At 35.9% G+C, this 62,263-nt stretch overlaps 5 protein-coding genes across 6 annotated transcripts; 3 read left to right on the forward strand and 2 right to left on the reverse strand.

Moving 5' to 3' along the window:
* The first annotated feature begins 8,718 nt into the window (after positions 1 to 8,718).
* Positions 8,719 to 10,279, forward strand: Cpr47Eb (Cuticular protein 47Eb). 2 transcript variants are annotated; one of them, XM_017617286.1, is made up of 2 exons: positions 8,719 to 8,740; positions 9,105 to 10,279. In XM_017617286.1, exons 1-2 carry the CDS (start codon positions 8,729 to 8,731, stop codon positions 9,972 to 9,974), a joined length of 882 nt encoding a protein of 293 aa, XP_017472775.1. In that variant the 5' UTR covers positions 8,719 to 8,728; the 3' UTR covers positions 9,975 to 10,279. The 2 variants fall into 2 exon arrangements, with proteins under 2 accessions (XP_017472775.1, XP_017472774.1); XM_017617285.1 differs by lacking the exon at positions 8,719 to 8,740 and adding an exon at positions 8,886 to 8,953.
* Positions 10,280 to 21,075: 10,796 nt separating this feature from the next.
* Cpr47Ea (Cuticular protein 47Ea) lies at positions 21,076 to 32,988 on the forward strand. The gene is made up of 4 exons (XM_017617287.1): positions 21,076 to 21,134; positions 28,314 to 28,492; positions 28,757 to 28,832; positions 31,949 to 32,988. Exons 2-4 carry the CDS (start codon positions 28,317 to 28,319, stop codon positions 32,099 to 32,101), a joined length of 405 nt encoding a protein of 134 aa, XP_017472776.1. The 5' UTR covers positions 21,076 to 21,134; positions 28,314 to 28,316; the 3' UTR covers positions 32,102 to 32,988.
* Positions 32,989 to 33,130: 142 nt separating this feature from the next.
* Positions 33,131 to 34,135, reverse strand: LOC108363806 (uncharacterized). The gene has a single exon (XM_017617294.1). The coding sequence runs from the start codon at positions 34,133 to 34,135 to the stop codon at positions 33,131 to 33,133; it is 1,005 nt and encodes a 334-aa protein (XP_017472783.1).
* Positions 34,136 to 42,433: 8,298 nt separating this feature from the next.
* On the reverse strand, positions 42,434 to 43,120 carry LOC108363805 (prisilkin-39). The gene has a single exon (XM_017617293.1). It carries the CDS (start codon positions 43,118 to 43,120, stop codon positions 42,434 to 42,436), a length of 687 nt encoding a protein of 228 aa, XP_017472782.1.
* Positions 43,121 to 59,233: 16,113 nt separating this feature from the next.
* Positions 59,234 to 59,757, forward strand: Listericin (listericin). Its single transcript, XM_017617295.1, has one exon. The coding sequence runs from the start codon at positions 59,325 to 59,327 to the stop codon at positions 59,673 to 59,675; it is 351 nt and encodes a 116-aa protein (XP_017472784.1). The 5' UTR covers positions 59,234 to 59,324; the 3' UTR covers positions 59,676 to 59,757.
* Positions 59,758 to 62,263: the final 2,506 nt, after the last annotated feature.

Here is a 62,263-nt window from a genome sequence, read left to right on the forward strand (position 1 = left end):
AATACATCAACTCTGAGGGTGAAGAAGTGGAGGTGTTCTACACTGCTGGCAAAAATGGTTTCGTACCCTATGGTTCTATCATCAATGCAGAAATCTCAGCTGTTGCGGAGGCTGCCAAGGATTTACCCAAGGAAGAAGTTGAGCCAAAAAAGAAATCGAAATCGGTGTAAATGCGTACAGAGAAAAAAAAAACCACAAAAAAAAAACAAAAATATTAAAAAACTAAAAACAAACAAACGGAGAAAGAAAGAACGGGTGATGGTTCCACTAATAGTATTTTTTTTAGCTTAAAGAAAAGACACTTTTTGCATAAGCAGTAAAATAAGTTATTGTTATATGTCTACTATACAAGTATAGTATTCATAAATACTAAAGCGATGAGTTACGAATGTACATACATAGATACATATTTCTAAGCATAAGTTAGAGATTCACATTTTTATGTTGCGGCACCCAATAAAAGAATTAAAACACGAATGAAATAAAAGAAGACAGTTTATTTATTTTTTTATTTTTATAGTTGGCAATGAAATGTGTTGCGCATAACAAATGAAAGAATAGCATTTAGAGTGCTTACTTTAAGCGAACAAACTGCTATTAGGTAAGTGTGTTGCATAACTCAAAGAAAGCTNTAAAAATGGTTTCGTACCCTATGGTTCTATCATCAATGCAGAAATCTCAGCTGTTGCGGAGGCTGCCAAGGATTTACCTAAGGAAGAAGTTGAGCCAAAAAAGAAATCGGTGTAAATGCGTAGGGAGAAAAAAACCAAAAAAAAAAATAAATATTAAAGAACTAAAAACAAACAAACGGAGAAAGAAAGAACGGGTGATGGTTCTACTAATAGTATTTTTTTAGTTTAAAGAAAAGACACTTTTTGCATAAGCAGTAAAATAAGTTTTTGTTATATGTCTACAATACAAGTATAGTATTCATAAATACTAAAGCGATGAGTTACGAATGTACATACATACATACTTATAAGCATAAGTTAGAGATTCACATTTTTATGTTGCGACACCCAATAAAAGAATTAAAACACGAATGAAATAAAAGGAGACAGTTTATTTATTTTTTATTTTTATAGTTGGCAATGAAATGTGTTGCGCATAACAAATGAAAGAATAGCATTTAGAGTGCTTACTTTTAGCGAACAAACTGCTATTAGGTAAGTGTGTTGCATAACTCAAAGAAAGCTAGCATAATAATGAGATCGGTGGATTGATAAACTATTAAACGACACATGTTCCATGCGAATTTGCATATATTTAAATACATAGCTGGGTTTAGTGTTGAGGTGGTTGCAATCTATCTTTATACATATCGATAGCTATATTGTTTTTTATTTCTAACAATCACAATAGCTTAAAATTTGTATGTATTTATTGGGCTATTCACCTTTAAGCAGTCTTCTAAACTCACTCTGAGGCAGATTTTTCAGCGCTGATATTTTTAACTAAACAAAACAGTTAATGAGGACATTTCATCGGTTGTCCAATTTACGGTCATCTAATTGCTGCTATTATGAGCACCGTTATTTTTCCTTTCCATGTTGTTTCATTAAATTTGTATTATTCCATATAAGATAAAATCTTATAATTTTTTCTAAAAAAATTTTAACATATTATAAAGTATAATAAACAAATTGAAATTACATGTTTGCAATAACGTCCTTCATAGAATATATGTGTATTTTAGACATGATGCACACAAGCTTGTTTAACACTGCGGCACTACTGCCCCTGCAGAAAATCTGACTGACTCAGAACTAGACCTTTTGCCGACAGTACTAGTTCTAGCTCAATAGCCAAGCAATGCTTTCAACAGTCCAGTTTTAGACGGCGATTTCATTGGCGGAGGAAATTGTCGCCAAGTGCATTACTTTGCAACTAGTTTTTAAACGCTTTCGTGGACAGTTTTTTTTTTAAGAAAGATTCGGTTTGTGGATATTTTTCCGTTTTTTTTTTTTTTTTTTTTTACAGATTCCATTGTTTATTACACATTTTATAAAAAAAAAATATAATATGAAAACTCACAACTGCCTCCACCGCGATTTTAACTCGCGTCCAACGATGCCTGAGTCTGAGGTCTTCTCGCTGAGCTACTTTCATATTGTACGAGAAGTGAGAATTTGTTCGCTGCAAATTTCAACCGTCCCGCCTGTACCCATTTTGCACTAGTTCAGAGACCAGACTGTCTCTAAATTTTTCTGCAGGGCCGTTCCAAAATACACACACCAACACAAATTACGGCGGATGCACAAAGCTTGATTTTTTCTCGTTTATAGTAGAACTGGCGAGTTGGGTACTTAATACTTAACGGCCTGGAATCTGTAGTTGGACCTACTTTACGAGACCCTATGTATGAGAGCATACTTCGTATTGCAATACCTAGCTAATACCGTGGACTTTGTGGACGTTGCAGCAGCAAAGATACTTGCCGAAGTAGTGGCCATTGCGGTGAAATCCATAAAAGCAGCCGAAGATTGGTTAAGCGTAAACTTGATGCAACCCTACAAAATGGCAGCTTTTTTATTATAAATCAGAAAAAGTTATAACATTAGAAAGTCTAAGCCATTTTAGATATATCGATGCGTCCTGATCAATTACCGCCTTTACTTCCAGGACCATTATCAAAACGCAAACAGGAAAGCAGTGATGGCAACCGTAGCCCTTTCTGGATGTATGGCGAACATCGGTGGTCCAAGATATTTAAAAATTCAAAACAATTAAAAAAAAAATAAATAATTTGTTTCGGTATGTTATTGCTTGGTTCAAAATAGGTTCACCTAGTTTTCCAAGTTCGCGGTGACGGTTTCTGACTCTACCTCATGAATGGCTCGCTAAATGTTCATCCTAGTGACCTGAATCGTTAATGGATTGCTCGCATAACAACCCACTACAAAAAAGTAAAACGACGTCAAACCTCAGCTCCGATAACACGATTACCGAACTTCGTACGCAAAAGATTAAATATTGCATGGGATGTGTGGCATGGCACGACATCCTGCCGAAACAAAATATTGCTGAAGTCCATGCCTTCAATTTCCTTCCACAAAACAATCGTTTATCATGCCTCTGTACCGTTAACCGCAATTGTGTTACCTGTAGCGTTTCCAAAAAATAAAAGGGCTCCACATAGCAACAAATTATTACTCCACGAGGATGAATTGGCTTCTCGACAATAACGATCAGGTTCTCCGAGTGGCAGACAAGGTGGGACAACGCAACAAAGGTCTGGTTGGCTGCTACTAAAAATCGACACTTGGCTCTTGGCTTATCATGCAGCACTGAGACTACTACTTAAGGTTGCCTTTACACGGAACGATTTTCTAATCGATTTTTGTCGTTCAACCAAAATCGACCAGTGTAAATGGCAATTCAACCGTAAAATATAAGTGTTTTGGCTTATCGATTTCTCAGTCAATTGTCCAGTCGACAAAAATCGACCCGTTAAAGGCAACTTAACGGCTGCTTTAGAGCATGCCTTTACTGCTTTGGACATATGCAAACATCGAATTGCGAACTGAGCGGACCGGCGGTCATCGAACATGCCTAGTAGTTCAAATGCCTGCGTTTGAGGTCCATGAGCTACATAGTTAATGGTAAGCTTGAGCTCTTGTGTAACCCCAGAAAATTTGGTGCCGTAATTTTAACGAGAACAATGTTTGCCATATGTCTACCGAAGTATTGAAAGATCTTCGACGCAACCTAAAGTAGCAGCCACTAAAGATTCGGCATATGTAAAATCCGTTTTCATGAAATGTATGGCATTGAGAGAACTTGTCTCTAAAAATCGATTTTGGGGTTTCTCCTGATGAAGACATATCCAAACGGTTCATACATACATATAATATAATTTTTAAAAAGCTATTCAATTATTTTGTGTACTGTACACTGTTTAACAAAACAATTTTTTTTAGCTTTTTGAAAAATATGTATTTAGTGAAAAAGAATAAAAACAGATCATCCGCGTGGCCGCCTATCTCCATTTATTCACTTACTTCGTGTTATTAACCCTGAAAAACCAAATCATTGTATATTGATATAGTAACGGGCTATAAAGGTTACTTGACAAAGAAACAATGAGAAAACGGTACAATGCATGATGAAAATTTAATTCGTCTTCAGAAGCATCAGATTCAGTTTGTATATGTTCAAAATTCACTCCTAAAGGCATATCTAAAACTTCTGGCACAAATGATTATTTTTTTCGAAGAACTTAATATTTTCTGTTTGGTTGTTCGATTTTCTTTCAGGGTAGGAAAATGATGTTTTGTGAAACGATTTCCGCCGTCCCTTCTCCAATTTGGTGCACTGAAGATAGCATAACGTCGAAACTGATTTTTTTTCCCAAACCTAGTTTGGCAATGAATGACGGAAAATCGTTCCACAATAAATTACAATATATGGATGCCAGTAAAAACTAAGACACACTTGGTTAAAACTTTTGTTTACATGCGCCAGGTATTGTATGTAGATAATTAGCATATGTGAAGTCACCAAAGAAACGCAGCAAAAGGTTGAATTAGACGATTTAGGTAAATACTAAAATATACTTACATTTACATTACAAATTTACATATTTAGCCATATTCATCGACAATTTTATTTATGATTAAGTATAATTCGACAACATATGGAAAAACTTTATTCTACCCATAATTTGTTAAACGATTTCAAGCTTCGCTAATTTCAAAAAAAAAACTTATTCCAAACATTTAATAAATTATAAGTAACTAAAATCTTCTTAGACCCGCTCATTTATTTATTATTTATTTATTTATTAGAGTGTTCCTTAAATGTGCGAAGCAAATTTTTACATCAGTCGATGCAACTATAGTCGAGGATATCACATTAAAACTTGGTCCCGATTGTAGACGGTTAAGGCGTGTCGTTCAAGGGGTAAAGTTCAGATTACTCTATGAATACGTCTTTGCCGACTCCAATCGTAACCAAAATTTATATGTGATATCCTCGAATTTAGTAGTATCGATTTTGGGTATTAAATGAAAAAAAAAAACATTTTTAATTTTTGAGTTCATAAAGGCATCTGTCCTTTGACCAGACTATGGTGGTATCGATTTTGGGTACTATATGAAAAAAATAATAATTTTAATTTTTTGAGTCTCTATAGAGAAATCTGTATTTTGACCCTTACTTCTACAATAGTGACCAAAATGTATATCTGCTATCTGTGACCGTGGTATTACTGATTGAGGGGGTGAGACTGAAAAAATCGTTCATTTGATTTTAAGGACCACCCCAATGTACATACAAAAAGGTAGCTCTTATCTCATATTTAAATGTTGAAGGCATGAAAAACAAAGAAGTAGAAAGATAAAAATAATACTCCACAACAAAACCAGTTTTGGTCAGCAGCTCTTCAACACTTCATTAGGTTACGTGAATTATTAAATATACATACGTACATATATGTATGTACGTCACTCACAGGTAGGATACTAAAAAATGTTCAAAAAACTGGTACAGAGTTAAATTTAGTTTTTATATGCTTCATTAAAAACTTTTCGGCTATATATATACTTCCTTGCCTTTAAAATAAACTTAAAAAGAGAGGCGATACAAAATTTCAAATGATGAACAAAAGGAGTGCAAGATCTTTAAGCAATCGGTCGCCCTGAGATAAAACAAGAATCCGATATGAAACACACTTATATGTAGATATACGTATATGTTCTAAGATTTTTGGGTAGCAGAAGCAATAACGGAATATTTAACACAAAGTTCTCTTTAAAATTTTACCGATAAACCGAACTCTCTCGCACCCGCTCGGCCAACTGTGAGTGTGCGACGCACAGTGGGATATCCGCATATTATCTGTCGCTAAATGTACTAAAGCTGCTCCAATTTTACTGAAATATGATATATTATTGAACTGTTATCGGATTTTAATTAAATTCCATTTGTATCGTAAATTTAACCATTTCCGTACAAATCCGTCCCTGGCAAATGTAAAAGTTGTTCCTCTTAATTACAAAGTTCATAGAGCCTCATAATACCAAAAGCAAAAAACAAATATTCAAAAGATGTTTTGGGTAGGTATTAGGGCTACCACAAATTTCTGCAATATATTGTACAAAAGTCCGCAAAGGAGTAAAAGCACTCAAGAAAACTAAATATATATTTCACTAAGTTTTACGGAATAAAACTTTTATTTCATTGAAAATGAGCTTATGTATGTACAAAATAATTGATTTTACTTCATATATGTTGGAATGAATATTTTATACCTTTTTAAGTATCTTTAGTTAAGATTCGCATTAAGAAATTTAATACATGAGAAGAGAATGATATAAGGAAATTTTGAAAAATTTCAGATACAATTTATCCGTTTGAATAAACCTCCCCGGGTTTTCTGTCTTCAGCCTTTTCAACTGCAACCTTTGCGGACGTCTGTACAATATAATGTACTAGACACTTACATTATTTCAGTGTAAATGTACAATATATTGTAAATTTTTTTTGATCACTCGAGAAAAATATTTAAAATCAGGATGGTTACCCAGTAGATGATTTCAGGAGTTAAAAGCCCTTCCGAAAGGCTTTTCTGAGAGTACAGAGGCCCTCCAATCCACATTCTTTTCCCTTTCTTTTTTGTACGGAGTGGCACAAATTGAAGGGTTTTCTCTTTCGCTACCCATAGAAAACCTTCCAGAAGGGCTTTTATAGGATTAACTTCCGAAGGCCTTTTGGAGGAGTTCTTTTAAAGTTGCTACTTCAATTTATAAAAATCATACATCTTTGAAGTATTTGCTTAGGGTTTATATTAAATATGTGTTATTGCAACTTAAAATGTTTCCTGAAATTCATTTGTAACTCTAAATAATATAAATTTATGCATTCACGTAAATTGTATATGGATAAGCCCTTCTAGAAGGCATGCAAGGAAGCACTTTTTCAGCCCTTAAGAAGGCCTACCTAAATTATATTCTGGGTAGTGCTGATATTGATATTGTAACACAAGGAGGGTCCCACTACCCCGAACACCGATTATATTTTTACGAGGCCGCTGTTAGCAGCAGCATTTTACTTTCTTTTGTTTTTAATATTAGTCGGAGTCTGGGCTCGATACCAGGCCCTGCCCAATGGAATATTTCTGGTCGTCGTTATAACTTCATAACCGTGGCAATGTTTAAGATAAAAATTATGCATTCTTGTAAGGAACAACTTTTTTGTACTTAAGTAAATATNTGCAAGGAAGCACTTTTTCAGCCCTTAAGAAGGCCTACCTAAATTATATTCTGGGTAGTGCTGATATTGATATTGTAACACAAGGAGGGACCCCCCACAGCATTTTACTTTCTTTTGTTTTTAATATTAGTCGGAGTCTGGGCTCGATACCAGGCCCTGCCCAATGGAATATTTCTGGTCGTCGTTATAACTTCATAACCGTGGCAATGTTTAAGATAAAAATTATGCATTCTTGTAAGGAACAACTTTTTTGTACTTAAGTAAATATTTTTCGTAAACAGTGGCAACTCGGTGTGATATTTAGCCCCATCCATCGCGTGAAAACCAATACTTAAGTATCCTCCCAAAAAACTAACCAAAAAAAAGTACTCTCAATCTTTACTCGGGAGTACAACTCCAGCGTACCTTTCCTGGCAAATTTCTCCGCAACGCGATTCCCTGCAATATCAATATGTCCGGGTACCCAAAGGAGTCTAAACAGAAAAATTCCCTTGCAAAAGTCGAGTACTTTAACAGACATTCGACTGCTTCGTTAATGCTAGCTCTGCCTGATGCTGGCTCTGCCTGATGCTGGCGTCCTGCAACCTGAAAGAACCATCCACCGACACTTCCATTCGCATACATGCATGGGACATTCGACCCATGCGTGTAGAAATTCAGCAGTTTCATCTTGCAACTACTGACTATTTCCCGTTGTCACATTTCTAAAACTGATGTGAGTATCGAAAGAGCTCAAAAACTAGTCTATCCACGCTAATATCTGCTAAAGGCAAAACCTCTCTTTGTGTTTTCTGACGAAGAAAAATACAAACATGATCGATATGTTTATACCTCATCATCGAAAAACGTACTATTTCGCGCCCTGAGTAACTTTTTTTTATATTTTTGCTATTTCGAAACTTGGTCGTTGTGCCACTCTCAAACCACTGTGCGACGGGCGAATGAGTTACCCCCATAAATAAGAGTTTGGTTTCGTGAATATTGATCGAGATATAGCCGCGCTTAAGTATGCATGTATGTATGTATGTGTATGTATTATGCGAACAATAAGTGATAATATTAATGAGCAGCTATACTTCTTATATTATTTGTTATTTCGTTTGTTTTGATTTTTTATTTTTTTGCCTGAGTCACATATGCAAATGTGGATGAACACAAACAAAATAATAATAATATACATAAAAAAATTATGATAATATGTATCTCTTTTTTTAGCTGGAAAAGAACCAAGTGTAAGTGATGCTAATTTGGATGGTGCCAAAATTCCCTTAAGTATAAAAGTGACGGAAAGTTTAAAGATTCCAATAAGTTTGAAGCTGAGCTTTGTCGAGTGTTGNGTATGTATCTCTTTTTTTTTTGCTGGAAAAGAACCAAGTGTAAGTGATGCTAATTTGGATGGTGCCAAAATTCCCTTAAGTATAAAAGTGACGGAAAGTTTAAAGATTCCAATAAGTTTGAAGCTGAGCTTTGTCGAGTGTTGAACGAGTGCTGACAAATTTGACAAAATATTAAAAATATGTATAAATATGTAAGTTGTATGAAAGCATACCTNATATGTATCTCTTTTTTTAGCTGGAAAAGAACCAAGTGTAAGTGATGCTAATTTGGATGGTGCCAAAATTCCCTTAAGTATAAAAGTGACGGAAAGTTTAAAGATTCCAATAAGTTTGAAGCTGAGCTTTGTCGAGTGTTGAACGAGTGCTGACAAATTTGACAAAATATTAAAAATATGTATAAATATGTAAGTTGTATGAAAGCATACCACGTTTGTTTTTTGATAAACAAAAGAAAATATATTAATTAAGTCGTTAGGCACTTAAAAATTCTAAATAAAAAAGAATAACTTGGTGAATTTTAAATAATTTCTTCTTTTCAATATTTTTGCATTGCAGCTATGCTTATTGGCTTTGGTGAGTGCGTCCTATGCAGCCAGTATCGGCAGCGCACTTGAAACGACAACAGAGAAACGCGTAATAATACCGTTACTGAGATACGAGACCGATAGAAAACCCGATGGATCTTTCAGTTTTGCCTACGAGGGTGGCGATCATAGCGCGCGCCAGGAGTCTGGTGTTGTAGAAAATGCTGGCACCGAGGATGAGGCGCTCGAAGTGCAAGGCTCGTACCGTTACATAGATGCCGATGGTCAAGAGGTCGAGGTACATTATACCGCCGGAAAGAATGGATTTGTGCCAATAGGTACAAATATACCCTCCGAAATCTCAGCAGCTGCTAAGTCTGCAGCTGATCTACCTAACGAACCTGTGGAATCCGAGAAGCTGAGACGTACGGTACGCTCACATAGAGGACAAGAACAAGAAGCCGAAGCTGAAGGTGAAGTTGAAGCTGAAGGTGAAGTTGAAGCTGAAGAGCAACAAGAGACAGGTGGCAAAAAAGGAGAAGGTAAAGGTGAAGAGAAACAAGAGACTGGTGGCAAAAAAGGCGAAGGTGAAAAGGGGCAAAAGCAACAAAAGGAAGAGCAAGGTGAGAAAGGCGAGAAAGTAACGAAAGGTGAAAAGGGAGAGAAATCAGAGAAGGTAGAAAAAGAGGTCAAAGAGCAGCAGGAAAGTGGAAAGCAAAAGGGTGACAAGAAGAAGCCGGCTAAAGATGGGCAGAAACCAGTTGAGTCCGAGGAAGGTGAAAAAGCGGAAGCAACTGAAGAAGTAGAGCAGCCTGAAGAGCAGGAGGCGAAGGCAGAAAAATCAAAGAAATCCGAGAAAGCTAAGGAGCCAAAAGAAAAAGGAGAGAAAGAGAAAGCTTAAATAAAACTCTTGGCAACAAAGAGTAAAATTGACGATCGAAGAACTCGTCTAGTCTTGATTACCTAAGCTACATATGTGTAATTGCGAAACGAAGTCGCAAAATGAAGAGACAGCATTAACCCTACGATGCATTAAATAACTGTATTATATTTGTAAAAAAAAAATTTAGCTTATGTAAGCGCGTCCAGCACATCCACACTGGTTGTTTTAATTAATTTAAGGCTCACTTTAAATGTTAATAAAGATTTGTTACAGAAAAAATAAAGTATAAAAATATAACAATAAAAATAATTACACACGAAAAATTCATCCAGTTTAATTAAATCTTAATTGTCACGAAAATATCAGTGCATCATTTATTATTTAGCATGCACATAAAGAAATAACACAAATGGTGCTTTTAATTAATGCAGTGGCTTGGTTTTTGTGCAAAAATTACGTATGTATACATAAAACGATTAAATATTGCTCGGAATGCAAACCGGGTGCATTATCAAAAACGAAATTTGCAAATCTTCCAAAAAAAAACAAACAACAATTTAATGCCCAAAAAAAGGTAACAGCCACGAATTCTTCAAGATGCTACACATATACATAAACATTTAGGTATATATGTATGTATATCGGTGGATGTGTGCATGCACAAAGTCCTTTCAACCACAACCCGTCAATTAAATTCATTAAGATGCGAAACAATGTACCAAATTAGCAAATTATACGAAATGCAAATACATAGCCACATGCAAACACACATACATACATATCTATACTTCAATGCTATTCGTGCACATATCCGCTTTTAACTGGGATGAGATTTAATACAGTCACCCACATTTGTATGCATTAAATGATTGGTTGGCGTAGATACTTAATGCGCCGCCGCACTCTGCCTCTGGATGGGAACATATTCGAGAATTATCGTTACGAAATCATTGAACGTCTTATTGTTTATTTGCTGTTCTTCTTCTTTCATTTGTTTGTTATTAGTTTTATAATTTTGGCTTTATGGCTTACCTACTGCAATACAGATTAGCTTTAAATATGCAAAGGCAATCAGTGTACGAATGGCGTGAGAATGGGGGAAAAAAAGCCCATTAAAGTGTTTTGCAAGCAGCCAAGAAAGATACATTTTTTTTAATGTAAGAATTTGAAATCATAAAGGTTGGTTCATATGTACGCATACGAGTTCAAGTATTTTCTAGGAATAATCATTTTTTGTATTGCCTTTTCAACGCCAAAGAACGAAATTCGCGTAATTCGCCACAATTACTTCTTTACATAGGTGGACCTGAACATAAGGGGCGATTTTTTGCGAAACTCGATATGCATACCTACTAAATTATTCTAGTGATATTAGATATCCCTCCTTGCTAATGAGCAAGTCGTTTCCTTTCTGTGGCAATGCCAGTTGGAAATGCCAAGTGAATCCAATTACTTCTCTACCTGGTCTTGCTATCGCAGAGCAGGACTTATTCTCTCTCTCTGCAACCATCAGCGGGTGCTACTCAGTCCAAATTAGCACTTGTTATAAAGAATGATTCTCCGTTGGATTTTAAGGCAGAGATCGTTATCGGTGCTAACGCTGATTGGAAAATAAACGAAGTCCTCTACTGACGCGCATGCTGAAGTGCGATTGTGCTGACTGTTTTTATAACGCTCGTCAAGTTATTATTAGCAACATAATACTTTGCTTAGCGGCGCCGCTGCTCGTTGCTAAGTCGATGAGGTCCAAAGTTACATTGACAATACCTAGTCCATTCTTTTACGGTGGGTTTAACTATGTCGTTCAGAAGCTCGTCCTTCCAGGGCCTGTGATCTTGGGTATAATGATTCTCTCGAAAGCACCCAAAGCCTTCCCAACTTTGTTCGATATCGTCCACGTTTCTGTGGCACTTCCGCGCCATCAAGAGCGGCTTTAAAATCGACAAAAAGCTAGTGTGTCGATTTAGGTGTGTAGGGTCCTTTCCATGATTTGCAGTGATGTGTAAATCTAGTCAGTGGTGGACTAGCTAGGTCAGCCTTTCACACATTATCGTCGACAGGATACCTGACCCGCATGGCGGAATCTCCGTTCTCGTGAATTGAACAATACACTCAGATTCCACTCCTCCAGCATGCATTCATCAGATCAAATTATGCTTAACAGCTGGTACATGCACCCAACCAACTTTTTGCAGTCGGCTTTGAACAGCTCAGCCGTATGCCGTGGCCTACGGGGCTCTATTGTTCTTAAGCCGCCTTATTGCTGTACTGACTTTGTCTTGGACAAGTGAGGGGACTTGAGCTTCGGCACTGAATATTTGTTCGGGTTCTACATTGCAAGAGGTTTTTATGTAGCGACATTTAAACTTAGCCTACATCCAGAACTTGCTACAAGACAGGCACCCACTAAAGTTTCCTCTCTTTCTGCCATGGATCAGGCTCCCAGCGAGTTGGTTACCGCATCTTGCACATGGATTGCTCACGTTGCCCAGAGTACGCAGAAGCTCCACTAGTCCACATCGCACTCCAGATAAGTCATTGTTAATGTATAGGCTTGAAAAGACTTCGCTGCAGAATAAATTGAAAATATCCGCGTATCTTCAAAAAAACTTTATGGCGGAGTTCATTTCTAGGGAAGCCCGGATGTATTATATAATAAGTGCCTCAATTACCTTTGTTCGTGGACCGTCAATCAAAAAGTAGATAAACATTTGCTAATACATAAATACATAAGGATTATTTTTAGTTTATTTTGAAAATAGTAAGTTGCAAAGACTTGCTACTGAACTTTATATGGGCATAATGATTTATACTTTAGTATTACCATCAAGCACATAACACATCACTGAAACTATAATTTATAATTTCAACGCCTTTCCCTTGAGAATCATTATTTTTATTACTTTTTAACGGACATGCTTAATTTTATTGATATTTATACACAACTAATTCTGTGATAAATTTATCGAAAGCATTACTTACTTGCGACATAGTACACAAGCACATATGTATGTATGTACATAAGAAAACATTAGAAATAAATATACTTTTGAAAAACAAAATATCTGAATAAACAAACATACATACTTACATATAGTTCTTATGATAACTATACGACACTGACATTTTGATAACTCCTAACTAATAGTTTTACTATATTAATTTTAATCAGTGAACCTGCATGGCGTTAAAACGCTCAATACTTAATTTCAAAAACTTCCAAATGTTAGTCAGAGTTATAAGAGATCCGTGTGCCACTGAAGAGCAGTCAGGTATAGTGTGTTTTTAATTTCATCAAATTTCAAATCACCCCATACCGTCAAAAAAAAAAATAAAAACTTTACTATGCATCTACTGGTAAGGTCTTTAATTTGACCTCTCATTTTTGAAGTTCCCTTTCAAAAGAATTCCCAAACCATAATCTTCTTAAATCTCTTTCGTCTAATATTGTGATGCACGTGTATTTCAATAAACTGATGAACTAATTCGAATTTGGTTGTTCGAACAAATGGCAACTCTCCTAAATAAAGGTCAGGAATAAAGCCCTTTCAAACCCATTTCGATGTATACCTATCTTTTAATAATCCTCATCCATATTTTGTATATTTTGAATGTAACTGTTTAAACATGTGGCTTGACTACGGTATTTTTATATTTCATATAGCTTTTGATTTAATTAATTGAGTTCGACCTTTTAAACAGGTGGCAGCCGTCTTCAAAAGTATTTTCCAGCATAATCCTTGCTAACTCTCCTTTGCCGGACACTGCGATACATATTTTAATTAACTGACGAATTAAGTGGAATTTTATTTTTCAAACATTTTGCAACCCCGCTAAATACAGTTCAGAAATAAAAAAATTTCCAAACCCCCTTCGATTGATACCCATATTTTCGTAATTTATTTAACTTTCAAAATAATTTGAATTTAACTTTTTAAACAGGCGACAATCCTCTCCAACACTTCAAAAATATTCTTAGCGTTTAAACTAAAGATTTCTTAACACTCCTTCCTTTGACATCCATATTTTGATATTTCGTATAACTTGTCGTGTATAAGTAAACTAAATTCTACATTTCAAGCAGTTGGCAACTCTCTTCAAAATATTTTTAAACTTCTTCTTTCTGAAACCACTTTTGTTTGGCACCCATATGGTGAAACATATTTCTCTTACCTAACATGTTTTTTAAACAGGTGGCAACCCTCCCATAGTTCAGCTAAGAAACAAAACTTTCCAAAACTATTTCGATTGTAATCATTGATTTATTTTTTTAAGTAGATTTAATATAATTTTTTAAAGGGTGGCAACTCTTTTCAAAAAATTAAAACCTTATTGCACATCTACAGTCCAAGGCTTTTAAAATGACACCTCATTTCGGAAGATCGAACGAACGGTGCGGACATGATGGTATTGATTATTAAAATAATTTGAATTGAGTTGTTCAACAGGTGGCAACTCTTTCCTTTTTCCCTTCGCGTATTATATTCAACATGTTTGACCTGATTCCTTTATCATTATTTAATTTTCCCCATCGCCTTTAGCAGGAAGGAGGTCCTTTTTCCTATCCTGGATAAAATAAATAATTAAATTCGGTAAAAAATTTACTCTACTTTTACTGCAAAATCATTCGAAAATTCCTCCCATTTGGCATTGTGTCTATTTATCCTATCTTCTAGCTACATACAATCTGATGGTTTACTTTGTGATATACATAGGTTCCGTAAATTTACTTCAAACACATCACTGTATGCCGTCCAGTTTATTTATCTGGGGCTTCGGTTGGTTTCCATTGCAAGTCCCCTTTAAGTCTAGTAATCAATGTGTGTCTGCTACCGACATTGCATATTTTTAAGTCGTTGCCTAGGAAGAATTTTGGAGGTGATCTCTGCTGTTGGCATCCGAACTATCCCAATCCTGGTTGTTTCATAAGAAGTGAACGTGAATGATATCTAATTTTCTGCGCAGATTCATATGGGTAAAAATACTTTCACAACAAATAACTTTCAATTTTATTCGCAAATTATTTGCGTCTTTAATTTCAAGTTTTTAAGGTGTGCAACATAGCTGTTGCAATCACCTAGATTCGTAAAAAATTTACGTCAAGAATAAAGTTCAACCAGTTGCTACTCTCCTTCAACGCCGTCACCGCCACCGCCTTGCGCTCAAGGCGTCTGCTCGCTATTACAAGCAAATATTAAGCAAGAGATAAGTACAAAATACAAGCAGAGGTTACAGCACATTCCAGACACACCTGTATAGCATTTGGAACAGCATCGTTGTAGTACAACGCAAACCACTCGCAAGCGCAGGGATGGACCACAACCGCGAAACGATGTGCCACAACGCGCAACAGACAACAGGAGCAAAAGACCAAAAGTGTAGCGGCGCACTGGTGCACTAGGGAACTGGGGAAACGCAGTACACATGCTTGTATGTATGTATGCATGTATAACGTAAATAGATGTACATAAATAGCTAGAGCTTTATTGTCTGGTTTATTGGCTAAATGGATGACGGGGGCTGCTGGCTGCTGGCTGTTGGTTTGCTCACTGCCCTATTGTGTCTGTGGCGCAGTCGGTCAGATAAAAATTTGATTTCTTTTCGCTGATTACTCATTCGAGTGCAGTTTTGTAAACTCTAAACTTCTGCGCGCTCAGCCAACATTGGTATACGATTATTATTGGGCTCTTAGAGCAAGCGGAGACGAATCCATAGCAATGAAATATGTGTATGTAAATATATATGTATGTTAAGGTGAGCTCGTAGCTGGCACAGAAGCGTGTAGGAAACGTCAATTGTAATTTATTAGCACCATAACAACATAATGATGCGCCAACATGATCATTGATCATGTTTCTTGTTGATTGTGCCACATCGACAAAATGATCAACATCAACGTCCAACGTCATCATCTGCTTGGTATATCAGTTGAACGATTTGTTGTTGTTGTTGTTGTTTTGTGGTTGTTACATTATACCTTTAGTTATGGCATGCCATTAAATATTAATACACTTTGTCAGCATTCAAGCTCGATTACGATGACGCGAATGCGGCTTTTCCGCCGATGTCCAATGCCGAAGAATTCCAAGTGCTACTGCGGCTGTGTGTTCATGAGCGAATTGCTGATTGGCCTTCATTGTTGTTGTAAGCAGAAAAGTATGTGCTCATTTACGTATGCACTTACATACATATTTACCTGCATAAATACGTACATACATATGTATACCATATATCTGCGTAACAGCCATGATATCACTTCATGCCCGTTGTGTATCGATGACGTGTTGTGACGCTGCATTTCTCACATTTGACACAAAATTAAATGCATTTTTACGATCCCCAAACAGTGATCACCTCAATATTTGTGTGTTAAGCTGCTGTGAAATGCTGGTATATACAGAATAAGAGAATACAAATATTTGTCCGATCAGTTCAATAGTTCGGTGGTAAGACTTTCAGTTTAAATACTAGAAAATTATGTATGCATTTGGTTTTTAGTTACTACATAGTAAAACTCAATGAAAAGTTCTTAAAGAGCAATGGCAGACGACACCATTCAAAAAAAAAATTACATAGATTGCATTTAAATCTGTGACCACAGTAAAGCAGGTAGATTGGTTTGTTAGAAATCGGTGTTTTTTTAGTATATATTTTTCACTATTTTCTCTATTTTTGTTGTTATAAACGCAGTCGTAGTGCGACTATCTTTGATATAATATTTTTTCATCAAGTTGTCAAGACATTACTAATTATCCAAAAATAAAGTAAAATTCATAGACTTTAACAGTGATAGGTTATTACAAAAATACTTTTATGATGAGAAGTTAGCAGCGTTGAAGGAAATGTTTATTGGATATCCCACCTGTCACAGAAAAATATGTTTTCCTGTTAGTCAAATAAAGTCCTTTTATTAAAAAATATATAAAATATTCACATCAAACCAGTAGTGTTCATTTTACTTATGAGCTATGTGTCCTCAATAGTGACTCGTCCCACCCGTCACAAATATAACATTACTATTAAAGCATTAAATGACCTTAACATTCTATTAACTACATTCAAAAAATCTGCTACGAACGAAATATTAATAGTTTGTCAAATATTGGGAAACGAATCCAATTTTGCTCGATTCACAGTTTTAATTTTAAATGGCAGCTTTTAGACAGGCTTAGAGTTGTTTAAATTACCACTTAGTACAAACTACCGTTTTTTTCAGAATTACCGATTTGAACGAATAAATTAAAACTTCTCTTTCGAGGAGCAGGGCAGGCTTACTCATTTAAGACAAATGGTTTCAGCTGTCCTATGCATTACAGTCGCCACAGGAAATTTGAAAGGAATATTTTCCTAAATCAATTTTGAATTAAACAAAAAATAAACTAGAAATCTCAACACTTTCTGGTATTTTAAGAAATAAAGGTTTCTTTAAAAAAAAGTAGTAAATTTGAGCTATTAAATCAAATTCTCAAAAAAAATAATAGCAATCTACGAAAAATAACACAGGACCACAAACAACTCTAACCCTGCCACTCAAAAGGGACTTGTGTATTTCATGTTTTTGACGTCGCTGGTGTCCGTTTGGCTCCATCAGGATTTATGTCGATTCTCTGTCAAACATACATAATCCATGGTTACCGGAGTATAAAAGGTATATGTATAGGTTTTTGCGGTCGCTGAGTTTGATTCGGAGTCCGTTTAATATATTTAGATCACGATCAAGGACACCAGATTTCGATTCAGCGACTTCAAAAACAAAAGGTGAACTCATACGCTTTTGTGTTGCAGGGTAAGAGGGGTGTGTGGTCCTGTGTATTGAAACTGGATTTCAATAAAACAAAATGTGGCTTAAATGTTCCATTACATAATCTATTTTTGTTTAGTTAAATATAGTTTAAACGGGTGATGTTACTTTATTTTGAGTAAATTGTTTGTTGTCTTTGCTCCTTAAGGTTACAGCTTTTTTTGTCGAAAATATAGTGTTTGGAAATTTACAGTTTGTTTGAAAATAAAATAAAATCTGGCAGCACTGGTATATATCCAGATGGTCAAACCCATAATAGTGTATGGAGCACTCGTAGGGTGGACAAATACTACTCAAAAATAGCTATTAAAAGAACTGTACACGATCCTATGACTTGCATGCCTAAATATCTGTGACTCAATCTAACACCCCCTTATGTGGCAATACAAGAAGAAACCGCGGCGCGAGATCTCATGCAACATAGGAAAACTAAATTCAAACCGCAACAAGGAAATCTTGTCGGACACCTCGGTACCTTAAAAGGGAAGAAGGCCATCATGGCTAAAACCCTGGTCTCGGACCAAATTAATCCCATTCCCAGCCATACGAAGAGGTACAGGTTCATATTTCCTACATGGCTCCACGACGATTCACAAAACTGTTACACCAATGGTTCCAAAACACCTTACTGCGCATGTGCGAATGTCGTGTGACCGCGAACCGCAAATCTTTTCCCTAAAGCAAAGACGCCATCATGTTCCAGGCAAAAGTAACTGTCATACTTCTTCCGCCCACGTCTTATTAAATAGGCAATACGCCATAACAAAGCTCTCCATATGTTCAGGCAGCCAATCTTTTCACAAAGCTGATCGAAAATTCTTCTATTGTGCCATGGAGCACTCAATAATCTAGTCACCCAGAATATAGTGTACCTAATCTGGCTGCCGGGCCATGAGGACTATGATGGCAATGGAAAAGCAAACTTCCAAGCACCACATTCCTTCGACCAGGCTCATTCCTTGGATCGAACAAGTATGACATCAGAAATGATCTTAAAACGTGGGCCAAATCCTGCACTGCCCCAAAGAAGTTCCTTTGCTTCAGTGACAAAAGACTTCAATCTGCGCTCATGCTTAATAGGAAAAACTGAAAAAAAATGTATTTGGAGTACTTTCAGGCCACTATATAGGCATTTCTAAATTGTGTGGAGAAGAGGGGGAATCAATGGAACACCTTAATACCACCTGTCTAGAAGCTTAAACAGACGGCAGCGTTGATCCGGATTAACTTGGACTTAAACCGGATTAACTTGGACTTAAACCGGATCAACTGCAGTTAATTCCCGAGTTAATCCCGATCAACGCTGCCGTCTGTTTAAGCTTCTATTACACTAGCTTATCGTAGAGCCGATTTTAGTCGCAGCTAGCCTTGTACAGTAATTGTGTCCATTTGTCCTTCTATGGGTGCTAGTGAAAATTTGAAAATTACACCACTATCGTACATATATAGATGATATTTTGTTGATGCATTATGAAATCCATTTCCCATAGTCTCCTTCTTTCTTAAAAACTGCCTGCTACAAAAAGATTTCAAAACGTTTTTTATGTTTCATCATTGATTGTCATGCTTAACGTACATACATACATACATACATATATCAGTATGTATAAAACATAAAAATTAATTTTGACAAAAAGCATTACACCCTTAAAAGTTCCCATGTAATAAATTTTTTCATTATTACTGGTCAAACAAATTTATTGGCCATTAAAAAAAAAACAGAAAATCCAAATTGCACTTTAACACGTTCACTCCACAATTGGCTGCTAAACTTTGTGCAATGAATCGCGTCAAAGCGCTACAAAACAAATCGCTAACGAGTTTAACAATTTCCAATTAATTTCACATTTCAAAAACTTTAATAAACTGAAGAATACAAAAAAAAAACATTGCCTAACAAACTCGTAAAAAAACGGATTCCAACACCCATCAAGTGCGAGGAACGCTCTCCAATATATTAACTAAAAAAGAATTATAATAATGAAGTTTCAGCGAAAAAAAGTCAAATTTGTTGCGCGAATGCTTACACCACATCTACAATGCAGCACCACCGCCGCCGCCAGCGCATCTCCACTCATCTCCGCTCATCTCAAATTATATCACTGAAAAGTACTTGTAATAACTTGTAAGTCAATGCAATAAAAACGATCGCATTGCCAATTCACATAAATTAGCTGTGTGTAGATATTATTCAGCGATTGCTGCGCACCAGCGACTGCGTGGCTGGCACTCCAATAGTTGCCACTGCCGCCGCATCGCATCGCCATCGCCTTGCCAATCGTTTGGTTAGTGGGGGGGACGCTTGTGGTGGTGGTGGTGGTGGTGCTGCTGCTGCCGCCGCCGCCGCCGGTGCTGATAATGCTAATAAAGCTGCTAGTATATGACTATGCCTGTTTGTCTACTGCAGCTGCGGCTGCTTGCTGAAAAGATGCTTCAGCCGGCGCTGGCTGCCTGCCACTTGTTCTTGCCTCGGCTTAAAAAAAAAGCTCCAATTCTTTTTTTTTCCGCAGCGGAACTGCTTCATTCAGTTCACATGGCGATTGGAGCATGCTAGCAATTCTAACTACATACAAATGTACATACAAATGTACATACAAATGTACATACAATGTATGTGTATATGTGTGTGCGTATTTGCATGCTTAATTCCACGACTCCACTCTCACACAAGTGCACACCGCGCTCAAGGTGTGTTGTTACTTTTATTATCATGTTGGTTGCCTTTTTTTTGTACTATGCATTTTTTTTTTTAAATTGATGGGCTTATGCGCAACGCCCATTTGCATTTCAATAATGAAATGTTGCGCATACGACACGCTGCACACACGAGCGAAGTCTCCGCAGTCGCCGGCATGCCTCCACTGGCAGTACATTCACAAAAAAAATATAGGTACTCATTCTGCATGCTCTCACCGCTAAACAAAACCACAATGTTGCCGGCGGTAACGCCACTGTGCTAGCTCGAATCTAGCTTGAATCTGGATGCTGCTTTTGCCTGCCGTTGCATTTGTTGTTGCTGCCATTGCAAATAATGTTGCGGATGCTCTCTGCGGTGCGGCGGCTCTGCCACATTTTGTGCATTCTGCATCTTTTGTTGCTGTCATCTTGTTTTTTTTTTTTTTTTACAAGCTTTTATTTGTGTTGTGTTGAGCTGCCGCTGTTCTTCTCTCACCATTGCTGCTGCTGTTGTTTCTATTGTTGTTTTACTTTGCTTTGCCCACTGTACGGTTTGCGGCAAATGTAATCGTCGCCAATTCGCTGGCAATGTTGCCTCAATCACGCCACAAAAGTATAAAAGCATTTGATTTTATTTAGTTAGCCGCAAAAGTTTTTTTGACGAGCCATCAAGCGGAGACGATCTCAAGTATTAAGCGCGAGTGAGTAACGGATGCTGTTTGGAAATACATACATAAATAACAACGTTGCCAGAATATAAACACTTAAAAAGCACTCCTTGTAGTAGTAGTTTACAGAAATTTTAAAAGTATTTGTGCGATTTGAAAACTTGCAGTGAATATCCTTTGCCATGTTTATTTGCTGAGAAAACATGTTTATGAGATAAAATATATTCTTCCAAGATCCAAATAAGTTAACTAATGTGACACAAAAAACGACTAAAGTGAACATGAATAGAAATGAGCAGAAATGCTGAATAACGCTGTGCGATAGCCAAAACCAGCCCGGACTTTGTTAACATTTTCTGAAAGTAGACTCATCCAGTAGTAAAACACTCCATGTATTTGCAAAAGTTAGCTCGTATTTTTATTTTATGGCCTACTAAAGTTTTCATGTGCCGGCCTAAGTAGTTTTCAAACAAGTGGAACAAATATTTCGATAAATGTCTGAGAGAAATTAAAGTTTAAGAGAGGGTCAGCAGCCCCGAAAAAAAAAAAACTAATTTAGAAGATCGTTAGAGGATTGATATATTCTATTATTTTAATTTTTCAGAGAAGACCTCTTGTAAAATTTTCCAAAGAATAATTTTCTAGAATATATCGGTCTTCTAACGAGCTTCCAAATTAGCTTTTTGCGGGGTCTCTTGAAGTATGGGTTAAAACGTTTTTTCAGGCGGAAGCTAATGGGTTAAAATGTTCTACGAAAATATTTCTAAAAATTATTGTGTCATGCGGCCCATTATGTGTTAGTAGAGATTAATCATTTGATTAAATTAATCGATTATTTTTCAATAATTGCAATTAATTGGAACTGGGCTTGTGATTAATCATCTGATTAATTAATCGATTATTTTTTATTTTTTTTTACCTTCCCTATGTGTTACTAATCATTTGATGCGGTTGTTATTAAGATGCTCCCCAAAAATTTTTGTATGGAAGAAAATGCGCAGCACCCTCAACCAAAAAATACTCAAAAATCAACGCTATTTTACAGTCTCTGGAAACTTGCACTTTATTATAATAAAATTTAATGGGATACAGAACTGTGAATTCGAAATTTTTCTAAACATGTTAAGAACTTATTCAGTGTCGTAGGATAGCGCACAGTTTTGTTGAGATTTTTATTTAATTTGCGTAAAAATTTTAAAATCAAATTTACACGCAGAATTTGGATTTTTTTTTTATAAAAAATTAATCAATACTAAATAAACAAAAGGAAGACTGTAAATATTAAAGAATAAAATGGTGCGATATTCAATTGAAGAGGAGCGTATGTGAATTGCTCAAACTATGATTGCACTCTCCTGCAAACTTAAAACTTTTAAATAATCTTCCGAGTTTAACAAAGCACGCCAGTCGTTTCTCTTCAATGACAACCGACGCCAATCAAAAATGCCAAGTGAGGCCAAGTCCTTCTCTCCATTTAGTATTTCCATCTTTTAAATCAAAATGTGCAAGAAAAATACAAAAAAAAAATAATAAAAAATCAGAAAAAATTAAATTTGTTGCGACTTTCTCTCTTACTAAATTTGTTTGCTTCTCAAGCCATTGATCCATTCTTTGACCGTAATTAGCGTTTGCGTTACTGAGTTAAGTGTACTTTCCAAAGCTTGTTTTGTATGGAAAGCGGTTTCACATGCAAATAGATTTTGATAATTTAGAATTTTTGTGAGAAGAAATTAAAAACATTTTACATTTTGCAGACCAAATGATCTTTCTGACGTCAGAATTTTTTAACACCGAAATTTCAACGACATTATTGATTCCAAAAATTATTTAAAAAATTCACTATGCGTAATTTTGCCAATTTCCATGGCAAAATTTAATTATTGCCAAACAAGTAGATTATTTAACAAAACAATTTTTTTTTATTGATTTTTCACACTTTTTGCTAAAAAAAAACCTTAACCCTTGACAATCGATAGATCATAAGGGGTCACTTTTTAATGTGTGATTTTATTGTAAAAGTTTGAATGCAGTTTTTTTTATTAAATAAAGTATTTATATTAAAGAAAAAAAAGCCACCTAGTTAAAAGTGCAATTTATAGAGTGGCTATTTTTAAAAAACATTTCCAAATTATATTAATTTCAATTGAAAACCTGAATGCTCTGTATTTCCTAATTTGTCTGCTGAAGAATTAAAAGGAATAGGCTCTGCAGCAACGAAATTGTAAACAGCATTTTGTTTCCTCTTTATCGAGTTTTCCCCTCCAAATACATAGTTCACCACTGAAAATATATAGTATACCTACAAAAAGAAATTCTTCATTTGTAAGTACAAAAAACGACTTTTTGCAACATAAACTAATCAAATTATCTATAGTACAATGTAGAATAACAATAACAAGAAAATTCCGTAGAAATAAAATGTTTAAATTTTTTTGCACATAACGGTGAAAGGAGTTTTGAAAAAGTTCTTTTTAAAAAATTTTCCTTGAATAGCCTTCAAACTTTGCGATATTTATTTTTGAAACAATTATGTTATTAATTAAAATTATATTAATTAATTGAAAGCGCAGTTTCAATACCCATTCGTATTTGTGAACCAAAAAGAAAACTGTAAATATTTTAAATTCTGCAGAATTTTCTAATTCATTAATTAAAATACTTTTGAAAAATTACCTTATCTAGGAAAAAGGGACACACATCCCTAATCTATGACCCAAAATTAAACTTAGGTGTCTCGGTGATTTTTGTCCTTTTAGCGTCCCTACCTTATAATTAAATTATTCATTAGGACCAGATACTGCAACTTCAGAATCATCCTCCGCAGTATTGCTCAAAATATATAAAAAAAAAATTGGTTTGTATTGGAACCCGCAATTTCACCGTTCACAATGTATCACAGTATTAACACTATTCTTACTTATGATTTGTTCCACACTTCGATGATGATCCCCTCGCGTAATACCTGCAACAAACAACAAATTCACACACTATGTACTGCACTGTGTGCCAAAATTGGCACAGTGAGAGTTTTAGATATATGTTAAGTAAACGAAGCAACCTTTTAAAAACTATGGACCCTTTATGGCTATGACAACTCAACCCATAAAGAAAAGTCCCGAAATTGCTAAAACTTGCAAAAATCTAGCGTTTATAGTACATCAAAAGTTCAAATGTGCCAGGCATTCTCGTGTTAATCAGCAGCTTTCAAATTTAAACGACTAAAAAATTTTAAAAATTTTCTTTTGATTAAATGAACACAATTCGCAACAAAATTTAAAAAAATTAAGCCCAAACTTTATAATTTGCAATTGTTATATGTATAAAAAAAATATTAAAAAGCCATGCTTTCAATGCAAAGTTTCTGCTTTAAAATTGCACTTCATTAGATTAAAATTGTTTGGGCTATAAAACTGCATACCTAAAAATACTTTAAAGATAAAGAATAAAAACTGTGAATTTTTTATGAAAGTTTATTGAATTTTCCTAAGTTTTGAATACAGGCGGATCTCCATAGCCAAGGCACATAAATACAGGTAGAAGCCAAAATGACGTTGCTCTCATGAGAACCAAACCTTTAAACTTCAACTTCATTTTATTTTATTTCCTATATTTCGTTACGCTTTGAATGTCATATCGTTGTTTTTTTTTTGAATGTTCGTTAATAACAAATTTTAATTTGCATTTGAATTTTTGTAGTGTTGTGCGGTTTATACTTGGTGTATGTGTTAAAAATGCAACACCTGAAGCGTTGTGTTTTATGTGGTGTTAAATATAAGGCAGATACCACTAATTTTTTAACGTGCCTCAATGTCCCTCGCGTAAGGAACGTTGCGAAAGCAGCTGTGGGTAGAGCTGCAGTGAAATGCCTTGCTGTGCGTTAAACATTTTAAAGAAGTAGATTCCACAAATACACCGGGAGGTACAGGAAAGGCACGTTTGAAGCCAAGTGCTGTTCCTATGACCCTTATGCCGAAAAGTCCCTCCAACAACACTGCAACTCATAAAACAAAAACAGAAAACAACATACACGTTTTATGAAATTTTAACTAAAGAAAATAAATAAATAAGAATAAACTTCAAATATACTTAAAAACGTCAACCAGTGAAATGTATTTTTTTATTTTTCCTTACACACGCTCATTTTTATTTTTACTCTCCCGAAAACTTTGACTTTTGTAGGTTTGATGTCAATTTGGCTTCTACCTGTTTTTATTGTACCATGCTCTATAGCATGCGCCTTACGTATGTATGCGTGCATTTGACAGAAAAAATTAATATACACAATTTTATGGCAGCACCTACATAACAAAAAAATTGACTTGGAAAAGATTGTGCATATGTAGAAAACTCAACACGTGGTCACTGTATATACACACATACATATGTATGCCATTATCCAATATTCACCTGAGAAAATTTAAGTAAATTCTTCCTATTTGTGTTTTACTTTACTTGCCAAAAGTTACCGGTATTCCTTTATGAATTATGCTTTGCAAATTTGTTATTCATAAATGCGCAATTTGTATGTTAATTTAATTAACGAAATTGCTGTTAGAAGTACACTTTAGGCAATCAATATGCCAACACACGCCCATGGCTCAATTATGCTACATTCATGTAAATTTATATGACACTTTGCCTACACATAATCTTATTGCAATGCGACAACGTGGTGCAGCAGTAACCTCGTCTCTCTATGCATGTCGACGGTACTTTGGCAAAACTTCGTATCTCAGAAATTACTACTATTTATCTCGAATCTCGTAAATTTAATTCAAAATAGGCCTTAAAATACTATGGTTGGTTGGTTTAAGTGTCACCCTGGTGACAAGCAATTAGCAAGTTTGCCATTTTGATTACAGAACTCGTGCAACCTACAGCCATTTGGCGGTTTTAATAAATTTCAGTACATCATGCAGAGAGAGGCAGCTGCACTCTGAAATATTCTGCAGGAATTGCTGGCCGAGTGTTCGACTGTCTCTTTTAAGCCCGGGTAATCGCAACTGCGGAAGAACCTACTTAAGGGCAGTCCTATCCTTTTCGTATGTCCCGGGACCCATATAAGGGTAATTTCGTATTGATCAGAAATATAGGCCAGCAAACGTTTCGGCCTGGAAAATGCTTGCCTAGTCTGGTAGGTGGAATGAAAATCCAGCACCAACTCCGCATTCCATCTTTGACCCTGCAAGAACCAGACATTTTCCTGATTCCGGTCACTGTGGCTTGAGAATTTTGTGTGGGGTTTATGGTAAACCCAGGTCTTCGACAGGATATAGGCTGTGGGCAGCGCTTAAATTTCAGACGGTACTGCGTATAGGCACGGCGCCGTTAGCAGCTGAATTTTCGCTTAAAAAAGATATCTATGGGTAATAAGTCAAGTAGGACGTTCAAAACGTCCTTCGGACAGGATCTCATTTTACTTGTTACGATAGCGGATGCTGACCTTTGAATTCCGCCTAGCTTTTTAATTACGTAATTCTCTTTCTAAGGGCTGGCCAGCCGACCAGTGCCTCGTAAGAGATTATGAGTTATACTATAGGCGTGTACATCCAGTGCACAATTCTTGGTTTCAAGCCCCATCTGCTGCCCAACATTATCTTGGCTGCATAGCGAGCCACCGTGGCTTTCCTATCACGCTACTCAATGCTTGGTTTCCAGTTAAGTTTGGGATCCATAATAACTCCAAGGCATTTCACCTTGTTTGACAGATCCAGTTCCGTTCCTGGGAGGGAACCTTGATATAGTAAAATGAGGTAATTTTGTTTTATTTGTGAAAAGCACACGGTCAGTTTTCTCAGGGCTTACGCTAAGAGAACAGCTTATGGCCAAGGAATCTACCATCTTTAGAGCCCATTCCATATTCTCCCGAAGGAAACTGGCCTGACACCAGTATCGCTTCGTTGTCGGCGTAAGCCACCGCCTTGATTATCTGAGAGTCCAGCTTTACCAGTAGTTTGTCTAAGACCATGAGCCATAGTAACGGTGATGGCACCCCTCCCTTTGGGGTGCCTCTCACTGCATATACGGTACCCCGATTCGGCATGTATTACTCTGCTCCTTAGCACTATCAACACTATCCAAGCCCAAACACAATGATCAATCCCTGTTTCCATATGTGCCTCATGGATGGAATCTACACTGACATTATTAAAGGCTCACTCGATGTCTATAAAGAACGCTATTGTAAATTGCTTATAGTAGAGCGAACTCTCAATTGTACATACCACTTCACGTAGGGCAGTCTCCGTTGACTTCCCTTTCAGGTACGCATATCGAGAGCATAATAAATTGGACGTCTTGTCCTTAACATACAGATCCAACAGCCTCTCAAAGGTCTTGAGCACAAACGACATTAATCTTATGGGTCGGAAATCTTTAGCTTTGTCATGGCCCCGTTTGCCTGCTTAATTAATAAAAATGACTTTAATTTTCCTCCAGATTAACGGAACGTGGTTCAATATTAGGCACCCTCTAAAAACTGTTTCTAGGACTGGAATGACCATCTCAGAAGCTTTCTGAAGCATGGTAGTATTCCGTCCATACCGGGTGAGAAGCTGAATATAGCAATTTTTATCTTTACCCTCTCCACTAGCTCCTTCAAGAGGTTTTCGGAGGGGGCTAGTCTGGGGCATCGGTATCCACAACATCGATTATGTACACTGGAAAATGTGTATTCAGAAGGATATCCAACGACTCCCTAGCCGACTTGGTCCACGAACCATATGACTCTTGGCTGTGAGTGCCCTTTGACAAGGATTTCGCTTAATCTTTCAGATTCCTTGGTATCCTCGATGGATGCGCAAAATTCCCTCCTTGACGTCACGTATCGCTTTTTTGTATTTCTTTAGATTCTCTCTGTATAGGTCCCATACTTTTTTCCTCTAGCATTCGTTGAAGGATTTTCTTTTCCAATATATTTTATTTTTAATTAACGAAAGGTTACTTAAGCTTTAATATTCTAATCAAAAAGTTATTAAAACCTATTAATTGTTATTTATGGAAAGATTTTTGTTAGAGAGCGTTGCCAGAGGGTTTTGCGATACGACGTTTTGCCAAAATACCATCGATATGTACATATGTATCATGTTAAATATGCAATAAATTATCCAAGTCACAATAAGAAATTATGACAGCGTTACCAGTATTTGCATATTGGCGAATTTTACGCGCCATTTCATGTAGAAATATTTAACATTTTTTTTACTTCTTCAGATCATGAAGACATCATTTCTGTTGTTAGTTGTTGCTGTTGCTGTGGCCACACTCTGTTGTATTGGTAGCGTGGATGCACAGCGCGGCTTACCACCGCCTCAAGCGCGCGGCTACGAAGCCAATGCAGTGATATTGAAACAGGGCTTCGATTTGAATCCAGATGGTTCATACACATACAAGTAAGTGAGTGAGTGTAGAGCAAATAAGTCCAACATGTGCATATGTGAACTTTAAGCAGCAAATATTTAATCATTTGTCAAATGTAAAAGCATTTGCAAGAAATTAATTTATTTAAATTTATTAGCCATCATTGCTTAATCTTAATTGAATTGTGAAATTGGGTGGTTTAACCAGTGGAAATAGTTATTTTGCTGTTGTTTTACATTACTACACTACATAAATACATATGTTAGTTTCCTTAATCCATTCTATCTGCTTTGCAGCTATGAAACAAGCAATGGCATACGCGCCGATGAAGCGGGCTATTTGAAGAATCCGGGTACACAGGTGGAGGCGCAGGTGAGTTACAGATTAGTACCTCGATTAGCATAATGGGGTAAATAAGCGGTTGCGCAAGAGCAGTGGAAAGAGTGGTGAACTTCCCTCAGGAGTTTCTAGACGTGCTGCAAACAAGTTTTATTTGTTCGTATAGAAAATTATTTTGTGCTGGATTGCAGTATACATTTAGGCTGGTATTAAATAAATATCACGTTTGTACGTTAACGATATGTAGCTCAGTTTTCCACGATTACTAAATACATAAAGAACGCAGGAGTCTGGCATGTTTCTAATTTTGCCATAATTTTTATTCAGATTTTCTAAAGACTAATACGCCAGTTAACCGTTAATATTCTGAGTTAAATTTAAATAGATTTCTTCCCTTCAAAAGCATACCTCACCCTTAATTAAATGCAGGCACTGTAACAAATGCAGATATGTAGAATATTTTGTTGCCGGTTTCACAATTTCAAGCTGATCTTAAACACTACCGGATTGAGGTCATGCAAGAGGCTGCTGAGTTTTAGGTGAGATTTCACTTAGCGAAACCGCGACTCCCTACTGTCACCAGCGCTAGCTAGGAACAGCCAGGATATATGCAAAGGAAATAAGTTGTCTACCATCAATACAATGTTTGAGCATATAAATCTTTAGTGGCTCTGATTTTACCAGAAAAGTAGCAAAAGTTCATAGATCAAAACATCACGTATATAGATCAGTAACTATTAATAGTAACACTAGTTTTAAGATATTTTGAATTAAATGTATCAAAAAACTAATTTTTTTCATATTTTCAACCATTAGGCTTAACCCACACCGAAGGCGACAAAACGTTTGTTGATGTCGCATAGAGCAAGAGTACACTACTTCTTATTATTAAACTATACCAAATGAGTGGCAACACAACACAAATTGGATAGGAAAAAAGTATTTATTTTCGGTCGCCAAAAAAAAAAAAACGTTTTGTCGTTTTCAGTGTGGGTTTAGCCTTATAATACAAAAACACAGTATCTACATTATGGAATATTTTTGACAAGATGCAAAGAAAGCCTAAACCCTTTTCTTTTATCCTGAAAGATAAAAGGACTTTATGGTAGCATTTATTTTTGAAAAGCTTTTAATATGCACAGGTAAGCAAAAAGTCGAACATTTCCGCATGTTTCTACTAAATTAAAATTTTAAAATAACTGATTTTATGTTATAGCTACCTGCTGTGTATATTTTTAAACTTTGTAACTCATGTTTATAAAAGTCACATTTTTACTTTTTGTGCTAAAGGAGAAATGCTTAGCTTTTTTACACCTTATTCGAAAGAATCCACCAGACCCCGTTATCCCAATACAGATGTTTAAAAAATGCCAAAACTGAGTGTTTTTCCGCTTTTTAGTCAAGATATCTCCAAAAATGGAGCCAATGTAATGGCGTTTTCTTTTCTCTAAAAAAAATTCACCTTTTTATATGGCAACATTATCAGAGTGCTACATTTTAAATAAAGAGCACGCAATATGCATGTGGAGATGCTGAGAAAAAGAATACGAAAACTTTACAGCCCTAGCGCAGGACAGAATAAATGCAACATTATCTCGAGAAAAGAAAACGCTATACTATTTCCAATTTCAGATTCTGATTCTAAGGAAAAATCCTATAACTCGCTATAATTCACTTTCCGTTCCGCTAACATTTTTTGAAATTTTGGGGCTCAATCGATTTCAACCATGGACCGAGAGCGTTCCCACAAAAGAACCAAACGGGAACCAACGTGTTGAGAGCAGTTTGAACGCGAACAAAATGCTAACAAAAGATTTGGGAACGTTTCCGTAAAGAACAAAACGCAAACAAAACTCTCGGGAACGTTCTCAAGAAAAACAGAAAGAGAACGAAACTTTCGGGCACGTTTCCAATGAGAACAAACTGAGAGCGAAAGTATCGGGAATGTTTACAAGGAGGATAAAATAATAACAGAGGTCTGGGAAACGTGCTGTTAGAGACCAAAACGAGAATACAACATTTAAAAACTTAACGTTAAAAATGGGAGGTATCATTTCAACCTCCACATCGATTATCATTAGGGTGAACTATCCATATATGGAAAAAATTTTAATTTTTTGTTCAAGAAAAATTCGTGTCTTAAGTCTTTCGTTTACTTTATTTTCATAATTAGTTTTGAGTTCTTTTTTGATTAATTTCAATATTCAAACATTTCAAACTAATAAACGCTATGCGAAAAATTTTGTTCGCGCTTCCACAGAAGATTTCTTCGCGAATATCACAGAAGATTTGTACCCATTTTGTTCTTTGTTAGGAAGTTCCTGTGACTTCATTTCCCAAATTGTTCTACAAGAGAAAGTTCGTTAGACTTTTGTTCCAGTTTAGTTCTTTTACAAAACGTTCCGGAGACTTTTGTTCATATTTTTTGCTCTTATAAATGTTTCCGAAAGTATTGTTCACATTTTGTTCTCTTTGAAAATGTTCCACAGGGTTTTGTTCTTATATGTATAATACCCATTGAGAAGGTTCTCGACAGTTTTGATCTAATTTTTGTTTTGTCTTTAAGCGTTCTTGCGAACAAACCTTCGAACCTCATTTAATTGTATTAATTTTAATGCCAAACGAAAGATGTTTAATGGTGATTTCGTTTATAACAAAAAATGTGGCCTTTGCACGGTTAAAAATGTGTTTGATTGTTATACTCAACCCTGTAAAAATTGGCATATTTTTGCCTTCTTGCCCTTGTCCATCTCAAGCATTTCATAATATTATAGATTTAAGCAACCATCTGATTTTCAGGGCAACCATCTATCCTGACAAACCTTCAAAGGGCAGAGTACGAGTTTTGCCTTATAAGAGTGTGATATTTTAAGACGAAAAGAGAAAGGGGCAATCAAAATGCGAAATTTTTTGGTAGAAAAGAAAACACCATTAGAAATTTGGCAAAAACATCGATCTTGTCTTACGCTATAATTTGTATCCCAGAATTTCCAGGAAAGGGATATATTGAGACTGACTCGATTAAGATAACTATCTGAGTAAAGGGACATTAACTGATTTTTAGTACCCTTCCACTGTTCCTTTCTACTTACTTTTGCCTTTCATCTCTTCTCCACTATAGTAAATTTCTTATTATCTTCCAATTTTAGGTCATGCAAGGTTCTTACTCTTACACCGGTCCCGATGGTGTTCTCTATACAATCACCTACATAGCCGATGAGAATGGATATCGTGCTGAAGGTGCACACATACCAACACCGCCACCACCACGCGCTGGAACAGGTGGCAGGTTCTTCAAATAAGATCTTAAAGAACTAAAAACAAAAACAACCAATAAAGCTCTTTCATTATTGCATACATGCCTACATATATAATACGTACGAAATCATACAATTAAAACGTGATCAATGCTAATTAACGTGATATTTTGCAACAAATACAACAACAAGAAAATAATGACACAACACAAAAAAATGAAATCAGCAGCAACAACAACACAATGTACCTACACATACATATGAAGAATGCAATAGCAACACAAATCGGAACAGGATTGAGCTATACTCGAGGCTAAATGTAAAATATTAAATCTTGCTAGGATTTTCAAAGGATTATTCACATATTTTATCTACTAACACACACTCACATATACTCAACTTTATTTCAAGTTCTAGAAGCTGTATTCTTACTATTGGATTGCATGTGATTTTTCGCTTTCTGCACTTAAATATCTATCGACATTTTGTAACCTTTATTTTTCAAGTTTTAATCCTTTCATACCTCCCAACTTTTTACCTAATTCGTGCCCACATTTCGTCCTTACGCGCGCTACCAACTTCCGTGGCATCAGCGTCTATGGCGAATACTCATATTTTGCTTTACTTTCTACTAACATCACCTCTTCTACATACTCAAGGCCAACGCGCTGATGCCTCAATACAGTTAATGCATAAACAAATGTACCTTATTTCTACTTGCAATTTAATAATTTACACTTACATACATAAATGATTTGTAATTTAAAACGCTATTTTATATATACATACATCTGTATTTATCGATTCTAGTAGCTAAGCAAATTATGTATTTTGAATATTTACGAATATTTGCTAAAACGTGAGTGATTACAAAAGATTTTCGATTTCTTGTAAGTACAGCAATCAGGCAATAAATAAATTGCGTAAAAACTCATTAAGTTGGACTTTTACTCGGCGCAGCTTTACCGCTTGGCAACCACCCCATCACTGGGCTAAATAAACCATCGTCACAATGGCGCATGCGCAGCTAAACACGCGAACTCAGGCCGCATGCCACATTCCCTCCGTCGCACACTACTTCTTCAACATTACACTTGAAAGACGCCGCGGTAAGTTACACTGCATTTGCGCTGAAAGTCGCGCACTGCAAACTTTGTTTTTGGGCGGACTATTGGAGCGCGATGCATTGCTGCGCATTGATAACCTACTGAGGCTTTTCTTGTTCGTTAAAGGTGGTAGCGTTAGTGGTGAGAATGTCTTTCTGGGTCCTAATTGGCGTTGCTGCATTACTTCCTCAAAGCTCGGTTCCTCGTCGAAGATCACCCTCAGTCGTAGTTTGCACGAGTATTTGTTTATAAAACGCATCATCTTAGCAATGGGTTGTATTTTGTATACGGGTTTCACCTTCGGCTGCAGTTCTGTCAGGCGATACAAACGTCCCTTGCAATGCGCTGTCCTATTCAAAGTGCCATTCTTCACGTTCAGCTTTGACGACACTATTATGACGAAGGTTGTTGTGCCGCTGGGCGAGAGTATGTCCTCCGGTTTCATCGAATGGCGCACATGTAGCAGCCGCAGCTCATACTTAACTTGGCGCAGGTTGCGGTTGATGTAGGCATTGATGCGTTTCTCAGCCAGAAATACCGATGCAATTGGATCGAGTGGTTTCTCTATTGATTGTCCATATTTGCGATAAGCCGATATTGTATAGGCCAGCAAGACGCATAGCACAAATACGCCAAACAAGGAAAATAATATTTGCCAAAGCAGAATGTTGGTGGCCGCTTCAATGGTATAACGTGGCGCGTGTACCAGATAGTCATTAACGATTTCCACATGAAGCGCATTACAGTCGTTAAGCGACAATCGATCCGGATGTATGCTGATTGGTATCTTTTGATTAACCAATGATCTTTGACGATTGATAAATATGAACTTGTTCAGTAACCGCCAGAAAACTGAACCGCGGTTCTTTCGCAAAATCAATTCAGTGCAATGTTCAGTGGCTTGATGAAACCAGCTAAGGCATGTTGAACTCAGATCCAAATCCGGATGTAGCGCCCTACAGAAACGATCCATCAATGGGAATGACGACAACTGCGCGCGGGTGAAGAGAAGAAAAGGTGTCACATATATTAACTGAGTACCAGAGTATTGTTAACCAGCTCTTGGCCATTGGTACTTACATTTTCTCTGCGATATTTTGTGTTTGTTGTTCTATGCATTACCCATTTGACAAGCTTTTTAAAAATAAATATACAAAGTACGGAGTGTCAAACCAAGAAACGTAGACAAAATACTGAGCAGTTGCCATAAAAACCGATTATCATTTAATTCGAACAAGTTGTGTTCTAGCAATTCATAACAGGAAATCAAGTTAAATTAATTTCTCTAGCTCTTGCATTAGAAAAAATTTAGAATCGATAAAAATATCTATTATTATATCGATAAGTCCCGAGAATCCCGAAAAATTCTAAAATCCCAAAATAGCTCCCAGATTGAGCCTCTGTGTCTCTATCTATATCCTTTTCTCTATAATTACCTTTATTTTAATCTTTCTTCCTCTATGTTCATCTTTACTTTTATCGGTATCCTAATCCTCATCTTTATATTTATATTTATCTTTGTTTTTACTTTTATGTTTATCATTTTCTTCATCTACATACTTATTTCCCTTCTCCTTTGCCCTTATATAAGTAAATTGTTTAAATTTACCTTGGTCTTCACTTTTGCCTTTGTTTTTGTTTTTATTTATACCTTTACTTTTATCCTTTTCTTTATCTATGTACATACGTACTCACCTTTACTTTCATTCTTGTATTGGTCTTTTTTTAAATGTTATTCTTAAACCTTTTATTATCAAGTTTTTGTTAAATAAATAGAGCAAACACTCAGGAAGCACTTGTTTCAGCTCCAACCATTTTCTTTGCACCATTTCCGTTGAACTTGCCAATTTACTCCCAACTAACCAACCAAAGAAGTTTCAGTTCAAAAACTGGTCATAAAGTGTGACCGCGCGAAAATGTGCTCATAAGTATAAATTTAAAAAATTTACATTATATGTATGTTTGTATGTACTTATGTGGATAAATAATGGACTGAATGATACATTTGTACAATATGTTCATGAAAATCAAGCTGCGTTTCATGTGTGGAGGAGTCCTAGCATAAGCATCCCTTCGTACGACATGTCTTATTATGCGTAACCGCTGTGCATTGATCGCGCAGCATATCAATTTCATTGTAATGCTCAAACACTCCATTATTACATCATCTGCGGTACCCAATAAAAACATACATGTGTATTTTTCTGAGTGTATAGAATTTGATTGGAGCTGAATTAGAGAATGCACACATAACAAAGTGTTTTATTCAGCTATAGGCTCATTCAGTCACTGTTGCCATCTTTTGAGTTTGAAAAAGCACCAAAACTTGGAAAAAACGAGGTTTTACCACACTAACAAAAAGTAAGAATATAAACAATATTTACAAGTATAAATCAATACACAAAACTTTTTCGATTTCATAACGATTGAACATGCCATGAATACTCATGCTTACGAAGTAATACCGAAGTACTGCACATTATCTCGAGAAAGAAAACCCGAATCGCAACAAACCAAAATGAATTTTAAAGGGGAAGGGTAATACTAAATGATGCCCTGAGTCGAAAAAAAAATTTTTGTTTTCATAATATGATCTCAAATAACGCCAAAAGCCGTGTTTTTGGTACTTTCAGGTTAGGATATCTCACGTGCTAGAGCAATCTGCAGCCATATTTGGATTCAGCACCAAAATATCTACAAAATACGATGTGTGGTACAAAAGTCAAAATTTGTCGAACTGTGCAATCAATCCAAATATGTACAAATAACTAGAAAAGAAATAATTAACTTACCTGCGTACCAGCATTTTCAAGGCAAATACAATTAAAAGAGAACGTGGGTTTGCAACTTCAGCTTTTTTAATAATCATGGTTGCATTCTAGTACATTTAAATGTGTAGATTCTTGTAAATTCAGTGCCGCCACAGCTTTAAATATTTGAAATAATTTTATGTTTTAAATATTTATGAGAAATTTGAGTTCAGAAGAAGAGCACTAAAAATGCACTAGGCACTAAACCTTTTTTTTTTGCTTTTTAATTTTCAAAAAGCACTAAATCTTGTGCTTAAAGCACCAAGTTGGCAACTATGCATTCAGCATTGAATTCTGTTTACTTCAGCATTCTCACTCTTTCATTCCGATACATATTTTTACCAGCTTGCTTTGTGAAATCACTTTTTTTTTGGAATGATTGTAGATTGAAAAAATATAAGGCACAATACCAGACAAAAGGAAAAATAATGAAATTATACTTGTAAATATTTCATGATTAAAAATTTTAATTTCACAGCTACACAGCTCTCCTTGGTATACAGACTAATAAATGCAGCCGATTTGCTGGCGAAATTGCCTTTTCTTTCTAAGCTGCATACACTTTTGCACAACACAAATATTGAATTATATTAATTGAAACCCTTATTGAAACACATTTGCACAATAAATATTTAATTTTTATCATTGATTTATTTAACCTTTTCACTTGAATCTAAAGAAGATGCGAACGACGATTTAAGCATGTAGAACTAAGGATACGGAACTGATGACGATAGGAACACAGAGAGGAAGTATACTAGGTTTAAAATAATTATTATCTTTTTTCGATTTCCCATTAAAACCAGCTAAGACACTAACCAAGAGTATTTTGCGCAGCGAAAATTTTGTAAACACAGGAAGTTACATATGCCAGCGAACTCTCCCTGTGGTAGTAACTTCTGTGTCAGATTTTTGCCACCCTGTGAACTAAGTAAATCTAATTGGATTGTGGCATGGCTAGATTATTCTTGAAAAACGTTTAATAAATTTGATGAAAATTAAAATGTATGCTTTTCCCCTCTGTGTTCCTAACTTCAACCGTTCCGTTTCCTCAGTCGTATTTACGCCATCGCACACTGGACGATTTGGCTGATCTAGCGTAATGAAATTAATAGCTAAAATATAAAGAAAATTTCAGAAAATTGGTAATTTTTGTGTCAGATTAACCCAAAAGGGAACAAAATAAATTTTTTTTTGATAATTTGATTCTTTTTTGTAACTTATTTTTTGTTACTTTGTTTTTTTAAAAAAAAATTACTTGGAGTCAGTTCTTCGAATCCAAATCGGATTAAAACTATAGAAATTGGTTAAGCTGGTCCAAAGTTATGCGATAACATACATACAAAAAATAAAAATACAAAATGTTCCAACGAATTGATAACCTTCTGCTGTTTTTGAAGTCTGTTAAAAAATTAGTTTTTAAAATTTGTCAACTGAAAGTGCGCTTATAATTTTGACACGGGTGTATGTACCCTAGGGTTGCCAACCGTACTATAATATATAATATTGTACTATTTTTTGGGTCTACGTACTTAATACTGTTGGAAAAAAATATAGTATGCAAAAAAGCAAAAATACTATATTTCTTCAATTGTAAATATAAATATATTTCAGTCATGTGTAAGAAGGAAATATTTTAAAATGGATGACATTTATACTGAAATATCAATATTAAAATGAATATACTTTAAAACAGAGGGTCCACAGATCAAACATGGCAACATTTTTAAAATACTTAGAAATATTTACCAAATTTACTTAAAATTATTTCGCTTCCTGCAACTTCGGCATTCTCAGAAATAGTTGTTTCTATTAAGATTTTGAAATAGTGAGATCAGAGAAATAAAGCGAATATCTCACTAATAAAGAATTAACTTTTTATTTATATTAATTTAAATACTGACAGCGATTAAGCATATGATACTTTCAAAGAAATATATTTTTTTGTATAGAGGAAATGCATAAGAAAGAAAAAATATGTACACTTAAAAGCATTTTTAATTTAAAAAAAAAAAAATTCCATATATATTTGAAGTGTATTATATTTTACAAATTTTTTTGAAAAAGTACTATACATTTCTTAGAAAATGTTGGCAACCCTAATGCACCCTGCAGCATCCCTCCAAACTGGTTCAGCACTTGCGCTGAGCTAGCCTGAGAAGGGACGGCACTGGTTCTTCATCTATCCCAAATCAATCCCTTCAACTGTCTTTTTTAACATGGCGATGGCCAACGAAGTGACGATTGTCGCCCTCTGCAGAACTTTTGAACTTGTTCTGAGCTGAATCTGGCTTAGATCGTTCTTAGACAGTTCATATAACAACAGTTCCTAGATAGATCAAAAAGACTCACCTCCGGACTGGAACAAATGTGGTTAGTTTTGAGCTGGTTCCTAGAAATATAGTAGGAGCCTTTTCTTTAAATACTGTAATTGAAAAAGCACGCATACAATTTGTTAATTAAAAAATACTTCATTTTATTTTTAAATAGCTATTTGTTTTGCACTTATTTACTTTTTGAGGTTAACTGTGCTTTTAAACTATGAACATAAAGTGTGGGTTATTCCTTCACTTTCTAAAACCGTTGTTCTTTAAAATAATTTATATTTGTTATATATAATGGGTATTTCTGTGTTACCTATATTTAAAAATCTAAGTCGTGAGTCAAAATGAGATAAACGTTGATATATACATAGACTGTCCGGCATCGAATTAAGAATATATAGAATTTTGAATATTCACAATGGTTTTCATGTTACAGATTTTGCGTACATTTTTTTAAGGGGGGCTCATATTATAACGTAATAATATAAATTCACGTTTCTAACAGCGTGGGAAATTTAAAGGAACTGTTATAAAACTTTAATATTTTAAATCAGAGTATATAAGTGAATATGCAGTTCTATAGCCCATAAAATTTTACTATAATTAATCACGTTGGTTTTTTATAACTCTTTTTACGCACGCTCTTAACGGTATTCTCCTATTTAATTATTTTCGTCTCAGATGAAAGGTTAAACTTTACTACACTAAAATTGTATGGGCTTTAAACCTGAATACCCGAAATATTTATAAAAACTGATTAAAATGTTCGAAATTTGAAGACAGTTTTTATAGTGCTATCAAGTTTGCAACAACAATTAAAAGGTTTATGGAATAAGAGCCATGCTTAAAAAAAAACTTAACTAAAAATATTTAAAATTAAAATTACTAGAAATTAAAAAAAAAACACAGCATAAATACACATTTCGGGTGCTGGATCATATCAATAGCACCCCCATTTCAAAGTGAGATTGTTTACCACTTTTCTTTCTTTTTTTTTCTTATCTGGGTCTATATGATTTTGTCTTAAGCATGAACTTTTTTTATAAAATAATAATAAACAAACACTAGCTCTCAATATATTATGAATACTTAAAAAAGAAATGGTATACGGAGACTTTTGCTATTAAGTGTAGCTTGCCAATAACGACTTTTTTTAGAAACATTTTAGCCGTTGCCCCATAAACTAGGGAATTACATATTAAATAAACGAAAATTGTTTGCTATTAGTTATAGGGTCTAAAAAAATATAGCATGGTATATTTGTGCATCTTTTGTCAGCTTTCACATGACCAGGAGGAGTAACATTGATGACAGCGCAACTAGCACCACATTAGTTTCAACCGTCCAGCTCTGCATCCCTTTTGCAGTAGTTCAGAGACAGTTCTGAAATTTGTAGGGCGTAACAAGCTCTTTGCCAGACTGTCTCTAAGTTTTGCTACAGGGTATGTATAGGCATCGCATTCACGTATACATTCGTCAAATAAAAGGGTGAGTCAAATGAAATATATTTGCTAGTACATGCTTATCTAAAATTACAAAATTGAAAATTAATTTGCATTCATTTTTTATGCGGTTTGTGTCTTAACTAAATCGAATAAGTATTCAAAAATTAAAATATGATTTCCTTCCTCCCTGTGTTTGTGCCATCTCCAATTCCGTATCCTCAGTCGTATTTTAACTTTGGTAAGTGTTTGCTACTCGTTTTTCTACGCTTCGGTTCGATAGTAAGAAGTTTTATTAAATTGTGATTTAAATTAAGTATTTAAATAAAAAATGTGTTTTGTTAAGTGTTTATAGTGTAGTGAAGTTATAATGTATGCACGTACTTGATGAGGTCTCACATTTCTACGCTTCTCAATTGCCCTCTAATTTGGTCAAAAGAACGGGTGAGTCCCAGAAAATATTTTATACATTTTACATTTTTATTGGACCTTACCACATACATACCTCTGCCTTTATAGCGCTCTCAATGAAACCGAATTTAAAAGCAAACCAAATCTGCTAATTTCATTCGAAATTTGTTTAACAATTATTTTGCGCGATTCACCGAAATGCCGGCGAACAATACGTCAAATTTATTATAATAATATGTAATTCAAATTAAAAACTGTATTAAGAAAACAAGCCCATTTTGACTTCGCGTTAAAAGAACGATGCGTTTATACGTATTTTCTAACCGATGTGAGAAGTTAAAAACCGATTTAAAATGCTAATGTGAGTCAATATCAGTATGACCAGTCGATCACAAAAAGCGAGGCTAAATTGGTTTTGAAAAAAGGTTGGAAAAGTTATACTTTGTGAAAAATTAAATTAAAAAGAAGTCAGTATGTTCATTCCTTAAAAACTCTTTGCCAATTAGATTAGTTTCGCGAACCCGATTTTCAGCTGCTGGCCATTGGTACTTACCAAGGCGAATTAATATAAGGTGATAGCAGGAGTACAAACACAAATATTTACATGTATTTTGTTTTTGCTTTGGCGGCATAAACTGTCAAAATCTGTAAAAGTGTGTGTAGAAATTCAAACAAAATTTTTCAATTTGATATCAGAAGCCGTGCGGCGAAACACATACACAAAATCAGCTGAGCTAGTATACCACCTTATATAAATTCGCCTTGGTACTTACATTTTCCCTATGACATTTTTGTTTGTTGTTCTATACATTACCCATTTGACAAGTTTTTTTTTTTTTAATAAATATACATGAGAAGGAGTGTCAAAACAAGAAACGTAGACAACATACTGAGCAGTTGCCATAAAAACCGATTATTATTTAATTCGAACAAGTTGTGTTCTAGCATTCATAACAGGAAATCAAGTAAAATTAATTTCTCTAGCTCTTGCAATAAAAAAAAAATTTCAACACATACTCAAATGCTCAATTTTATGGAAACTAAAATCATGATGCACATAACTCGAATTAAAAAAAATATATATTAGGAGGAGCAATATTCAAAACACGTATGAATTCGCCTTGTTACCATAAAGAAACCCCAACTGCGCTGGCGTGAACGCATTTTTAAAAACCAAAATTGAATTTTTATTGAAATGAAGTCTACTTTACCTGTGTTTCGCCAGAAAAAATAATTCACCCGAAAGTGGATCTTCCGCCCGTAGTAAATACATGGAAACCAAAAATGAAAATTATACTCATGATAAGGCTGTATAATTTTTTTTTAAACTGTCACAATAGAATATTTTCGGTTTGCGGATTTTCAGAGTGCTAGAATTGGCCGAAAGTGAACGGAACTTCCTTTTGCAAGATAAGAAAGTCTTATTTTGAAGTTATTGTCAAAGCGTATTCAAAGATTTTTTTTTTTATAAAGTACAGTATATGAAGACGGGCTGTAGCCCGAGCATGCACTTCAAATGGTAGCAATTGCACCTCATTGCACATTCGCATTTTTTAAATGTTCAGTCATCATTAACATTGCTTTAGCTTAAGTAATGTTGAAGATATGAGCGTAAGAATAAAGGGCTATCTTCGAAAAAGGACTAACTACCGGAACTCTCCTTACCAAGTTTTCTGGGCCATGCGGTTTTTTCAAGTTCATTGCCTGAATAATTTGATCTACAGATATAAATTTAAATTATTTCATAATAAAAAAAGGTATAAATGAGAGTGTAGTTTTCAAACTGGCGACGACTAAAAAATATTCGCGCTCCAGACGAAAAATAGCCATATTTTTCTTTCTTGATTTTACTATCCATAACATTTATTCAACACATTCTTATTATTTATTTTGGTATTAACATTAAAATTGTACAAAACTTGTACAAAAAGTTTCATAACAAATTTTAATACAATGCGTATGTTTTAATTAAAACCAAACTAATTATTATTTTAATTTTTCTTATTTTAAACTTGACTTGTCATTGTTAACGTTAAATTTTCTCCCATTATATGCAGAAATATTTAGAGAGGATTTCTTAGAAATTGATAAAAAATATGATAACAGCACATAAGGACACCACTCTCTTACTATTTTGAAAGCAACATATTTTTAAAACTATTAAATTACAAACGTAGTTTATTTTCATTTAGCACTAACTACCTAATACACAGTCCAATCACATATTTACACAGTTAAAATTACATATGTATGTACTATACATAATACCTAAATTTACAAAAATTTAGCCTAACAGGCCCAATAAACTTGCCAAACCACCCGCGCCACCAGCGCCACCAGCTCCGCCTAAACCTCCACCAGACATCAGCAATGGACGCAAGCTAGCGCCCAATGTCTGTCCGAGCTGATTGGCGATTTGCGCCTGCGCGGCTGTTGAGCCCGCACCGGTCCCGCTGCCTAATCCACTCGTCCCGCTGCCTAACCCACTCGTTCCGAATCCACTTGTGCTCGTACTTGCGGTCTGCTGAGATGGTGCCAAACTATTTAAATCACTACCATATGAACCATAGCTGGGTCGCTGATAAGCCGCATAAGGATTGTAGCCCCCATACAGGGGATAATATGGTCGTGGACGGTAAGCGTAGGGAGCGTAACCGCCAAATAAGCCAGGGTAGCCGCCAAAAAGCGGATATCCACCATAACCGCCATAGCCACCACCATAACCGCCATAGCCACCACCATAACCGCCATAGCCACCACCGTAGATCGGATCAGACTGCAATCCTCCACCAGCAAGGCCGCCGAGAGCGCCGAGGCCACCAAGTCCTATTGGGCGCCTACGAGTTAAACCACCTAAGATTGGGCTAATTAATCCTAAAGTTCTTCCTTGCGGCGAATCATTGCTTGTTGCAGTTTGGCTGCGACGCGATGTCGACTGTGAACGAACAAATGTGAGGAAGGAAGCCACCATAAAGGCTATGTAGAAAAGATGCATTTTTTAATTGGTTGTGGATTTTTTAAATAATCCAATTTTGTATATATGTACGCAACACACTCAGTCTTTATCGATTTAATAATGTTTCCAAAATATACATAAGTATGTGTATTCATATAAGAATTTTTTTAATTTCACTATTTTTTATACAATTTTCGAAAATACGCACATTTTTCGCAATTAGTTTTGTTGCCTCACGCCGCGATGGTTACTTTGAAACTAAAGTCAGAAACGCGGTTGCGCTAGTATTTTTAAGAAAATAAAACATTTAAAACCTTCGAATAATGTCAAAGTATATCGCATCTATAAATATTTGTCTGTAAATTTCCGTTTGGTCATAAATGTTAGAAATTTCCATAATTGCAAGTTGCAGGCCTTCACGCTGTTTGAGAAAATCTGTTTTTGTTTTTTTTTTTTGTTGACAAAAAGAATAATACAGTAACCGTTAAAGAATAAAAAACCAAGGTGTGGTAAAAATAGAAGCGGTGTACACAAAATCCATTCAAGCCACCTTTAGTTGGCGTCCATATCATCAGTTGGTCGTTAACTACGTCACCAACAAGTTTCATAGCCGGCAGCCAACTTAGTCAACTGATCTGCCACTCCGGCATCAACACGAGATTTTTTGTGTGTATGTATGCACCCTGCAGCAAATGCAACAGGTTCAGAACAAGCGCCGAGCTGAATTAAAAGAGGACGATACTGCTTCTCGATCGATATATACCAGCGATGGGCAGAGAGAGCTTTTACTCTGCTCGCGCCTATAAAAAATGTATACAAAGCTTAAGAGAGCTTTGCCCGCGTGTGTGCAGATTGCCTACAAAAAAGTCAATTGCTGCCCTTCGTAGAATTTTGGGGAGTAATTTTATCTATGTTGTTTCATTTTTATAATCAATTTCTTTGTATAAATTTATTATTTTACTCATTGCAGCTTTCTAAGTTAAACTAACAAATAATTTTTTGGTTCTTAAGGTATTAGGACTAAAGCAGTACATAATTCTAAGTTTTCTGCTTCACTGTAAAAGTTGACATTAGTTTGCACTTGGAAATCAAATTTGTTTGAGAAAATAAATAATAACAGGGCAATTCTGGCAAATGTCTATATAAAAAATAATAAAAAAAAAATAAAAATCAATAAATTAAAGAAAACTATATTATAAAAAGAAAAAAATTCAATCAGAACAGATGGAAAAAGTACTTAAAATTTCAATAAGATTAAAAATATTTTTATTAAAAAAAAACAATTAAACAACTAAATAAGGTCCTGTGAATATAATTGATAAAAAAAAATATTAAAAAAAAAAAATAAAATATAAAAACTAAAAGTGAAATTAATTCTTCAACATTTTTTGAAAAACGAATTAAATAAAAAAAAACGAAATATTAAAATATAAATAAAACTCATTTCTAAAGGGTAAATGAAAATAAAACAAGTAAGAAAGTCTAAGTTCGGGCGGAGCCGAACATTAAATACCCGGCGCAAATATTAAATATATATATTTTTCATCTGTTCGAAAGCTACCGCTACATGGTAAGCAGGGGTGTATCAATTTTGAGTAAATTAGCGCCCTTAAAATTCGAAATATTGAAGTTTCAAGTATTGCTAAAATTTACCGTTATATGAAAAGCCGTAATTTTAGTCCGATTTCAATANATTTTTCATCTGTTCGAAAGCTACCGCTACATGGTAAGCAGGGGTGTATCAATTTTGAGTAAATTAGCGCCCTTAAAATTCGAAATATTGAAGTTTCAAGTATTGCTAAAATTTACCGTTATATGAAAAGCCGTAATTTTAGTCCGATTTCAATAATTTTGAACGTTTTGCTTTTATGTGGCAAGCACAATAACCGTACCGAGTTTGGTACAAATTGGTAGAACGGCTACCGAGATAAATATATGTGATCATAAGTGGGCGGTGCCACGCCCATTTTCCAAAATTTTACCATAAACGTATTTCTTGGTAAAGAATTGTTGCAAGCATCAATTTTGAATAAATTAGCTTCAATATTTACTGATTTATCGAAGATTTCGTATTTCTCTAAATTACTGTTATATGGGATGTGGGCGTGGTTATTGTCCGATTTTACCCATTTTCAATACCATCCGTTCTACGCCTGAAAGAAGTGCACGTACCAAGTTTCGTTAAGATATCTCAATTTTTACTCGAGTTATCGTGTGTACGGACGGACGGACGGATGGACAGACAGTCACCGCTTAATCGATTTCTCCTTTCATTCTGATCATTTATGTATACGTTTGTCTATATCTAGCTCGATTCGTTTTGCCTGTTATAAACAACCGTTATGTGAACAAAGTTATAATACCCTTGAGCACAAGTGCGCTCGGGTATAAAAAGGTTAATATAACTAAAAACCTAAAAAAACATATTTTTGAAAGAAAAAATAAAAAAGGTCCTAAAAATTAAGTGAAATTAAAAATATTCATTCTAAAATAATAACGAGCAAACCATTAAAGAAATTTTAATTAAAAAAGAATAAAAATACATAAAAAAAGTTTGTAAAAATTAAATTAAATTTCAAAATATATGTATCCTTTTTAAAAATAAAAAAATTGGAAAAATAAAATCAAAAAAATTAATGTAGGTTAAAAAAGAGACACTCGGGCAAACACTAACATATGTGTAAGAGCCAACCTATTATTATTATTAAAAAAGAAAAAAGAATCAGCTGCGCCAGGACTCGAACTCGGTTCTCTCGAGTAGGACGCCTGTGCTGTACCCACTTGGCCATTGCGACTGTTGGATGACGCGAGCCAAATATTATACAAGTTCTTTCAACTGAATGAGAGAGCTTTGTTTAAGACTTTTGTGCTAGAATAAAAAAATTCATTCAAACCACCTTGCCATCTATCTTTCATTTTACTTTCTTAGCCAGAATTTCCCTGTAAATTGGTATTCTAAGCTGAAAATTAAAATTTTCCATTTAATCATTAAATAGTTTCCATGTAATAAAAAAAATTACGTAAAACACATTTAATCGCATGTCGCACGTTTGTTCGGTTAATCAAGGTCTGGTTCAGATGGTCATTTTTACTAGGTTTCTGGTTTCGGTCTGACACGACAAAGGGGTTTTAGAGCCAATTAAAATGAAAGAAGCTAGCCTCAACCACAGATAATAATAATAATAGTTGGCCGAGCTTCTTCTCCAATTTGTGATGTACAAATGTCTTGACGTTGTTACACAAATGGACGGACCTACTGTACGACAAGTGAATTTTATGAGTAGCCTTTTCACTCAGCAGTTTGTACAGTTAAATTTACTAAATAATAGAAATAGAAAAGCAAATGTAGTGGCTACTAAAAATTTAGTTTTCATAAAGAATACTTGTAGATCATATCACATTATTTTACGAAATCCCCATCTCCATTGATAGTGAACATCTGTCAGACTATGTCCAATACCAGTTCAGTGCTAGTAAATTTTTCTACCGGGTAGTGTAGATATTCAATATTTTTCATTGTGCGCTTGAATGCTTACAGCGTAGATCTCACCTGCATACATACATACATAGCTAGTCCGCCATAGCTTTACTGCTGACATTGACATTGGTGTATACAACAATTCAGCAGTTAATCTAACATATTAATACATATTGTACATATGTATGTATGTATGTAGCTTTGACTGAAATTTTCGAAATCATCTTCATTGTTTTGATTCGCTTTAGTTTTGTATCTAAGTATATACCTATTAATATTTATTGAATTTTGTGGTTTTTAGTTTCTGTTCACTTCCGTGGTTTGCTAAATTTGCCGCTTCGTGGTGTTAGCACGTGGGTTTGGGGTTTTCGCAGAATTTATGTTTACATACATACATGTTTTTTAATGAAAATTGCCAAATGCTTCTTACCAGTTTTTGTTGTCGCTGTCGATTTCCACATTATAGACGCAAAAACAAGTCTGCCATATACATATCTCACTGATCTTCGATAGGTTATTGACTCTAGAAATGTTTGTAAAACAAAATAAGTAATATTAATTAACAGCTCTAGAGTTTTTGATTAATTCGTTTATTTTAAAAGTTGACAAATTTCAAAGATTACCTTTTTTCGGTGCTGTATACAAATTATTTTACCACTGTGTATGCAATATGTAAAGCTAGTTCTCAATTAGTAAAAGGTTACTCATCTTTGTTTATTTTGCTTGAAAAAGTGGATGCTATATTTGTATTCCATTTAATGCAATAAATATGTATTAAAATTTGTACATGAACATATGTGTAACTGTCTTCAAGGAAAATCTTCTATATCCATAAGTATACAAAAATGTTGTGTTCGTTTGTACGAGGCCTCAATACTCGAGAACGGCTGAATCGACTTGAAAAGGTTTTGGTTGTTCGGTATAATACCAAGGTCATTCAAACACAAGAATTTGGAGGGTTTCCACCTGTTTGAAAATTGTTAAATCAATTAAATTGATAAAATAAGTGGATTATAACAATATGCATTTCAAATTTGAGAGGTTTAAGTAAAATTACTGTTGGATATATTTTTAGGAGGGTTGCCACCTATTTGAAATTTTTAACTCAGTTATATTGATAATTAAATTAAGTTTTGATATTGGGGTATCAAACTAAAGACTTACAGTCGAAAATATTTTTAACTCAATTTAATTGATAAAATAAGTGATATATTAAAATGTGCGTATCAACTTTAAGAGGTTTAAGTAAGATTACTGGTGGGAATATTTTTGGGAGAATTGCCAACTAATTGAAAATTTAAACTCAGTTAAATTGATAAAATAAATGAAATATTGCAATGTGGGTGTCAAAATAAAGAGTTTTAAGAAGTTTTGTAGTTGAAAATATTTTCAAGGAGGGTTGCCAACTGTTTGAAAATTTAACTTGTTAAAATTTATAAAATAAACTAAACATTATATGGGTACCAAACGAAAGGTATCACCAAACGAAAAGTGTTTGGGAAAGCTTTACTACATAGAAAATGTGTTGAATTGTTTCCATCTATCCAAAAGCCGAACAATTTAAATAAAGAAAGAATGTGCAACATGTGAAAAAAGTTTATTTAAAAACTACTCATATAAAAGTAAAAACAAAATCAATCGTAATGAAAACAATAAAATATCACTTGAAAGCTGTTTCAAAAATCCCTAATGAAAACTATAAATTTTTTTCTCCATTCCTTAACAATATGAAGCTGTTTACTTTTAATCATAAAAATCTTATTTTGGGTCGCCATAGCCTACTACGTATATTGCGAGGAAAAAACTATATTTAATACGTGCGTCGGGTATTTAATATTCGGCTTCGCCTGAACTTAGACTTCCTTACATTCTCGAAATCCTACACTGATAAATCCTATCTGATGAGCGCAATCTTGTGTTCAATCATTATTGAAACGTAGATATTGGTCAGGTCCCAGTCTCCGAGAGACCGTGCAGCTCGTGGTTGGGGATAACGTGAGTGAGGCTGGTGAAAATACTTTCTCAAGCAAGAGACTGCATTCGCTCTTTATGTGTACGGGGAACTGCTGTAGCCGAATAGATAGCGATAAGTCACCCAGCTGGAGACAGAAAACTCTCGAACACTGGCTATATGTAGAAATCACATTTCTGATATACAACACACTTGCTTTTGTTTAAATTTAATTCATTAACTTTCATAAGCGAGTCGCACATGTATCAAAAAATCGCTGCGATTGATTTCGCTGTATAACAAACTCATCCTTATTTCTTTGGTGAAAGTTCAACGAGCCTTTTATCTGCTTTATGTTAATTTCTTTTATATTAAAAATGCATACTTATTCGTCCACCTATAATACATATATTCAGTATAACATTTTTTTTTACCAATAATTGCAAAAACGAGAATGGCATATTGACGGGTAAAATGCAAAAAAAAAAAACGAAAACGCCATACTACCAGTTTTGCACAATTGATAAAATTATAGCAATTTTTATGAAAGCTATGCCAAATAAATTAGAATTAATTTTTCTGTTGCAAAATTTACAACATATAGAAGAGTATATAATTGGCTGTTAGCGCACTTACAACAGCAGAATCTTATAAACTGTATTTTACTTCAGTACTTTAAAAAAAAAAACATTAATTTGCCAAAACATATATACAATAATCACTTGAAAATATAAATAAAAAATGAATATCCCATTATTCGCGTTCATCCTGGTACTTACTGCTTCGGTGCAATGCTACCCTTATCCAGAGTTCGATTTAATCGAAGAGATACCCGTGAATCCTTTGCCATCACTATCGGGAGATGCAGTTGAAAATCTTCGTCATAAACGTAGTTTTCCCGGTGTTCCTTTAGACAGTTATTCAAGCTATGGAAGCGGTGGAATCAGTTCCGCAAATGCTAACGCTGCAGCAGTTGCTTCTACAAATAATGTCGGTAGGATCGGTGGTGTTTATGACTATCCGCATCCAATTTTTAGGTATTAAATTTCTGAGCTAATAAAATGGAAAAAATATATTTGAATTTTGTTTCTGTACATGTATGTATGTATGTATATAAGAGTGGGTAAAAATTTCGGATCAATATCAATTTATTAGCGCTGCGCAGTATCCTTATTTACTCAATTAAGCAACAATGCTATTCTTTAAGGAATTGGTACTTTTAGTTATTTGAACAAGTTCAAAAAAGAAAAGGATAATTTTTATATTTTACACAGCTCACAGCTCATAGGAAAATGGCCACATTGTGTTTTCCATCAGAATTATAAAATTAATTAGTTATATTCTAATGGCCTTATTCATAAAAAATAAAGTAGCTTTATAAAAGGTTTATTAATTGAAAAATATTTGGTATGTTTGACGAAAGGGAAACCAGGCTAATATATGTACATTTGGGTCGTCTAAAAATGCATGTGAAAAAGTAAAGTCGGAATATTTACGCTCTCACCTTCTAGGATTTTTCTATACCGAAATAAAAAATATTTAGAGGTCACTCAAAGTTTCCCATGTATTTTATATGGGCAAGAGACCACTTTTTTTGGAAATGGTTTGGAATTCTTGAAAATCAATATTTTTTCGATCGGGGAACTCTGTTTCTCTTCAGGAGAGTCCCTATAATATATTTAACAGGACCGCCAAATCCCAGAAAATGCAGTGGGGGAACCAATAAGAAATCGTTGGTATTAAAAATTGTTAAATAAACAATTTCGAAAAATATTGATTTTCAAGAATTCTATACCATTTCTGCGAAAAGTTGTTTTTTTCTACATAAAATACACGGAAAACTTTGAGCGCTTTAGGCGACCTCTTAATATTTTTCTTCGTTCATCGTATGGTGTCGATTTCCTGTGAGAGAGACGGGCTTTCGTGCGCCATGCAAGCTCTTGATATTACGCAATTGCGGTTATATCCACAGAGCTAAAATTTTGACATAAAAAGTCTTTTGTTTTTAGACCAATAGGCAAGCACGATGCTCACCTGACGTTCTGATTATAGCGGTCCTCAGTAAATCACTTAATCAGCAGGTTCCCTAACCAAGTTTCCGATACTAACGGTACAACGATGTCTTGCTCTCTTATGAAGACAAGAAGGTTGTCGAGAAAACCCCTTCTTGTCCAGCTTGATCATAACTGAAGTTTTGAGCATTGATTGCACAAGAATGCGGAATGTTAGCTGAAAATGTTGGCGTAAAACAATAAAACACAATTTTGACGAGTTACTTCAAGAATTAATGGATTGAAATTCTGAAACTCTGATCAAGCAAAAGGTCGAACCCAGGTTCTGCGAAATAGTAGTACGCACCTCTAATCACTTAGTCCCAGCGGTCGTCACCTGTAATCCCTAATAAACATCACCAGTAATGCCAGCCTGAAGATCAAGCGAAAAATAATTCTTAGCAACAGGTGCTACTTCGCCGCTCGTTAGGGAATTGAAAAGCAGAGCCTCTCTCGACAATGACGAACAAAGATGAGACGGGCACCAAAGAAGATGGAATGACGAACCGTACTTGCTTCTTATTGATACGAACATACTTACCCTCCAGTACTGCTGGAGTCAATCGCTACTTTTGAACCGCTACTGCACCGACTCCTAGGTAAGTAGCTACTCTATTAACCCGTGGTAGTGAACATGGTAGTACAGAGTCGAACCAGTCGTAAGCAGAACAGCGAAAAACTATGACAGAGGGCGCCCATAAATCACGCAAGTGACTACTTTAGTAACTCCCGGTAGTGCAGAGCGAGCCGATGGTGACTACCGCCTAGGACATTGCCTTGTAAAAGTAATCGATGAAATATACTGCAAGTAGTCGGTCGGTAATTGACGGTATTTATCAGGTAGCTACCGATTCATCAGTCCTGTAGTTGCTCCCCCGTAATGCAGGGTAGCTAAGCGCTTACAAATACAATAATGGCGATGGCTTCAACATATTATAGGTATAGATGCCCTAGTCAAAAGAACCTTCGACTCAGCACCTACGGATGGACAACGAGGGAAAGGATGCCCAAGAACAAAATAAAAGTGCCAAGTACAGAAGGAACTGTGGACCTGACGCAACCTGGCAAAGGAGGGGCTACGAACGATTGTAGTGCAAGATAAGAATAAGAAGAAGAAGCTTCAAATAGAATAGTCCTAACTTTAACGCTCCATTAATTTAATACGACAGAAACCCTGCCTCTTTGATCTACGAACCTGAAAAGTGCGCTGATTTAACCAATATATTTAGGTTTCATTAGTCATAAAATTTGTGTGCATATATGTATGTGACACCAAAACGTTTTGAAGCCGGTTTAGCTTCCAAAATATTTTATAATTAACTTGTTTGATTTTACTAGTAAAAACCGACCGAATGCCAAGTTTTGAACAAAACATCAACCTTTTATTGGCCGCTGAAGATCTACATTAAACAATAACTATAATCTAGTTTGAAGTCTTTTTAATTCTTGTTTACCCAATTGAGCAATTTAGATTCCATTCATTGTGTCTAAACACATTTATGTATGTATGTATATAAGTGGGGGAAAAATCCTACGTTAATAATATATTTGTGTCAACTTATTAAATAAATATTTACATATACAAATGTATATTAGGGCGGGTCAATTTGTATGGGACATTTTTTTAACCATACGCGTATAGCTTAGGAGGATTCTAAGTGTAATTCTAATCAAATTCGCCAAAGAAACCATGGGTCTAAAAGAAATTAGGTGTTTGCCAAATTGCTAAACTAGGCTTCAAGTGCTTAAATTTTGTATAAAAACATGCTATAAAGAATTTTTTGATTTGCCTTTATATTTTTCTTAAAGCTTCCACCAGAGGGCGCAACTGTGAAAATATTTACATTTTCTTCGAAACCAATTTTCGCAATTTGGCTAACTCCAAATTGATTTTGGAACCATGTTTCTTCGAAAAATTTGATTAGAATCACACGTAGGGGCCTCCTGTGCTATACGCGCTTACTAAAAAAAAAAATTTACCCGCCCTAATGTATGCATACATTCATACATATCTATACACAAGCGTTTTCAATACTTTCGAAATTCTCTAATGATATGCATTCTGGGAGTAGAAGAAGAACCGAGTGCCATAATTCATTGTTTGTCTTTTCGGTTAGTAAATAAAAATCCCCGAAAAAATCAAAGAATCATTAAACTGGAAATTTCAAGCTCGAGAGAGTTGTTTAAATGATACGCGTAGACGTAGTTTTGGGTGAATGCAAAACGGGTAAACGGGCTCAGCACATACATATGTGCGGATGTATTTCGAGAACTTCTGTTAGAGAACATTTAAATGTAGATATGCATCTCATATATTTTGATATAAAAGTTTGTTTTAGAGCATGCGTACCCATATTGTATAAAACTGACTCACAACGAAAGCAGATTTCAGTTTGGTGGCTGTAGCTGATCGTACGAAGAAAACTTTGAATAATTCCGTCAAAACCAATAGTGTTACTTACTACATACATACATACATATAAACAATGAAATTTTTAAGTTTTGTGCTACTCGCCGCATTTTTTGTATTTGCGCATTGCTATCCAGCTGGGAATGAGGAAGTTAGAGTGATTCCTGTGCAAGCAGACGCAGTGGAAGCGAACGATTCACACGTACGCCAGAAGCGTCATGGTTTTGGACACCGTGGTTTCGGTGGTTTTGGTGGTGGTTATGGTGGATTTCCTGGTGGTTACGGCGGCTTTCCTGGTGGTTATGGTGGCTATGGTGGCTATCCTGGCGGTTACGGCGGTTTCTATCCAGGAGGAGGATACGGCGGATTTCCGGGTGGTTTTGGTGGTGGTTACAGCGGTTCAAGCGCACAATCGTCATCACAAAGCTTTGGCGGCGGTTTTTACGGATAAGCTGTAAGCGGAGGCTTACATATATCGATTTTATAAAATAAGCCATGTGAAACTTAAGTAATTTATTTCAAATAAAAAGTTAGTATGATAAGAAAGTTATACAAGAATCTTTGATAAACGATTGCTGGCATTCAAAGCTCTAAAATTCGTCAAGTTGTATTTGAAGGCTGTTGTTGTGTTTTTGTGATGTCTATAAAGAATAAGTAAAATACTAAAGCAGTGTACACTTCTGAGCCTAAAGTATTCCTGCAAGGCAATTTCGAAAAAATCGTATTTTTTTGTTAAACGTCAGCGTACATTGTTCGCCATTTCTTCGGCATTTATAGTCGGATCTCCAAGTATGATACATATATCGATGTTCTTGTCTCGAAAGACAATTTTTTCGTTTCTTAGTTAATTTAGCTCAAAAGCCACTATTTTTGTCGACAATCTCTGAAGGGAATTATATGGAGATGTCGCACCAAGCTGGCGTCACTGAGCCTTATCAACGTCTCTCTATGCTAGTTTCCCGGACATAGCAATATTGAAGGGAATGAGTCGGCCGATGAGATGGCTAGATGCGGCTCAAAGATGCCAACAGAAGAAGCGGATAGCTCCGTACTACCACCATTTAGTGATCACATTAGGAAAATTAATGAGTATACCGTGGCCGTGACGAATGACTTGTGGAACGGAACGGGAAGACTGTGAGACCACACAATTATTATGGTCGCGGCTGAGTGGAAAAAAACAAGGGACTTACTGAAACTCAATTGATCTGTAGTATGAGTCCTTACCGGCGTTATCACAGGGCACTGTGCTATAGCACCAATGATCCAACGGTGGCGAATAACTACGAGTACTCTCTGCAGGGGCTGCCATGATGAGGATGAGGAAGAGTCCATAGACCACTATTTGTGTCGATGTCCAGGTCTACAGACGAAGCGAATCAAGTACTTGGGTTCACGCTTTTTTACCAGTCTGGGCGCAGTAGCAGAGGTGGAACTGTTGGTTCTCCTCGGCTTCCTCAGGGATAGTAATTGGTTCAGTAAAATAATTAATTAAAGATACTCTTTCGATATAGGTACGTGTATCCTCCTGACACTCAATAAAAGAGGGCACTTACAATGAACTCAGTTTCTAACAACCTAACGCACCACCCTTATATGCCTTATAATAAGGCGTTTCCACCAAGCCGCCTTAACTGCAGTTTATGCCTGTTGGAAAAACGAGATTATCACTCGAACGGAATAATTGCTCATATTTTGAAGAAGAAAACGAAAGTAGAAAAGCAAAATGTAAGAAATAAACATTGCCAATCACCCAATGTTAAAATATTTCGTCCTTGTCCGAGCCCATAACTGCAGTTAAGCATTTGGGGGAGATGCGCTATTAAGCTCACCAAAATCAGTAAACTTTTGCTAAGGACGTATTTCTATTCGAACGCAATTTCGATTTCTTTTTTTCTTGGTCGAACGTAGGGGTCGCTTGTGTATATTTTCCTTCATAACTTCGGAATTCGCAGTTGAATCTAAAAGCATGGAGGCAATTTTTTTGTTCAAAAGTTCAGTGACCTCAATTACGGCGTTCTGACACTTCCCCCCAGAGCTAAGTTTTCCTAACATCTAAATGTCAATAAATTATAAATAAAATTTAAAAAAATTATTAAACTTTTTCTAAGGAAGTATTTCGATTATTCCAGTGAAACTGTTTTAACAAACATTGTTAAGAGCCGAATGTAGATGTCATTATTATGCAATGAAGATGGCTATAAAAATGTAGAGTTAGTTTATCCTTTCCAGGGACCGTAACAGTTACAACTTTTATTAAAAAAATCGCTCTTTAACAGTTATTTTTTGACTTTTATTTAATTACTCCTCAAATGACAGTTATTTCTGATTTTTATTTCAAAAATCTAAAATAACTATTATTTTTGATTTTTATATAAATAATCTGCAAATAACTGTTTTTTTTTTTTAATTTGTAAATTATATGTCTTAGATAACAGTTATCGAAGACTTTTATTTATAAAAGTCATAAATAAAAATCAATCATCAATATAAAGCAGCCAGTGACTTTTATTTTTTAAATCATACTTATAAAAGTGGTTTGTATAAGGCGTAGTAAACTTATGTTCGCCAACACTTTTTTAAATACAAAAAATTATACATGACTTTTATATGTATGACTTAAAAACAAAAGTCGGTGACTGATTTATATTGATGACTTTTAAAAGTAAAAGTCCCTGATTGATTTTTATTGATGACTTTTATAAATAAAAGTCTTCGATAACTGTTATTTGAGACACATAACTTAGAAATCAAAAGTAATTGCATAAAAATTTATTTTCAAATTTGATTCTCGCTGAAAAAAGAAATCGATTGGTATGTATCACTTAGTTGTAGAACATTTCCTTCATAGTGAATTTTTCAATGACGGTTTCATCAATAACTGAAATGTTCGGTCCCAGATCCTTTCAATGCCTACGAAACCGCATAGTTTTAATATCTGTCTTCAGTCTCTGAATTATGCTCGCCATTGATCGTTTTGCCGTTGTCAAGGTCATCGATCTGAATGACATCGTGTGCACCCAAACAAACTCTGGCCATGACCTTATCGGCCGAATCTTTGGCCTTTTTTGGTGCACTTCTTGATGGTTTCTTGGTCTCTGGTGGAGAATCTATGTTTCGTCAACGGTTACGAAACGGTGCAAAAACTTGCTCGATTTCCGGCTGAAAATAGCCTCATTATATCCGTGATCACACGGTTACATTTATGGTCGAGTGTGAGCAAGAGTGGCAGCCGTCGCACGAGATGTCTTTTTCATATACAGATATTCATGTAAAATGTGATGCACCCACTCAGTTGAGATGCTTTCAGCCTCAGCCAACCCACACGCTTTCATTCTCTGTTCATCCAATATCATTATATTTATCGACGATTACTGGCGGGATGACCTCTATTGGGTGGCCAGGTTGTTCGAAGGCACTTGTGCTGCTACGACGATAAAGGAACTCACATTGCCCACGTTTAAATGTCTGTATGGCGGAGGAGATATTTATCCATTTCTGCAATTTTAAAGCTTGAAAAGGGCATGAATTTTTATGGAGGCAACATCTTCTAATAGTTGAAAGCTTCTTACTGAGTTATAGAAGGTTATATTAGGATGTTTTGACTGAAACGGAAGTGATGAGGTGATTCCATCTCGTCTTCCAAACAAGTCACACAGTGTTCCTAAAGGAAAATGACCAGTCAGTAAACTTGTCAGAATCGAGTCCAGGCGCCTAGCAAGCTCCAGAAACTCCCTTAACCGCCCGTGGTCAATAACCGGGCAGACAGACCTTGCAACTTTGCATATCTGGGTTTTTTCCCAGCACTCGCTGGACCGCCTATGGGCCCATATGTTCAGTAGCAGTTCGCAGACTGACAACGTAACTGCTATGCACTCCCTGCCTGAGGCTGTAGCTGTAGCCTGGAACCCAAATCAGCTCTATTTGGGAGTATTCCGAGGCGGTTAAGAGAGAGATCACGTATTTCTCGACAGTTTCGATCGTCCGTTTGGGGATAGCCTCGTTTCGCAAACGTCAAGCTGTGAAGCTGTGTTTTTCTGTGATCTGTTTAAATTTTGTGTTTGATAAAGCTGTTTACGCTTATTAAAGTAAAAAATTAAAAAAAGTGTTAATAAACTTCTGGTGCACAATTTAAAGATAAGTAAAACATCAAAATTTCCCGTAGNCTCTGATCCATTTCTGCCGGAAGTAAATGTAAGCTTTTGAAGATTGTCGAGTCCCGGTACGCTGGTTTGAAAGAGAACCCAGAGCTTTTGAGCCTAATGGCTGAGCGAACCGGTGCTACTTTGCCTCCAAAGTCAACAGATACGACACTGAGGAGAGCATTTAGCGGTAGACTAGGCGCTCTTCTGATTTCAACAACCCGCCGCCCTTCGCACGCGCCCTAGCTTCGTATAACATGATTGGTTTGATTATAGTTTCATATATATGTAGCCAGTATATGAATTTTGGAGAGAGGCCACTCAACTATTCCACAGTACATTTTTAAAGCAGTAAAGAGCCACCGAATCATTTTTTTTACTCGCTCCTCCTTATTTGGCTGCCATGATAACTGCATGTCCAGAATCAGGTCCAAGATCTTGGTCCTGTGAGAGAGAACGGGTGATACACCCCCATTAAGGGAATTGGGCACTTTATATCAACGGAAGCCATAATGGCGTCAGTATCTATTTTTTTATTTATTTTTTTAGAAAACGATCGATGTTAAGGACTTCGCATGAGTACAAACATTTCTGAGGCAAAGGTCAGCTAACTGCGGCGTGCGGGCCGCAATTGCCTCTATTTAAATATAATCAAGATTTACAAGTAAAATATTTTATTCGAATATATGGTCCCCTTCATTTTTTTCTTAATAATTTAGAATAAAATCCCTTTGCAAGTCCAAATCATATCACATTTATATGCGTTTATTAGCGAACATTGATCGGTATACAAATGTTATGCCATTAGACCGCGGTGTATTTTTTATTCTGAATAATTTAATTTTTTTATCTTAATTGCTTTTTTTTTGTAGCAAACAAGCATTTAAGCTCAGACACATGCACAAGTCGAATACACAAAGATAAGCTGGTTTAAATGCGTTTGCAAAAACATCGATGGAAGTGTTAATAACCCATGAATTATTAAATAATATTATTACTTATAGAAAAAATCCCCACTTTCTAAAGTCGTTTGTTTATTAAGCCTCTGGAATTATTTTCACCATACTCGAATCTTTGCGCAGTTACCATAAAGCTGCCACCACTTCGTTAATTTGCCCATCATTTTAAAATTATATCCAACATATTTCTTAATATTCATATACATATGTACAGTCAGTCAATAAAGTTTTGGTACAGCGAATTTTTTACAATACTGGCAACTATTTTTTATTTTTTTTTTTATTTTTCGCAAACTTTTTATTACTACTACAAAACCACAAAAATCAAAATTCCAAACCTTGTGCAAATTAAAGAAAATTCTGCAAAATTTCATTCAAATATTGCACTTTTTGCTTACGCCCTCTAGAAAAAAGTTGACTATTCAGTATTCATAGTAAGGTGCAACTATGAGGAAGCTACGACTTAGCATTGATTTTTGGGAAATTTTTTCGTTGAAGGTGTCGCACATTTTTTCCATATAAAAAAATTATCAAACATTATTTTATAGGAGCGACACATTCAACAAAAAAAATGCTAAAAATCAATGGAAAGTCCTAGATACCTCAAACTTGCACTTTGTTATAGTAAAACTGAATGGGCTAAAAAACTGCATACTCAACTTTTTTCTAGAGAGCGTAACTAAAAAGTGCAATATTTGAATGAAATTTTGCAGAATATTCTTTAATTTTGCACGAGGTTTGGAACTCTGATTTTTGTTTTTTTTTTGTAGCAGAATTAACCATATTTTTATAAAAAATTATCGAAAATTAAAATATTTAAAAAATAGTTGCCCGTATTGTAAAAAATTCGCTGTACGTAAACTTTATTGACTGACTGTATGTATGTATATATGTAAATATGAAAAATAACAACAACCTAAGCCTAACAATCACCTAAGTAAAACAAAATCTTATATAGAAAAAATGTATACTTACATATTAAGCTATTAGAAAATGTACTTATGTACTGTATATGTATGTAAAAAGCGGCTTCATCTTGTCACACAAATTCAAACTCGAATTGATATCTCGTCCCGCCTTACCAGCTTCAATTACTTATCGAACTGCTTTTCGCCAATTTGCATCTATAAAATAATCAGCAATTTGCTGTAGATAATCAGAAGTCGAGTATTTTTGTAACAGCAAACAACAATCATATTTTTGTGCAAGAAAACAGGCCGATTTGAAAATGAAATCCACCGTCAATTTTTGCTTGGCACTTTGCCTGCTCGTTGTGATGTGCCATGGGGTGCCCGTGCAACGTGAAACGCTACTGAGTATTGAACAACCAGCGGCCGTCGTTTTCGAATATCAACCGCAGCAGCTAAGACGTGTAGCACGCCATGCATATCCCGATTTTGGATTTGGAGGATATCCCGGTGGAGGATATGGAGGATATCCCGGTGGAGGATATCCCGGTGGAGGATATGGAGGATATCCCGGTGGAGGAATTGCATCTGCAAGCAGTCAATCATCTGCAAGCGCAAGTGCCGGCAGTAACGGTGGTTATTATCCCAGTGGTTACGGCTATATTGGTTGAGAGGAATATACAAAATCTTTGCGACAAAACCTTGGATAGTGCTAATTAAATATTGTAATTTATTTTAGTAGAAAATGGAAACAAAAAAAAAAAAAACTTGTTGTTTTAACTTGTTATTAATTTTAATGCTTACAATAGAATATCAATCGATTAGTTTATCTTCTCTTCTTCGTCTTTTTTGGCGCTGTAACCGCCTAAGCGATTTTGGCCGAGTTCAGCAAAGCACGCCAGTTGTTTCTCCTCTGTGCCAACTGATGCCAATTGGAAACGCCAAGTGAAGCCAAGTCCTTCTCCACCTGATTTTTCCATCGCAGTGGGGGCCTCCCTCTTCCTCTGCTACCACCAGCGGGTTCCGAGTTGAATACTTTCCGAGCTGGAGCGTTGGTGTCCATTCGAACGACATGACCAAGCCAGCGGAGCCGCTGTATTTTAATTCGCTGCACTATGTCCATATCGTTGTAAAGCTCATACAGCTCATCGTTCCATCGTCTGCGGTACTCGCCGTCGCCAACGCGTAAAGGACCGTAAATCTTCCGCAAAATCTTTCTCTCAAACACCCCAAGAGCCGCCTCATCGGATGTTGTCATTGTCCATGCTTCTGCGCCATATACCAGCACGGGCATGATGAGTGACTTATAGAGCGTGGTTTTCGTACGTCGAGAGAGGACTTTACTCCTGAATTGCCTACTCAGTCCAAAGTAGCACTTGTTGGCAAGAGTGATTCTACGTTGGATTTCAATGCTGACATTATTATCGGTGTTAATGCTGGTTCCCAAGTAAACGAAATTCTCTACTTTCTCGAAATTGTAACTGTCAACAGTGACGTGGGTGCCAAGGCGCGAATGTGCTGACTGTTTGTTTGATGACAGGAGATACTTCGTCTTGTCCTCGTTTACCACCAGACCCATGCGCTTTGCTTCCCTATCCAACTTGGAAAAGGCAGAACAGACTTCGCGGTTTTTGTTACCGATGATGTCGATGTCATCGGCATAAGCCAGCAATTGCACGCTCTTGTAGTAAATTGTTCCTGAGCGGTTCAGTTCTGCAGCTCTTATTATCTTCTCCAACATCAGATTAAAGAAGTCACATGAAAGGGAGTCGCCCTGTCTGAAACCCCGTTTTGTGGCGAACGGCTCGGAGAGGTCTTTTCCAATTCTGACGGAGCTGGTGGTATTGCTCAACGTCATTTTACACAGCCGTATGAGTTTTGAGGGGATGCCAAATTCAGACATAGCGGCGTATAGGCAACTCCTTTTAGTGCTGTCAAAAGCGGCTTTAAAGTCGACAAATAGGTGGTGAGTGTCGATCCTTTTCTCGCGGGTCTTTTCCAAGATTTGGCGTATTGTGAATACCTGGTCTATGGTGGATTTGCCAGGTCTAAAGCCACACTGATAAGGCCCAATCAGTTCATTGACGGTGGGCTTCAGTCTTTCACACAATACGCTCGATAAGACCTTGTAACCTATGCTTAGAAGGCTGATCCCGCGGTAGTTGGCGCGAATGGCGGGGTCACCTTTCTTGTGGATTGGGCAGAGCACACTTAAATTCCAGTCGTCGGGCATGCGTTCATCTGACCATATTCTGCACAAGAGTTGATGCATGCACCTTATCAACTCCTCGCCGCCGTACTTGAATAGCTCAGCTGGCAGGCTGTCAGCTCCAGCGGCTTTGTTGTTTTTCAGCCGCGTTATTGCTATACGTACCTCGTCATAGTCAGGCGGTGGAACGTCGACTCCGTCATCATCGACTGCGGGCTCGGGTTCTTCTTCTCCACAACTTTCCGTGCTGCTACCATTTAGTAGGGCGGAAAAGTGTTCCCTCCATAATTTAAGTACGCTCTGGACATCAGTTACTAGGTCGCCATTATTGTTCTTACAGGAGTGCGCCCCGGTCTTTAAACCTTCCGTAAGTCGCCTAACTCTCTGGTAAAATTTTCGGGCATTCCTCCTGTCGGCCAGCATTTCAAGCTCTTCGCACTCACGTATTTCGGCCTCTCTCTTCTTATTGCGGCAAATACGTCTCGCTTCCCTCTTCAGATCCCTATAGCGGTCCCACATAGCGCGCGTTGCGCCCGATCGCAGCGTGGCCCTGTAGGCGGCATCTTTTTTCTCTGCAGCTTCCTGACACTCCTCATCGTACCAGTTGTTCTTTCGGGCTCGCTGAAATCCGACTACTTCTTCGGCGGCGGTACTTAATGAGCGGGAAATGTGGTTCCACTGCTCGCATATGTCGGTTTGTTGAAGAGTGCTCTCTGAGAGCAGGTGTGAGAGTCGAGTAGCGAAAGCGCTGGCTGTCTGTTGTGATTGCAGCTTTTCGACGTTAAGCTTTCCTTGCATATTTGGGCGCACATTTTTTGCTGCACATAGGCGGGTGCGTATCTTGGCTGCAACAAGATAGTGGTCCGAGTCGATGTTTGGGCCTCGGAGTGTGCGTACGTCTAAAACACTGGAAGCGTGCCTTCCGTCTATCACAACATGATGTGTTTGGGCCTCGGAGTGTGCGTACGGAGACAGCCAGTTAGCTTGATGGATCTTTTTATGCTTGAACCTAGTACTGCATACTACCATGTTTCGGGCCCCGGCGAAGTC

The sequence above is a fragment of the Rhagoletis zephyria genome, unplaced genomic scaffold (assembly GCF_001687245.7).
Source record: "Rhagoletis zephyria isolate East Lansing unplaced genomic scaffold, Rhagoletis_zephyria_1.1 Rzeph_scaffold_01380, whole genome shotgun sequence".
Lineage (NCBI taxonomy): Eukaryota > Metazoa > Arthropoda > Insecta > Diptera > Tephritidae > Rhagoletis > Rhagoletis zephyria.

What these genes read in the sequence shown, in the direction of transcription:
- Cpr47Ea (XM_017617287.1), top strand. Translation starts at nt 28,317, where the DNA reads ATGAAGACATCATTTCTGTTGTTAGTTGTTGCTGTTGCTGTGGCCACA. An exon ending in GATGGTTCATACACATACAA is followed by an intron (nt 28,493 to 28,756) that starts GTAAGTGAGTGA and finishes TCTGCTTTGCAG; the next exon opens with CTATGAAACAAGCAATGGCA. An exon ending in GTACACAGGTGGAGGCGCAG is followed by an intron (nt 28,833 to 31,948) that starts GTGAGTTACAGA and finishes TTCCAATTTTAG; the next exon opens with GTCATGCAAGGTTCTTACTC.
- LOC108363806 (XM_017617294.1), bottom strand. Translation starts at nt 34,135, where the DNA reads ATGGATCGTTTCTGTAGGGCGCTACATCCGGATTTGGATCTGAGTTCA.
- LOC108363805 (XM_017617293.1), bottom strand. Translation starts at nt 43,120, where the DNA reads ATGGTGGCTTCCTTCCTCACATTTGTTCGTTCACAGTCGACATCGCGT.
- Listericin (XM_017617295.1), top strand. Translation starts at nt 59,325, where the DNA reads ATGAAATCCACCGTCAATTTTTGCTTGGCACTTTGCCTGCTCGTTGTG.